This window comes from Schistocerca americana, chromosome 1 (genome assembly GCF_021461395.2).
Source record: "Schistocerca americana isolate TAMUIC-IGC-003095 chromosome 1, iqSchAmer2.1, whole genome shotgun sequence".
Lineage (NCBI taxonomy): Eukaryota > Metazoa > Arthropoda > Insecta > Orthoptera > Acrididae > Schistocerca > Schistocerca americana.
The window spans coordinates 437,204,721-437,276,809 of NC_060119.1; the positions used below are offsets into that span (position 1 = coordinate 437,204,721).

At 42.3% G+C, this 72,089-nt stretch overlaps 1 protein-coding gene across 1 annotated transcript; it reads right to left on the minus strand.

Moving 5' to 3' along the window:
- Positions 1 to 14,983: 14,983 nt before the first annotated feature.
- On the minus strand, positions 14,984 to 34,759 carry LOC124602728 (glycine-rich cell wall structural protein 1.8-like). Its single transcript, XM_047136341.1, has 2 exons — positions 34,589 to 34,759; positions 14,984 to 18,998 (listed from the first exon to the last, which is right to left on the minus strand). Exons 1-2 carry the CDS (start codon positions 34,704 to 34,706, stop codon positions 16,726 to 16,728), a joined length of 2,391 nt encoding a protein of 796 aa, XP_046992297.1. The 5' UTR covers positions 34,707 to 34,759; the 3' UTR covers positions 14,984 to 16,725.
- Positions 34,760 to 72,089: the final 37,330 nt, after the last annotated feature.

Sequence of the window (72,089 nt, forward strand, 5' to 3'; positions counted from 1 at the left end):
TACGATTGCGGCAAAATATGTCCTTCATGCACGCTGGAGCTCCTCCTCATTTCGGTGTTAATGTTCGTGGGCTTCTAAATAACAGTTTACGTTGCAGATCATTACTTAGATGTGGACTAATTCCTCAGCCTGCACTCTCTGCGTACCTAAAACCATTAAACCTTATGTACAGAGTCTTCGTGAACGTAGTTTGGAAGGCTGTTAAACAGTACGCAACATTCCAGGGGTACATCATCGCATCAGGGATTCATCGCGACGACGGTTTGATGCATGTATCCTTGGTAAAGGAGGGTATTTTGAACATTTCATTCAGAAAAGTCTCTCACACTGCTCTGATATGTTGTTTACTGTATATTTCCCATTGTTAAAATGTTGAGGGGTTGTAGAAACTGAGCTCTGACATGGAAATGAAGCGTCTCCGGAAACACGTCCATATAACACATTTCCTTCCGCAACGTGTGAGGAATGTTTCCTGAAAGTTTGACCATATCTTTTTGTTACATTCTGTACAAAAAAAAAAAAAAAATTATCCAGAGAAAACGAGTGTAACAGTCACGGTCATAAATTAGTCACTTTCTTACATGGGTACACTGTCGCTTTGGAGCCTTATACATTAATAGAATTGGAATGACGTAGTCATGCAACTTCCACGACTGACGTTAGTCAGTGTAACAGATGGCTTGTATCTGCCAGACGATATGGATTCAACGCAGTAAGCTGGAGACAAGACAGCGTGGCAGGGAGGAACCATCCTGTTTGGTCTGCCCATGAGCACATCACGAAAGAAGCTGACTGTCCATCATGTCTATAAAGAACTGTCTACCACCCGCAGCCATGTAACACAGAGTACGAATATTAGTCGCAAACAACTGATAGCCGACATGGACTGTGTACGCGTGGTCACGCTTTGTCTACGTAATTTTGTTTCAAACCATAGAACGTTACGAAGTGAGCTACGTGCAATGGACGTATGGATCAAGGTACCACTTAAAAGGCCGTTGTTCACGGTGGCGCAGAAGTCTATACGTCATCAGTGGGTCGTAATCCAGTATATCTACAGTGGTACAAGATTTAATCATCAGTGAGTGGTTTCAGCTGCATACGGAATGCCTGAATAAACTTGTCGGATCTCTTCCTCCCCAACATGAAGGCTAAAAATTGTGTTGCAGGGCATTAACATGATACGTCCTACTAGTGATCTATTCTTTGACAAGTGTGCTTAGCCGCACTCGTAACTTGCAAAGAAGAAGAGCTACTAGCAAATGCCCGCTGTATTTCGGCTATAAATATGACACTGCACATTATTTTTTTGAACAACCGCGGACTATCCGCCGATCTATGATCTCCTCGCATTGCCATAAATAATCGTACAATTCAGAGCTTGCAGTACATCTCTTTCCTCCATACTCCAAACGAATGATAACAATTTAAAAGAAAATACTGAATTGTCGTCGTGTCTAGTTCGGCGTTGCAGGCCTAGCACATTGCACATATGGTATTATCTGCGTGTGGGAGATACACCAGCGTTTATGACAAAACACTCTCAGACTCTCAGCGTTCCGTGAATGGTGAATTCACGATCACGCTACATCTGTTATTATTACCATTACCATTATTATTATTATTATTATTATTATTATTGTTGTTGTTATTATGTGCTGCTCATGTACTACGCATTATGCAGCAAGAGCTGTACGTCTGTGACAACCACTGTGTGTCGTGTGGGAATTAAGTTGACCACAGGAGTCTACGAGATCAGTCAAATAGTGTGCTGAGACTGATTAGACCCAATTATAAATCAGGGTCGACTCATAATGGTGTACCTTGTGAGACACAGCATTACTGTCCCTTACTCACCTATATTCCGTTTACTTGTTAATCTTTTCTCCCGAATGGCTCTTCAAAGCACCTGTGGCGCTCAAAACAACTCGAGATAACCAGAAAGCAAGTGACGACCATATTTAGAGTACAGAATGTTCTCTTCACCAAAGAAGATTTATGAAGGTGACTATGACGTGACCGTATACACTGACTGCTTAAGAAAGTGAGTAATCGTGACTGCTCTGTAGTTTACAGCGGCTTCCACTCAATGTGTTCTCATCACACGATAACGAATAAATATACTGTCGACAGTACAGGAGCGGATTTTGTCTAGATGACACTGGGGTAAATGAATCGTATTTGAGTATCGAAATTCCTCATAAGATCGGACTCTCTCAGAGAGCACTGCAAATTCATTATCCAGTTCAGTTCTTCTTAGACAACTGTAGTACATCCAACATCTATGCTGGGGGACTGGGTATGCGGGAAACAGGGTAACAAAGTGGCAGATGTAGCAGCCACAGAGTCCTGGACACAACCTGCTGTTGGAGAATGAACAAGTCTTTCTGCCTGCAGTGACCTCGCTGTTGAGGCACAGGGCCATGAATCACTGAGACGAGCATTGCTAGAACTGAGCGACAACATGCTGCGGTCGGTGAAGTGTCGTAACTCATTCCATCCACAAGACACGGAGCCAGTCCTCATTTTTCCCGAATTTGCCTCCATCCACTGACGGATGGGTTGTAAGGTGTCAGGCAAATCCAACACCTTCCATGAAAACCCTGACATGATAAGCAAATCCAGTAGTATGTCACATAGCTCCGAATAAATCGTGACATTAAATTAACCAAAGTAATACGAGTAACGAGTGAGCAAATGGAATACCACAGACTAACACAAGAATGCCTAAATGCATGTCATACCTTCCCACCGTGAGACAGACGCAGTTACGAGGGGAGAAACGAGAACAGAAGCCGAGAGCAGAACCGTGTGAAGCTGGAAGGCCCTACGACAAGGGATGGACACCCACATCGCCAGCTAACCGCTAGGACCACCCCCCGGCCCATGTTAAAAGCTAGAGCCCTCCAGAAGAACAGTATAGATCTTACGATAACATTAAAAGGACCACACCAGCTGCAAGTTTTAGCGTGAGACTTTTTCGCGTCTCTGTTACGTTGCAAACTTTAAAAACATTGCCCCACCACTTAAAGTCTAACGTTTCTCATTGGATAGACAGAATTTTTGTAGGCAGAACTTAAGGTTAACATTGAGACCCTGACTGGTCAGATGAAAACACAGCCAGATAGTTTTTTTAAACCAACTTCGGTAAATTGTAGTAAGGAGAAGTTAGGAGAGAGCTGCTTCCGAGACGGAGAGGTGAGCGGAGCTGTGCTGCTCGCCGCCCCCTGACGAACACCGACAAGGTAATGAACGCACGCGATGCCACATAACAGCGCATAAGGCTTGACTCAGAACTGCAGAAGTCTCATCTGTTACATCCCCTTTTTGCGTAATACTAGTGTCCATCGTCAATTAAAGCTCATGGTGTTCACATTTTCCACTTGAAGTAAAAATCTGAAACGCGATGATTTTTCTATTATATAGTCATTGAGAAGCCACATCAGCCACTGTAATTTACGACAAGTTAGATAAGTAATTAAAGATAATTGAGGGTCACTGTAGACCATTTTGATAGTTTCTCTTTTGTGAAACTTAATTTAAACCTAGATTATAGATGTGATATGGCATAGGACATCCTTCGATCCATTGTAGAACTTGGAAACCCATTCAGGGAATATTCGTTCACATTTTTGTTGAACGCAGTTGGTTTTTACCATCCTGTATTAAAACATTTCCTTTTATCAATAGTGCAATTTATAAACAATGTTTTGTGAGTAGAATAAAATTTCCAATGGTAAACTTAACTGCTTTTTCGACGTTATTTTACCACCTAACTAAAAATAGGAAAGCCTTGAACCCCTGCCACTAAATTTAGTTAGTATTAAGATTCTTTTACAGGGAGTGCAGTGGAGCTGACGCTGAAATCACTAAGTATTTGGTTATATTATCGCTAGTCTCACTGAACTCTTCTGAACTCTACATGTCATGTGTGGTCTGACGACTCCTTACCAGCAACAGGTCCCAGGTTCAAACTAGTCAATTCCCTAAAAAACACGCTCAGAGCGTCGTTGCGCGAAAGTGGTAGGGAGACACGATATCGAACAACAGACACCATGCAGAATGTTAGAGGGTTCCCATTTAGGCATGATGACCCACCAGTGTGTATGAAATACGCCTATCTATAGGCCATACAGGGTGGGCCATAAGTGAGTTGTCACTTTGTTTCGTCTGGCGAAGTGGTAACCAGTTGGGAATTTGACTAGTGCGTAGTACCCATAAGTCAGTTGATATTATCAGTGAAGTTAGACTGTTGGTTGCTACGTGGAAAACAATGAGCATTACGTTAACTGTAGCACAGGGTGTATTTTATTCGCAAATATCGTGTAAACATGACCATAATTACAGCGATATTTGTGATTTGTTTGAGGAAGAGTATCCAAACATTCATCCTTCATCTCGACAAGATATTCCAAATTAAGTTCCCGATTTGAAGGGACTGATTGTTAGCAGAGCTGACTCATTCAAGTACACTGAAGTCTCTTACTACAAAAGAGACTCTTAACTTTGGCGCGCAATGTTTTGTGAAATCACCGACCAAATCTCAAAGAAAAGAGTCAAAGGACTATGGCATGGAAAGAAAAAGCCTACAAATGATTCAATGAAAGCTGAAATTGAGTCAATGTAGATCTGTTTCACCTCAATGCCTAAATGAAGATGATCCCGACAGAAGTATGAAATTCCTAGAATTTTACGCAATCCGACAAGAAGCAGATCCCAAGTTTTACAAAAACATTCTTTGAAGCGACGAAGAGACTTTTAAGGTGAATGGCAGACTGAAAAAACGTAGCCAATGTCTACTGGGATTCTACGGATCCCCATGTGCAGATGGAGGCTGGGTTAAACTCTCCTGGCGTGAGAGTATAAGTAGGGATTTTCAAAGGTGAACTAATCGGGCCTTTTTTTTAACGGTACTGCCAGTTACCTAAATTACCTAGATATGTTTCAAGAAGTGTTGTTAGAATTTGAAACAGTCCAGGTTTTGAACATCTACAGCCGGTCAAGAAAAAAGCAATATGGCAACAATATAGAACACCCCGATTTATGGAGTTATTGAGCCAGACTCGCCAAAGGAAAACTTTGTTGAATGCTTTGGCAAAAGGGGTACAACTGAGTGGCCTTCACGATACCCAGATATCACACTCTTGAATTTTCGTTGTGGGGTATTCTACGAAATAATGATTTGTGATATTGATCATTTAAAGGAACGATTCCAATCAGGATTTGAAAACTCACAGTCCCAGAAAATTTGTGACATAATTATTCATTCGGTGCCGAAAAGATGCAATGTTTGTTCATAACAGCATGGAACCAACTTTGAGCGTTTTCGGAAGTTTACTGAACTCTACATATTTCTGTGTTGACAATAAATGTGCATTTTGTTTTGTTGCATCAAACGTATTTTTGACAACTGATTTACTATCCACACTTTATTTTAATAGAGTGCGCGTAGATTGTACGTGAGAGGGCAGTACCTAAATTAGTATTTTGGTTATGAGAGCGTAAGTTTTACTATCCTGCCGAATCGTAACAACCGACATAAAGTGTATTACTTCTCTAAATGTTTACAATTTTATGTCGAACATTTCCAGTTATTACACTTTCGATAGTATAATTTTGTTTGACTCGGTTTTAGTTCTGTGTTTGTTAACTGTATAAGGCTGTTCGATTTCTTTATACTTCAGGACCTCTAATCTTAATAATAACAGCTGCCAGAAAAAATAAAGTTGTATGGTACTGTCAATGGGGTTTATCAGAAACTCGAAAAGGAATAAATTATTGTCCAAGAAATAGATTCATTTCCACAGTGTACAAATTAATATAGTACAACAGAAATCTAAAATGACTGATGTGGGCAATTACTTCTGTGCTGTCTTCAGCCTTGGTCTCGTCTTTGAGAGTGGAGCTAAGTATGTATTTAACTGTGTAATGAAGTGCGATGTGAACATACAGAAAAATTGCGTTCAAAATGTACGGATATTTTGTACAACAAGCGCGTGTTTGTGTTTTAAAATGTAGGACAGACATGAGACACACATACTGAATATTTATTTATTCATCTTTTAGTGGCTTCTCCTGTAAATCGATTGCTTATTCTTATCTAGTATATAAATGACAGTTTTCAGGAACTTCATGATGACTAAAAGTCGATATCGGCTCCACAGAATTTTTTAAAATTTTACCATGTTTGACAAGTATCCGGTTCTCAGTCCCCATCCTTAATGACACATGTGATTTATATGCACTATAGACTGCTAAAGTACATGAAGATACTTTGAGTTGCTGCTGAAGATGGGTACGATCACCGATACGTTTCCTACGTAACAAATTTAGGAATACACTCTCCAGCCACATTAATGTGACTACCTGTCACAAGCTTGATTAACCAACTTTTTCAGCACGACACGAGCAGGAAGAGAGTCAGCGAATTTCTGCAAGGTACCAACGGGGACACGGAGCCACGCAGACTCCAGTGTTCTGGCCAGCAGCGCTAGGTTTCTCGTTTGAGGATACAGGACGCGAACTACCCGATTGAAGTGATCCAACAGATTCTCGATTGGGTTTAAATCCATGGACTTTGGTGGCCAGGGGAGTTCGGTTAACTCATCATGACGTTCTTCGAACCACGCACCCACACTGCTACCTGTGTGAGACGTTGTATTGTCTTGCTGATGGATGTCGTCGTGCCGAAGAAAAACAAACTGCATGTAGGTGTCGACATGGTCCTCAAGGACAGATGATCCATTGTACCCTCCAGAATGACGGGATACTCCAGGAAATGACATGACAATATTCCGCAGGATATAACGCTCTCCCTGGTTGCTAAGTGTTTTCTTTCAGTCGTTTCACGCCGCACACGCCAATGCTCATCTGTTCGATGAAGCACAAAACGTGATTCATCTGAAAAGATCACCCGTCACCATTCAGTGGATATCTAGTTGTAGGACTGGGTTGAACATTCCAGCCTTCATTTCCGATGAACAATAGTCAGCATGGTTGCACGAACTAGGCGTGTGTTGCGGAGGTTCATATGCAGCAATGTTCGCTGAACGGTCGTTGAGGAGACACTGTTGATACCCTTGGTTCGTTCATCTGGGCGGTCAGTTGCTCAACAGTTGCTGTGCACTGCTTCTCACATTCCCAGACAAGCTTTATGCATCCTCCTGCAAGTGCTGCCACCTGCCATCTGTAAGTGGTTATTGCTCGTTGACGTCGAACAAATGCGGTGTTCACATTAATGTGACTGGACCGTGTAAATCCTATGGAGCTGATGTCGACTTTTAGCCACCACGAAGTAACTGCGGTTCGTGCAAGCTGCAGAGGACCCTTTGCATAAAATAAATAAATGACGATGAAATGCATGTTCCTTGATTTCTCACTTGGTAAAAATTCTTGACACTTCGTTAATTTCACTTCTGCGGAATAGTTGGCGTTAAGTGTCTGCCTGATAGGTTCTTAGCACTTCCGTGACACTGTCCACCGCGTAAAAAACCTGTGTTCATCGGTGCTGTCTTTCTTTCTGTAATTTCAGTATCCCCTGTTAGTATATTGGTATGTGTCCCAAGAACTTGAGCAGCATTCTAGGATGCGCCGCAGAAGTCTTTTGAAAGAAGTCTCTTTTGTAGAGTGATTACTGTTTATCAATATCGTCTCAGTGAATAAATCACTGAAATTTACCACTTGTTTTACCGACAACTGAGTCCACGTGATCATTACATTTCCTATCCCGACATATTGTTACACCAGATATTTTTATTTCATGGTCAGCAGTTTGAGTCATACAAGGCTACAGCGAACAAATGAGAAAGATTAGTACGCTAGATGACAACTGTCGATGATAAAAAATCGTTATAGTAGAAGAATTAGTTGTAATCATAGATTAGTAAGTACAACTTTTCCTGCTTCTAACCACATAAACTGTTCTGTATTTCGGCGCTATGAAAGGTATTTTCGTCTTGGATGTGGAATGAATGAAACGAAGAATACACGTCATGGCGAAAAAGATATTAAGAAAATTTAATGGATTTGTGGTACATGTGCTTTGCAAAGAAAGGGTACCTATAATACATATCGAACTGTTCGTCGTTTAACAATTTGAAGAGATTGGCATCATCCGAAACAATTTTAAAATGAGGCGTAGTCGAATGTAGAAGTCTCAGCTACGGTTTCAGTCGTTAAAGAAGTATTTGTATGTTAAATATTTTCTGTTTTCTTCTGCGAAAGCTAGCATTGCATCTCATACGTGCTCGCTTTGATTACGTATACAGGCGTAAAAAGCAAACACTTGACTTTCCAGTAAGCCGGCCGGGGTGGCCGAGCGGTTCTAGGCGCCACAATCTGGAACCGCGTGACCGCTACGGTCGCAGGTTCGAATCCTGCCTCGGGCATGGATGTGTGTGATGTCCTTAGGTTAGTTAGGTTTAAGTAGTTCTAAGTTCTAGGGGATTGATGACCTTAGAAGTTAAGTCCCATAGTGCTCAGAGCCATTTGAACCATTTTGAACTTTCCAGCAAAGAAACACAGTTCCAATGACCAATGTACAAGAGAGCTTTATTTACGAAACAAAATCCCATAGCAAAATCTAATGACTAACTGGAGGACAAACAAGGTCAGTAAAAGGTAGATGATCTGCGCTGAAGAGCCATTACGAGTGGAATCTGCGATGAGACGGCGTCAGAACGCGCTTGCTACGCCCGGTGGTCGCAGCAACTGCGGCTGGGTTTTGCCAAGGCTGCCAAACAGGTTCTCTCTCCCACCAGCCATTCTCGGTCTGTTAGCGCGTAATTGCAGCTCCGTGCGAAGCCGGGGCACGTGTGCTTCCGGCACTCACCGGAGCTAGACTTAGGCAAAAACCCGTGCTTGTGTTCTTACAGCGCACATTTCTTATTTACATCGGCAATCTTGTGTGAACACTCTGAGAAAATGAGTTTCTCCTCTAACAATTTCACGAAACTGTAGAAGTATTTCAAGGGCGCCAGTCGGAATTGTTGTAAGAGTAGAGCGCAACATGTTGAGCTTAATAATTCAAACATAGTTGGTTGAGAGAAAATTTGAGTGATTGGGGAGCAATGGTGAAGGCAGTTCCACATGTTTAAATTGTGAGTCTACTCCTATTGAGATACATGTGAATGACCTTCCACTTAACATTCATCAATCTTATTATGTAATTTTTACGGACGACAATAGTGTTATAATAAATCTAAAAAATGTTAATGATGTTTTTCAAAGAAATATAAAGCGGTTTTCTGCAAATGTATTATCCCTAAAATTTGAGGAAAACACATTATATTCACTTCTGTGCAATAAATAGTCATACCACCTATTGACGTAGTACATGAACAGGAGTTAGTAAACAAGTTAGAATACTCCAGAGCGACTGATGACCTCAGAAGTTTAGTCGCATAATGCTCAGAGCCAATACTCCAGATTTTTGGATGTACACGTTTCTGAAAACTTGAACTGGAAGAAGCGTATTACTGAGCTGCTAAAATAAAATTAGCTATTCCTGCTCTGTGTATAATTATTAGTTTCTGAAACAAACGAATCGGTCTCTTAGCATATTAGGATATTTCTACTCGATCTACTCAATAATTTATTATGGAATAAGTTTCTTGTGTAACTCATCATTTAGTAAGAAAGATAAATTGCAAAAGAAAAAGTGAGCAATACGAATAATATGTGACGTTCACCAGCAGTCATCTTGTGGGCACTGCTTGAAGGACTTAGACTGCTAACTGCACCTTCACAATTTATGTGTACATTCGTTAATGAAAACCATCACAAATAATCCATCAAAATTTGAGAAGAATAGTGATCTTCATACCTACAACATGAAAAGAAAACACTATTAAGGCTGTAAGTGTATGGCCGTGCCGAGTGGCCGCGTGGTTTGTGCGCCATGTCGCGGATTGCGCGGCCCCTTCCGCCGGAGATTCGTGTCCTCCTCGGACATGGGTGTGTGTGTTGTTCTTCACGTTAGTTAGTTTAAGTTAATTTAAGCAGTGTGTAAGTCTAGGGACCGATGACCTCAGCAGTTTGGTCCCTTAGGACTTCACTAATTTTTTGTGTGTAGACTTCCGCGGTCATTGTCACAGTCAATAAGATTTTTCTGGGTGGGTGTCTACACTGTGAGTGTGTAAAATTCTCCGACGTTTCGAGAACTACTGCAAATGGCTTCCTCAGGGTGTTTTTGCTAGCTCTGGCAAAAAACCCTGAGAAATCTTACACAAAGTGCTATGTTCACGAGAGTTGTTCAAAGTGAGACCTTCGTGCTTTCATGTAGGCGTGACATTTTTCCAAAAGATCTGCCGTAGCCAACCGAATAACGTCGGCGTTGTGCGGACAGAGCCACAGAAATGATTTAAATATCCACAACTGAATGTGGCCTAAACTACTTAAATGACTTCACAAAAAAATATTTAATTGGGGGCAGATGTACGAGCTATCCACGAAACTAAACCTATAATGATACTCTCCCATTTTTTAATCTGGCTTGCCTGCCCCACTATGTTAGTAATTATGTACATATTAAGCGTACGTATTAAGCCAGTTTATTGCATCATAAGTTAATGATTCATATGCTCTCGTACTCTACTGGCAGATCTACAACACAGTGCGTTCAGTTTTTTCACCCTTGAGTCAATCGTTTGCTGTTCAATGTTCCTCATATGAAATTATTACAATTGCATTTCACCCTCACCACTGACAGTTTGTATTACCATCAAGGAAATACTCAATGTACTGCTGAAGCATCATGTCGTGTTTCTTACTGCACCAGTTCTTTGTAGAACATCTGCCACAATTCGGTAGGCATATTCATCGAAGAGCCAAAAAAACTAATACACCTGCCTAATATCATGTAGGGCCCCCGCGAGCACGCAGAAGTGCCGCAACACGACGTGGAATGGACACGATTAGTGTCTGAAGTAGTGTTAGAGAGAACTGACACCATGAATCCTTCAGTGCGGTCCATAAATCCGTAAGAGTACGAGGGCAAGGAGCACAGCACGTTGCAAGGCATCCCAGATATGCTCAATAATGTTCATGTCTGGAGAGTTTAGTGGCGAGCGGTAGTGTTTAAAGTCAGAAGAGTGTTCCTGGAGTCACTGTGTAGCAATTCTGGACGTATGGGGTTTCACATTGTACTGCTGGGATTGCCCAAGTCCGTGGGAATGTACAATGGACATGAATGGAGGCAAGTGATCAGACAGGATTCTTACGTACGTGTCATCTGTCAGAGTCGTATCTAGGTGTATCAGGCGTCCCACATCACTCCAACTACACACCGCTCGATACTATTTGAAACGAGACTCGTCCGACCAGGCAACGTGTTTCGAATCATAAACAGTCCAATGTCGGCGTTAACGAGCCCAGGTGAGGCGTAATGTTTTGTGTCATGCAGTCATCAAGGATACACCAATGGATCTTCACTCCGAAAGCCCATATCGATGATGTTCCGTTGAACGGTTCGCACGCTGACACTTGTTAATGGCCCAGCACTGAAATTTGCAGCAATTCTCGGAAGGGTTGCACTTCTGTCACGTTGAACGATTCTCTTCAGTTGTCGTTGGTCCCGTTCTTGCAGGATGATTTTTCCGACCGTTGCAATGTCGGAGATTTGATGTTTTACTGGTTTCCTGATATTCATGGTACACTTGTGATATGGTCGTACGGGAAAATCTCCACTTCATCGCTACCTCGGATATGCTGTGCCCCATCGCTCATGCACCGACTATAACACCACGTTCAAACTCACTTAAATCTTGATAACAATCCATCATAGCATCAGTAACCGACCTAACAACTGCGCCAGACACTAGCTGTCTTACATAGTCGTTGCCGACCGCAGCACTGTATTCTGCCTGTTTACATATATCTGTATTTGAATGTGCGTGCCTATACCAGTTTCTTTGGCGCTTCAGTGTAGTTTCCGATATTGGAAGGGTCTGCGAGATGGCACTTCGCCAGAATATAGGAATATGGAAGGAGAGCTGAATGAAAGCGGCATTGACCGCCTCATAATCTTTCATTTTCATACGCTATACACTGCTTTGTAGGCCAACACCTCAACCCCTCATCACTCAACTCTTCCCGCTTAGTCTCTTACAATTTATGCTATTTTTACTTTGGTCATAAAATGTGTTTGAATGGTGGTGCTCCACTACTGTAATATGTTTACTGACAACTACCTTTATATACACTATCAGCCTGTAACGTGGTAGACCAGGAAACAATACTACGAAATCATTGATGCCAGAACTGATGATCATCTCGATACAATGGGTGCACAAAGAATAAATATTTTTCAGGTACCTGCTAAAATGCTCAGTCTTGTTTCCACTTGGTTACGAGTTTACAAATGCTTAATAGTCAGAAATTTGACTTGCAGTTCATTATTTTCCGTAAATTTACCTTCGTAGAAAATTCCAGAAAAATCGATACGTTATCAGTTCCTGAATCTGCTTTTCTAAACTGTTAAACTCAGAAATGCTAGATGAATAACTTTCAGTGTAAAATATAGATTAAATACAAATGATAGGAAAAATTAATCTTGTAATTAAAATGGAATTAAGAATTACTCTGATGTGATTGTTTGCAGAACATGTGTTATTAATCTTCGAACTGAAAATGTACTCTAACCGGCATTTTGCAGGCGTCGCTCAATGCGTAATGCAACACACTTTTTTCTCGGTCAATTTCGGCTGAAGAAATGCGAAGTTCGCTATGGGACATTGTGGATAAACCCTCTTCAGCCACTATAATTTCATAAAGTTGCAACAAGGGCGGCGCTATACGTGGGCTTCCAAATGGCATCTGTAATGTAGTTGCGCTCGAAGCAAAGAGCTTTCATTGAGTTTCTGTTGTTGGAAAACCAGAGCATCGCAGACATTCGTAGGCGCTTGCAGAATGTCTACAGAGACCTGGCAGTGAACAAAAGCACGTGAGTCGTTAGGCGAGACGTCTATTCTCATCGTAACAACGTTGCACAAACCAGGCCGATATTCTGCATGCTGGCCGGCCACACGTAGCTGTGACTCCTACAGCGTTGGAACGTGCGGACATTCTCACTCGCCACCACAAAAGTGCAAAGAATTTCTCCTTCTCCATGACAGTACGAGGTCTTAGAAAAGTCTGCGCACCCAACAGGAGCTCACAAAACTCCAGTGGACCGTCCTTTCCCAACCATCTTACAGTCCGGATCTCGCACCCTCCGACTTCCATATGCTTCGGTCAGTGAAGGATACACTCAGCGGGAAGCAGTACATGGATGGTAGGGTTGTTAATGATGCAGCGAGATGTTGGCTCTGACGTCGATTAATTGAGTGATACCACGTGGGTACAGAGGCCATCCAAGTAAGTTGGTATGAGAACGTCGTATTGAACAGTGATTAAGTTGAAAAACAGGGTTTAGTAGTCAAAAGAGTGGGGGATAATATCATGTACTGGAATCCTGAATAAAACTAATCTCTTTTCAGAAAAAAAAGTGTTTTGCATTAGTGACCGAACGCCCCTTATAATTACGTAAAATATTTTCCTCTGTTTTGTAATGTGATATATTGTGCCAAACTTGTTATAAAATCTTAACTTTTAATTATAAGTTCAATTATGTTGTCGTTCTTATAATGCATTGCAAGGTTTCAATGACTGTTTCATATATAAGTTTGCGTGGGAACGCCTGCCAGTGGAGTTTTTTGGATTTGTGTGTTTCTTTTGAGATAGTTCCAGATGTCAGATTCATGGAAAGTTATGCTATGATTTTAGATGTCAAAACGGACAGTGTTCTTATGAACTGGTGCTAATCCAATTAATAAAAAGAAGTTATAAAGTATACAATTTTTGCGTTATTAAATATGAAGTTTGTATCTTGGAAATAATTAACACAACTCCCAATGCTAAGTACAACTTTATAATCAAATTCATTCCGTGTTACCATTCGATGCTATTAACTCACGGTGATGTTCATCAGCTTGATCCAGTTCGATCACCTGGAAATAACAAGTTAAATTTTTTACAGATTTCAAATAACAAATAAGAAATTTCGACTAAACGGATGGTCTCGTTACAAGCTACTGTTTGAACTATTGTAATGTGCTGCTAGCTTCAGTCTATGCGGACCATCTTCTGGAACTGGGCAAAAAGTCTTTTTAGCGTCTTGCACTCCGATGTATTAAATATAGTTGCCTTAAAATTGACTTAAACAGCAAACACCAGTATTTATGTCAAATGTCGCTAACACACTTGATAACTGGGCAAGTCAGATCTCACGCTGAAAAAGCGGCTAGTAAACTTCTTGCAAGACATGACTAAGTTAGTCTTATTACGCGCTTGGCGCAGGTATTGTGAAAATTTCATAAATGCATTGGTGGAAACATATTCCACTTGTCTTTGGGCTAGTGCGCTGTAGATTTCCAGGGAGCTCACTGACAACCGTCAACGCGCAAAGGTCTGTGGCCAGTTATCAAAACTGTATTAGTTGCATATAATATATTTATTTTTGTTTGACTATTTAAGTCAGTATGAAGGTAACTATATCTAATACATCATAAACCAAAACGATGAAACAACTTTTTGTCCACTACCGGAAGCTGGTCTACATAGATCGAAGTTAGAAGCATTTTAGTGGTTGCTAAGTGTTTGAGTCAGGTTACAAATGCAAAAGATCGGAATGCAATATCTTGTTTGGGTCGAGGAATTTCTTTTTGCACTTAATAAGAGAGGATTTAGCATTATGTAAGCGTTCAAGAGAGCAAAATTTCATTGTTGGATCCAAACTACGGATCTCCTAGGTTAAGAAAACACGTTCTCTCATTTAAATTGTCACTTAATTTAACTTTGGTTGGTACAGGAACAACCATTTGTTGTGCAAAGCTGAAAACACAGACTTACACTTGATCGTAATCGAATCACCATTCCAGAGTATCATTACTGAGGTGTCGCTTTGTTGATTCATTTTTTAAAAAAATTAAATATTTAAATAAATATGTACATAACATATTATGGTTTATTTTTCTCATAAATAATATACCGTACATTAGAGACTAACATTAATGTTGATGAAGTCTTAAAAAACCACACGATGCTGTCTTTATGTTAAAACGTGAGGAACATTTGAAGGTTTTTTTCTCATCAACTCTTTTAGAAACCTAAAATAATAATACTGTCATACGAATATCGAGTTACGTTGATGTTCTGAAAATCATAGCTTTCTCATGCCAATACACGTGAACACCTTTCCATGTCTTAATCTTTCTTAGTAAAAAATTAATCAATTTCTCTGTTTCAGTGCAGCACGTGTCGTGCGAGGAAAACACTAACTCAACTGGAAAGAGAGAAATGAACAAACAAGAAAGGAAAATAATTCATTTTATACCTTGATGTTAAATAAATATTGTCGGAAATCGAATGTAAAATTTTTCTTACGCGGCGATACTTTTACTTCGGAGACAAAGCTTAAAACACGACGACACAATCAAACAACGAGGACGCCATATGACGCTGCATGTGCAAACTGTTATTCCTCACGACTGACGCGTGACAAGTCGGTTCTAGATTGCTACGTAACTGCCTATCAGCCTTGGTAGACATTTAACGTGGAGGTGTTGTTGGAAGAGCAAAGTGGAACTGGACGTGCATTGCCTTCATTGTCTGGGACTAGACGTTTGGAGTGCGGTTCTGAAGCAGCAGTTCAAAGGAACTGATGCTGCGGGAACGGGCACCTGGCGAAAATAAACAAGTGAGAAGCGGCAGGTGAAGGCACACTGGAATAATTGCCCAGTGCTCTCGCGGCAGCCTTTACGTTAAGGGCTTACGCAACCCGTGCTCTTGACGCAGTTGGTGGTGACCTTCAAGAGTAATTGGCGAAAATCTGTGACGGAACAGTGACGCAAATCAGGAGTAGGAATTAAAACAAGCAGTTCTGCGCGTTTTGTACAAAGAAGAACTTTAATAAAAAAAATATGCCAGTGTGCATTATACTCGAACATCTGGGGCAATACTGCGACACGTACAGTATCCCTGCACATTTCATTTCAGAATTAAATTAAATTTTTTTCATTTATGGCACTAAAAAGTTACATTGTAACGAAATAAGCACCTCACCATACACAACGATACTCAACGATGAACAAATACTGACGTCCGTCTACGTAATAACAATAATCAAATCACTCAGAAGACGGTCGACTTTTTCTCTTCTTTAAAAACAGATGGTCTTCGTAAGATGAATCATGATATGAGTGAAACCACAGAAGGAAGCTCTGACAGTACTATTACTTGTACAACATATCATTAATGATTCACTGCGGAAATCTGATAATGTATTTAATGGAAGAGAGACCTGAAAAATACTGTTTTACTATAATTTTCTATCACAGGAGAAGCAATGATTTCATAAATTTACCGAGTCGGTATGGGGTCTTATAATGGAAGGCAGTAACAGGTATGTGCAAATCACTTTTAATGCAGCCTCATTTTTGAACAGCAATAATTATTTACGACACTGTGCCTTTAGCCCGAGTTGATAGTACGCTTTATGAAGGTTGTTGCATTTTATGATTTGTCAGAAATATTTTCGCACAACAGTCAATCACTAACGAATAGGCATCAGCAAGTAAGGTCGGAAGAATTCCCACCTTCGTCGTTGATTGACTGATTATAGGGATCGAAAATTAGTTGAACACTAACAAGTGTTATTTTTATCAAAATCAGGCACTTAAAAGTTGTTCTTCACTTGGCAAAAACGAAAGAGTCGCTACCAGCCGAAGAGCTGGCTTCGCTCTTAGAGCTGGAATAGGAGCCTCCAGGACCGCCTCCAGCTGAACTAGACGATGAGGACTTGCTGGAGCTTCTGCTACCTCCGTGGCCCCCACCAAGGGAACTGGATCCAGACGACGACTGGCTCTGACTAGAAGAGCCGCTGCCTCCAAAACCGTCACCTCCTGACGTGGAACTAGACGACGACTGACTGTGGGACCCACTGGATGAACCTCCACCTCCACCTCCACCTCCAAAGACTTCCTGCACAGCTAGATCGAGGGGCATAAGTGCGCCTCCACCACCAGCACCACCTCCAGAAGTTGATCCAACACCACCATATCCTCCTCCACCTGCTGGAAGACCACCTCCCCCGCTAAAACCACCGCTGCCACTCTGGCTGGCAGCGTTACTCGATGCCTTACTACCAGAGGTAGAGCCACCTCCAACAGCTCCGTAGCCTCCACCTTGGTTGTAACCATTATAGCCTCCTCCACCTCCGACTAGTCCACCAGATCCAGCAGTGCCTAGGCCTCCACCTCCAAACTCGCCTCCACTGCTGAAGCCACCAGTGCCAGCTTGACTACCAGCGTTGCTTGATGCTTTGCTTCCAGAGGAAGAACCGCTGACACCACCTCCAGGTCCTCCATATCCTCCACCATAATTCAAACCACCTCCTTGGACTCCATACCCTCCACCACTTGAACCACTGCCTCCATGTCCAGCACTTCCACCGTATCCGCCATCACTGAGGCCTCCTCCACCGTTAAATCCACCACCTAACTGAGTACCAACAGAACTGCTTCCAGCTTGGGATGAGCTCTGGCTACCTGAAGTTGCCCCACTGCCAACAGAACTGAGACCTCCACCAATACCACCACTACCACCACCACCACCACTACCAACATATCCTGCACCACTGTTGTAATTTCCTCCTGCTCCACCTTGTCCATATCCTCCTCCATACTGTGCTCCCTGCCCATAGGATCCACTTCCACCTTGAGAAACACCTTGGCTACTCAGTCCTAGTCCACCACTTGGTGCATAGCCACCCACAGTTCCACTTTGCCCTGTTGAACCACTAGCAGCTTGGGCTGAACTCTGGCTCTGACTTGTAGAACTCCCTCCACTTCCACCATATCCACCAACACCATAATTACCTTGAGAGTATGCTGGGACACCTCCTTGAACCCCTACGGGGCCTCCACATCCCCTTTGACATCCACCACCACCACCACCACCACCTCCTCCTTGGCTGTATCCACCAGCAGCATTTGCTTGTGATTGGGAATTGCTGGATGATCCACCACCTCCAAATGCACTACCACCTCCGTCAGTGACTTCCACAGGCACAAGCACTATATGAGTGGTACCTCCACCTGTACCCTCTCTTCGGCCACCTCCACCACCATACACGCCACCTTCAATGAAATTTGCTTCAGGTCTATAGAACCCTCCTTCATGCTTCTTGTGGAAACCATGAGCGTGTCCATATGGTGGCCCATGCGGTCTAGGTGGAGGACCTTCAAATGGTGGAGGGCCTTCAAAAAGTGGAGGTCCTGGAGGGCCCGCAAATGGTGGGGGTGGTGGAGGTCCTCTGGGTCCTGGAGGTGGTAGAGGAGGTCCTTGAAATTCCCCTACTGATGCAATATAAGGAGATCTGCGCAAGCCGTGATTACCGTATGAATTAGCAGAGCTCTGTGCATTACTCGACGCTCCAGAAGACGCCCCGCCAGCATTTGGAGGAGGGGCGGCGTATCCACTACCATATGAGTTAGCAGAGCTCTGAGCATTGCTCGATGCACCAGAAGACGCGCCTCCACCACCACTGCCAGCTGAGCTCTGGGCGTTGCTCGAGGCACCCGACGATGAACCTCCGTAGTTGGGAACGGGTACACCGTAGCCGTTCCCGTAAGAGTTTGCCTGCGCATCACTTGCTGCCCCGGAAGAAGCACCTCCATATCCCCCGCCACCACTTCCTGAGGAAGCACTGGAGCTTGCTGAAGCGGCGGAGCTGCCGCCACCACCACCACCACCACCACCGAATGGGAAGCCAGCACCAGAGTCGGCATTAGATGCCGATCCGGAGAATCCCGCTGATATTCCGAAGGGTAGAGTGACGCCGGTGCTGTAGCTGTTGCTCGAGGCACTGGAGCCACTGCCACCGAGCGGCGCGACGAATGGTTTGAGGATGCCGCCAGTGGCAGCGTTGATGATGCCACCCAGCAGGCCTCGCGCTGGCCGAACTGCAGCACAGAAATAAGTGCTATAGTGACAGCGAGAAAAGTCGTCATAGTTTACACGTCTGAACTTAAATCACTTTCTTAAATAGAATAACTTTGATGCTTTCAAGGGAACCTTCCCATCGCACCCCCCTCAGATTTAGTTATAAGTTGGCACAGTGGATAGGCCTTGAAAAACTGAATACAGATCAATCGAGAAAACAGGAAGAAGTTGTGTGGAACTATGAAAAAAATAAGCAAAATATACAAACTGAGTAGTCCATGTGCGAGATAGGCAAAATCAACGATAGTGTGAGCTCAGGAGCGCCGTGGTCCCGTGGTTAGGGTGAGCAGCTGCGGAAAGAGAGGTCCTAGGTTCAAGGCTTCCCTCGAGTGAAAAGTTTAATTTTTTATACAGTCTACAGGACAGAAGGATCAGGCATTGTACAATTTTAGTGTGGGATTAGACGTGATTACCATTCCTCCAGGTTGTACACCTCTTGTGCAACCGTTAGATGTGTTTGGTTTTCGCCAAGTGAAATACTTTGTGAAAAAATGCTATGATTTTGCGAAGCTGCACAGGTACACAGAGCTGTATTGTTTATGTGATTGCGTGTCAATTATCAAAATTCAGGCACTCACACATAATCAACTTCGCTCTCCAAAATTCCAGGACATGTTCAGATTTGCTTGGACATATGCAGGATTGGACGGTCTGCCGGCCGCAGTGGCCGAGCGGCTCTAGGCGCTTCAGTCTGGAACCGCGCGTCCGCTACGGTCGCAGATTCGAATTCTGCCTCGTACATGGAATTGTGTGATGTCCTTAGGTTAGTTAGGTTTAAGTAGTTCTAAATTCTAGGGGACTGATGACCTCAGAAGTTAAGTCCCATAGTGCTCAGAGCCACAGGGAAAACTGTGCGACTGTGAAACTGCTGCAATCATTTGTTGTAGTTTATATATTTTTTCATCATCTTTTTGGGAGTGATTATCACATCCACAAGAAAACCTATATCGGGCAAGGTAGAAGAATCTTTTTACGCATTCGCCAAGTGTACAAGTTAGGTGGGTCGACAACATATTCCTGTCATGTGACGCACATGCCGTCACCAGTGTTTTCCTGCGGAGGAATCGGTTGACCTATGACCTTGCGATCAAATATTTTCGGTTCCCATTGGAGAGGCACATCCTTTCGTCTACTAATCGCACGGTTTTGCGGTGCAGTCGCAAAACACAGACACTAAACTTGTTACAGTGAACAGAGACGTCAATGAACGAACGGACAGATCATAACTTTGCGAAAATAAACTCTACATTCGAAGGAAGACTTGAACCAAGGACCTCTGGTTCCGCAGTTGCTTTCGCTAAACACGGGACCACAGCGCTCCTGAGCTCACCCTGTCCTTGATGTTGCCTATCTTGCGCATGGACTACTCAGTTTTTATATTTTGCTTATTTTTTTCATAGTTCCACACAACTTCTTCCTGTTTTCTCGATTGATCTGTGTTCAGTGTTTCAAGGCCTATCCACTGTGCCAAATAATAACTAAATCTGAGTGGGGTGCGATGGGGAGGTTCCCTTGTTAGCAGCATGAGATACCTGATGTGGACATGTACATTGAACTTGTTGGGGAACGTGGTACGTTACCGGCAAGTGGTGTACTTCCGGGTATTAAGCCGAGTTTTTGCTTCAGTTTTACGCATACTTCGACGACCGACTCTGCAGTCTTGTTCAGGTTCCGCGAGTTCTGCTGTTATGTGTGCTCTCTGCCTCGACTCCAACCAACTGAAGAAGACGACTAGGTCGGTCGTCGAAATATTGTGCATAATATGAAAAAAAAACAACAAACAAATCGTGTGAAGAGCAGTAAGCACACTAATATTCAAATACACTGAGAAAACCCGAGACATAGTGTTACCAACTAGTCGTAGCTACTGACTGATTAACTTTGTCGAGAGAAATTAGTGTTATCCCTGCTGCATGGGATTTTAGACAAAAATGTGGAGGTCGTGCTCCTCTTGTAGTATCAGTTCGACATATTATCAAAAATTTCACGCCGAAATATGTAAATGAATATATACTCAACTAGATTCCTATGAAAATCGCGTAAATAATTGATATGGGAAAAATAAAAGTTATTGCCACAATAAGGAAAGAAGCTAAAGTTTGGTGAGAAAAGTTGCCGCCATTGCAGAAGAGGTTGAAGATTTCACGGTTTGAATTTTATATGTCATGAAGTGCCTCAGTCATAATTAACTGAATTATTCATTCTTTGATGGATGTATCACTGGAAATAATAACAACCGTAAAATTTCTATTTCTGTTCGTGCGGTGTGACCTAAAGTGGAATGACCATATAAAATTATTGTAAAGGAAGCAGATCCAAGGCATAATCATTGGAAGAATGTTAAGAAATGTAGCTCGTCCACAAAAGAGACGGCTCACGAATCACTCGTTCGATCGATATTTGGACACTTAACAGGCAGGATTAACAAACGAGATAGAGAAAATTAAAAAGCGACCTCGCCTTTCACCACAGGCTGGCTTAGCAAGCGGAAGTGCGTTACACAAGTGCCTTCAAATTCCACTGCCGGAGGGTCCAAGAGAAAGGATTACTGATAAAAATTCCAATACCGTTCTTTCCAGGAGGTAAATTATTGCCTTCCATGTACTTCTTGCGAAATGAATAAGACTGGAAAAAAGGAGATATTATAGCTCATACGGAGGCTTATCTGAAGTAATTTTTCCTGCCTACCATTCGCGAAAGGGTAATGATTGGAGGTGGGAGAGAGGATGAGTGATAGGCACCATCCGTCATGCACCGTAAGGTAACTACAGAGTGAAGCTATAAATGTCCATTATAATTATCCGGCCGTTATGCCGTGGTCGGTTGATGAATTCTGAGGTGATTCCCAACGTTTCGTCTCCGACTGCGGGAGACATCTTCAAGGGGGTCCGTAGCTTGATGGAAGGTCCAACACACGCACTGGCTCGCTACTGACTGCCGCTAAATTCCGTGTCAGTGCAATTGGCCGCTGTCCGTCGCCGTCGATCGCCGTTGCCATCACCCAGTAGTGGACGAGTGGTACACATCTTCTTTAACACCGGCATCCATATACCGTTTAATTTGACGCCCTCCTCCTTTCGGTTGAAATTATTTGGGTGTTTAGCGACTTCGATTGCCTCCCTGTAGAGCCTTTCGTAGTATCCGCTCGTGGCCGCTAGTACTTGCGTCTCCTCGAAACGAATATTGTGGTTCCCTGGCTGGAAAGCATGCTCCGCAACAGCTGATCGTTCCGTTTCTCCTCTTCTACAATTTCCCTTGTGCTCTTCCAAACGTTTAGAAACAGTTCTTTTGGTGGTACCCACATAAACATCACCACCGCTGCATGGGATCCTATACACTCCAGATTTTTCCAATGGTTTGCGAGCGTCCTTGGCAGGCCTAAGGTATTCCTGTATCTTCCTGGTGGGCTTGTAAATTACGGTAATATTCCGCTTCGTCAAGATCCTCCCTATTCTTTCCGTTACATTTTTAACAAACGGCAGGAAAACCTTAGATTTTGCAGTAGCCTGTACGTCAGTACGAAAATGGTAGTTTGGGCCACTCAGAGTACCGCAATCCCACGCACACGGACCGTTATTTGCACCGGGATTCGAACCACCACCCACAACAGAAGAGGGGTGCTATCAAGACGTTAGCGGACAGAGCTAGAAATATTTGTGAACCTGAGTTGCTCGACGCTGAGATGGAACATCTCCACAATGCACTAACGAAGAACGGATATTCGTTAGCCGAAATAAAACGTGCGTTGAGGCAGCCACGCAGAAATCATACTGACGTACAGGCTACTGCAAAATCTAAGGTTTTCCTGCCGTTTGTTAAAAATGTAACGGAAAGAATAGGGAGGATCTTATCGAAGCGGAATATTACCGTAATTTACAAGCCCACCAGGAAGATACAGGAATACCTTAGGCCTGCCAAGGACGCTCGCAAACCATTGGAAAAATCTGGAGTGTATAGGATCCCATGCAGCGGTGGTGATGTTTATGTGGGTACCACCAAAAGAACTGTTTCTAAACGTTTGGGAAAGCACAAGGGAAATTGTAGAAGAGGAGAAACGGAACGATCAGCTGTTGCGGAGCATGCTTTCCAGCCAGGGAACCACAATATTCGTTTCGAGGAGACGCAAGTACTAGCGGCCACGAGCGGATACTACGAAAGGCTCTACAGGGAGGCAATCGAAGTCGCTAAACACCCAAATAATTTCAACCGAAAGGAGGAGGGCGTCAAATTAAACGGTATATGGATGCCGGTGTTAAAGAAGATGTGTACCACTCGTCCACTACTGGGTGATGGCAACGGCGATCGACGGCGACGGACAGCGGCCAATTGCACTGACGTTTTCAAAACACGTGACGTCACGCCGCGGCGCGGGGGCGCGTGGACACGGAATTTAGCGGCAGTGAGTAGCGAGCCAGTGCGTGTGTTGGACCTTCCATCAAGCTACGGACCCCCTTGAAGATGTCTCCCGCTGTCGGAGACGAAACGTTGGGAATCACCTCAGAATTCATCAACCGACCACGGCATAACAGCCCGGATAATTATAATGGACATGATATTTCCGGCCGTGAAAGTTTACATTTTAGTATAAAGCTATAAATGTGACGATAGTGCATTAGCCGGAGACCAGCCATTGCTTTATTCCCATGAAGTCCCAGTCCCGGCCAGGTGGCATCACTTAAGAAAGCACATTGCTGCAGCAATCGTGTATTTTGTAAGAGGACTTAACAACAGTTGCATTTCCAGATGGACGCTTCCATACGTCTTACACTTGGGGATGACGTCAAATGCGTCTTTGGTTGACGAAAAGACTTGAAACTTCACTCTTTGAGATTATAGTAAGTGTTTGCAATGATGATGTAAGTATATTCTATGAAACTATTCCGTGGCTTATAACCACTAAGTAAAACGACATGAAAGGCACACAGAATATCTTGATGTGACGACATCTCACTCTGAAGAATGAATCTCACAGAATTTTGCATAAAGAAAATTAAGTTCGTCGTATTCCCGTAAAGAATGAGTGATACATGCAATGTTCATGTATCGTTTTATAGCTTTAGATCTTAGTTAAATGTTTTGTAACTTAAGGTCTTAGCTGAATGTCTCGAAATCCACAAGTATTGCTGGATGTAGTTGCCCTAGACCGCAAGAGTAACAGAGGTTTATACGCTATAGTTGCAAAAGAAGAAATACAAAAGAAATACTTGCCGTTGTGTCGTTTGACGTTGCGTTATTTAAAAATAGGTAGTATAAAACTTAATACCATAGGATATTATAACACGGAGATTAGTAATCAACACAAGAAAGTGACGATAAAATAATTAGTGACAGGAACTAACAACACTTACATCAAAGAAACGTGCATTGCAGACTGCAGAGGAACAAAAAACTACAATCTGATCAAAAACATCTGGACATCTGTTAGCGGACATGAACTGTGGGATGTGCCCATTCTTCGCGTCTAAGTTGGCTTGAACTCTGCTGGGGCTGCTGTCAGTGAGATGTCTCCGCAGTCTGTAGAGAAACGGCAGCTCATTCTTCTTCGTGAGCTGAAACCAGAAAAGGTCCGGCGCTGGGGCCTGGAGCGATGTTGACGTTCTAACTCGTCTCAAAGAGTTCCATTGTGTTCAGGTTGGGACTCTGGACAGGTAGGTCCATTTCAGGAATGTTGTTGTCCACAAACCATTGCCTCAGAGATGCTGCATTATGACAGGGTGCACTGTCAAGCTCAAGCTGATGTAGTCAGTGTACCTCCATTCCACGCAGTATACCAGTATACAATGCTAAGATTGTGATCAAATACTTTGCAATTAGCTTTTTCTTATGTGTAATAATGGGACCACAACCTGTCCAAGAGAAAAGACACTACACCGCAATGCCACATCCTCCGTATTTCACCATTGGTAAGTTATGTTCTCCAGGCATTCGCTAAGCCCAGATCCTCCCACCGAATTGCCAAAGAGTATAGCGTGGTTCATCTCTCCAAATCACTATTTTCCTGTTATCCACTGCCTGGTAGCGTCACTCTTTGCACTACGTGACTCTACGATTAGCATTGATTACAGAAATGTGTGGCATTTGAGGAGCTGCACGAGCAGACCTTTTAACTGCCACACACACTGTGCTAGTTGGAGTGCTGGTAGTACTTTGTAATTCACTAGTGATTCGTTCCGCCGATTTCATGCAATTTTACACCACACTCCTCAGTGCTCAACGATCCCTGTCCTTCAGCACATGAGGTCTGCGTGGTCTTGTTCCAGCTGTGGTTATCCTTTCGCATTTGTATTTATGATTCGCGTTACCAACAACACACCTGTGCGACTTTAGAATGGATTGAAACGTCCCCGATGGATTTGTTTCTCAGGCGACATCCAACAACTAGTCAACGCTCTCCTGGCCGATCCATTGTGCTGTTGCTGTTTCTCTACCGACAACGCTGTATTCCCTGCATCCTCTTATACTGGCCGATCCGCTTCTCGTGACTTCTAGTGATTAAATTCGCTCTGAATAGGGGTGTCCGTATACTTATTGTCAGATTATATCTTGTAAGCAGAAGAATGTTCATTTGCCTGCGATATTGTCGTGATTTTCGGAAACAGCGACATCGACTTCAAGTGAAGTGACACCGAAACGTGAAACACACATGCCCTTGAACGAAAGTGAAACACATCTACGATCAACATTAGACAAAACTAAGAGAATAAATGAGCTTGCTCAAATGTGAGTTCCAAAGTTGTATTTATCGATAGCGAGTTTGGAAGAGTAGCTTCCGGCTGCTTCGCCATTTGCGAGAGTAAATTCTGTATTTGTATGCTGTCCTGTCCCTCGTTTTACTCCTATTATTAATTAGTTATAAGGAGGATGAATTCCTTTACAAACGTGCATCTGCTCTACGGCAGAGAACATACTTTTCGTTTGCTTCTCAACTGTATTGTATTGGCAATAGCTGTAGATGTGCTAGAATTCATTGACAGAAGGTTTCATAAAGGGCTTCCATTTACGTGGATGCAATGTTCCCAGAGTATTACGATCTTTAGTCTGCTCAGGCAAGTAGTTATTTCGTATTTGTATTGGCAATAGGTGTATATGTGCTACAACTGACTGACAGAAGGGTTTTCATAAAGAGCTTCCAATTTTTCTGCAAGTCGAGTGTTCATCATTCAACGGGCTTATAATAGGTACAGTAATATATTTTCTGAGAATAATGCTCGCAGCCTCGGAATTGGCAGCAGAAACCGTCATTTACCAGCCAGATCAAGAATAGAAGAGAATTGGAGGAATTGTAAACGTACACTTTACCGCGCCACGAATAGGAACAAACAAATTATATCCACTCTACCAAACCGACGTCTTCTTGTGATGGCTTTCTCGTGTTATTGTCCTGGAGGTATCGCACGAAATGCTTGTTCTCTCTGGATCGGCCTTAACATCTTGAAAACTTATTTCATGTCCTCTTTCTTCCGAAATACTCCTAAGGTCTTCCAATATTATTTATTATCTGTAGAGTTGTGCTCTACCAAAACTATACCTCGCTAGTTTTGGTACACTACATAAAAGACGTAATAAATGGTAGGAATACTGGTAGTATTGGTAGCACTGGTAGGGAAATAAACACAAATGAATGTGTAAGAAAGAAACTGGGAGTCGACGCTTTCTCTTTGGATTTTTGGTTGCTTGTTTTGCACATAATTAGAACCACATATCATTCTGTGTTAGTCCATTGTCTATTTTATTTCCGTACAGAATATAAATTTCATTTTAAGAGTAATAAAAATTACTTGATCGCGTTACTTCTAGGCTTTTATGTAACCGGAACAATTACTTTTGATGCAAGTACAGTTTACACACACAAAGGTAAGAAATATACAATTGTTGTTGTTACCTTGCACTCAATGGAACATTCTTCATCATAATCAAAGGCAAGAGATTCCTGTTATTGTTGATAAATGCAAAAGTTGATTACGAAGCATTTTTATATAAATCCGAAGCCGCGCGGGATAGCCGCGCAGACTTAGGCGTCTTGTCACGGTTCACGCGTCGGTGGTTCAAGTCCTCCCTCGGGCAAGGGTGTGTGTGTTGTCCTTAGCGTAAGTTAGTTTAAGTTTGATTAAGTAGTGTGTAAGCTTAGAGACCGAAGACCTCAGCAGTTTGGTCTCATAAGACCTTACCACAAATTTCCAAAAAAATTGAAGATATTTTGAAGCGATGTTGATGCATTTTTGTTTTTGAGTGTTCTTTTATTTTACCTTTTTGTTGAGCAAATTTCGTTTTCTGGCGCTTTATGATGAATCTGTTTTGTTTTCTTTATTCTTTCTACAACGTCCCTCGCTTTCGCGTTACAGCTCAACAATTTTCGAATAAAACAAGGATTCAAAAGTGCTTCAAATGGCTCTAAGCACTATGGGACTTAAGATCTGAAGTCATCAGTCCCCTAGACTTACGACTACTTAAACCTAACTAACCTAAGGACGTCACACACATCCATGCCCGAGGCTGGATTCGAACCTGCGACCGTAGCAGCAGCTTGGTTTCGGACTGAAACGCCTAGAACCGCTCGGTCACAGGGGCCTGCTAAAACCAGAATTAAACTTTGACAAATGCAGCCGCAATTCTGATATGAATACTGTTTTTTTCTTTTTTTTTGGGGGGGGGGGGGGGGGTTACATGGAGCTTTATATATCCTCGCTCAATTTCTAGGCGGTTTACGGCTTCCAGATTTTACGTGAAGGCATGATACATACGTAAAGAAAGCGACTGTTATGAGATAACCACCGATAGGCATGCAACACACTTAACATACAGGTAATGCAGGTAGGACGTTAACTTACTAAAGGTGCTACGAAAACTATCATAGTCTACACTTACTTACAATAGTCTATGGTAGCCCACGGTAGTTTTACGACTCTAATTATCAGCCTTCTAACAGAAAAGTCAGTAAAAGTAATTTAAACTTTCCAGCAGAATAGGTTCATTTTGTTCAAATTATATGGATGACAATGGTTCGCTAATTGCCTTTAGATCTTTGTTCGCTAAGAAGCACTATTCTGAGAAGCATTGGACTTTTGAGGTCTGTAATGCCAGTTGCCTGTTATATATTTCATTCAGTGGCGAATACAACGCTTTCTGTCAAAACATAACCTGATGTAGGTGTCTCAAAAGTCACATATAACTTTACTGATGATAATAAAAGGCGAACATTACACACTTTTCTGCTCCATTGTAGCTTAGTTACAAATTTTCTATAAACTGGCTCTCGCTTTACAGCCTGCAAACCTCCAGAAATTGAACACCGACTTCTTTTACAATACAGGTTAGTCCTTGTCCATCTGTAATTTGCCTGCTGCATCCTATTTAATTTTGATGAAGTAACGTCCGGCTAGCCTTGTAGATGGTTTTCACACGCTGTTGCATACAAATGTTCATTGGAGCGAATGGAAACCTTAATGAACCCTATATTTGTAATAGTATTTTGCAGATCAGTTTTAGTTTTTGAAAATTTTAGGTTTATTGATTAGTACCGTCCACTCATAAGGACCAGAAAATCGTAATACGTGCAAGTTACTGAACGTATATATTTCAGCAGTGTATTTCATAATGAAAGAAACTGTGTCGGTATCTGAGCTCACTTCTCCGCGATTCTGTTCGATTCAGTGGCAGATGTACAGTAAACAGTCGCAGAAGGAATTTCCCTGTTGTAACATTCCCATAGATACGCAGATTTAGCTACTAGACGAGGACGTTGAACTTAGTTACTCTACAGTCACTCTTAGTGCGGACTAGATTTCCCACCATGTGCCACTATTATTTTTTTAAATGCAGTCAGTAACCTCAACAACAAGTGTGCCACCGACAACACTATGTCTCACTCAACAGGTATAGATCATGTGTAGGCAGTGAGAGTAATTTTCAGTCTAACCTTGTAGAGAAGCTCAGGAAAGGATGGTTATAATCTTATTCTTTTCTGAACATCCAATACATACACTTTGTGTGGCTGAAAATGACTTACAAGTTCGTGGCAACCTCCAACAGTAATGCTGGAATTCAATATGGTGTTGGCCCACGCTTTGCCTTGATGATAGCTTCCACTCTCGCAGGCATACGTTCAATCAGATGCTGGAAGGTTTCTTGGTAAATGGCGGCTCATTCTTCACAGAGTGCTGCGCTGAGGAGAGGTATTGATGTCGGTCGGCGAGGCCTGGCACGAAGTCGGCGTTCCAAAATATCGCAAAGGTGTTCTGTAGGATTCAGGTCAGGTTTCTGTAAAGGCTAGTCCATTACAGGGATGTTATTGTCATGTAACCACTCCGCCACAGCCCGTTCATTATGAACAAGTGCTCGATCTTGTTGAAAGATGCAACCGCCATCCCCGAATTGCTCTTCAACAGTGGGAAGCAAGAAGGTGCTTAAAACACCAATGCAGGCATGTGCTGTGATAGTGCCACGGAAAACAAAAATACGACCACATCATAACACCACCGCCTCCGAATTTTACTGTTGGCACTACACACGCTAGCAGATGACGTTCACCGGGAATTCGTCATACCCTCTCCCTGCCACCGGATCGCCACATTGTGTACTGTGATTCGTCACTCCACACAACGTTTTTCCACAGTTCAATCGTCCAATGTTTACGCTCGTTACCCCAAGATAGGCGTCGTTTACCATTTACTGGCGTGATGTGTGGCTTATGAGCATCCGCTCGACCATAAAATCCAAGTTTTCTTACCTCCGCTTAACTGTCAAAGTACTTGCAGTGGATTCTGATGCAGTTTGGAATTCCTGTGTAATGCTCTGGATAGGCGTCTGCCTATTACACATTACGACCCTCTTCAACTGCCGGCAGTCTCTGTCAGCCAACAGGCGAGAGCGGCCTGTACGCTTTTGTGCTGTACGTGTTCCTTCACGTTTCCACTTTACTATCACATCAGAAACAGTGGATCTAGGGATGTTTACAAGGGTAGAAATATGACACAAACGACACCAAATCACCTGACAACGTTCGAAGTCTGTGAGTTCCGCAGGGCGCCCTATTCTACTCCCTCACAATGTCGAATGACTACTGATGTCACTGTTATGGAGTACCTGGCACTAGATGGCAGCACAATGCACCTAATATGGGAAACGTATGTTTTTCGGGGTGTCCGGATACTTTTGATCACATAGTGTATCTAGCCTCAGTGGTTTCTCTATCACGTACCGTTTTGTCCTTTTCATTCCAATTACGTGTGTTTTACACGTAATTGCAATGAAAAGGAATGTAAGTTTACAATTTGATCAAAGGTTTTATTGATATGTAAACACGAAAAGACATCTGTAATTGTAGCCGTGAATGGGCTTATATTTTCGCTCTCTCTTATTCTTAGAGGATCTAATGTAGTGTTTCCTCCGATGATTTGAGTGTTGTAGGTTTCAACAGTATGAAGCAAGAAGGTGCTTAAAACATCAATGCAGGCATGTGCTGTGATAGTGCCACGGAAAACAAAAATACGGCCACGTCATAACACCACCGCCTCCATCAAACAATAACCCCTCACCCTATTGGTATCCTACGGCTCTGATCCCGTATTTCCACCAGTTCGAAGTGCTGATGAATGCGCTCACGTTACATCTCATTCCCATGTAGTAAATTTTTAGAAAAGAAATCAAAATGGCTTTCCGATAATCTTATTGAACTCTTCCAGCGTGTTGTCCACGGCATAAATATAATATAGCTGCAGTTCGCTGCCTAAGAACTAAGTAACAACCTAGTTCAATGATATATAAGCCCCTGGCAGTCCCATCACGCAGTCTTTTTTATTGTAACCTAGAATAGAACTTAATGTTCCGAATTGTACTCCCAAGAATCACACATGCCTTCTAATCGACTTCTGATCCATGAAGAAGTTTATAGCAGATATTCTTGAAACCTTCTCCATTTTTGGGATGACATTCAGAAAATTTTCCAATTTAGCCCAACTTAATGTGTAAAGATATTTGTAGAATTTTTGTCACAGCTACGCGCAAAATGAAGATCCAAGGACTTTGTCATATTAGTTACAACATACATAACGAGTGGCACCAAAATTTCAACTTCACGTTTTTATTGATTGAAATACTATATGGAAAACATAAAACTGAAAGTGATAAAACTGTATTTGCATTGTACTGTTAATTTAACAAGGAAGGTGTGTGGTGTGATTTTTGTTTTATTACGTTATTAGAATTCAGCTCTTCACAAACGAAAAGAGTAAGTAGCTTTCATTAAAAAAGTTTTTCTTCGTTGTTCTGTGTAATATTAAGCATACATTTATTGCATTAACTTAATCTACACTGTAATTTTTGAATTAATTTAAAAAAAACCTTATTGAAACATTCAATTTCAAACTCATTTATATGGTGTTGTTTCAGTATATGCTTAAAGAAGAGCAAAATTTCTTGCGTCTTTCAGATTTTTTTAGATACCATCGAGGAAGATGTACATCTCAACCAGATAACATTAACGGAGTAGACAAAGCAGTTCAAAGTAAGTGTGCATTAGTACTCAATAAATTTACCATTGAAAATCCTAGAGCGTTTGTTGCAAGAACGATGAAGAGACATTTTACTTCTTCTTACTCGCTTCTCAAGAAATGATCACACCATTAAAAATTAAAAAAATTGAAGTAGAGGCTCCAATAGTCATCTTTCAGCGGACCATTAACGAAAGAAATGGGAAAGGGGTAAATGATAGTAGTACACGATTTAACCTTCACCATACACCAGAAGGTGGATTCAGATGTATACCTGTAGACGTGAACGAAACGATAGCAGTTGCAGAAACTTTATCACCAGCACACAGAGGTTGAAAGAATCATAATTTTCTCATATTTGGCTTCTTTTGTATGTACTGTAAATTTTCGTAGCACGATTGTGATGTATCAGGAGATTTAAGTGCTGTCAAAATTATGCACGACTAAGGCTTGACCCCATAATTTGGATGTTATTGTAATAGTAACAATGAAGCAGTGCATCGCTAATGACACACTAATGATTATATTTGCAATGAAACCACTTCTGAAACAGGCGATATTGCTGAATGTATGACATCCTGCAGGTAGTTATGTTGGGAATTGTACACAGAGAAACATCGCGAGGGACGGAAGAAGTCCTCATCGTCTAGAGCGGTGTATTATGTCACTTTATTTTACCGATTTCCAAACACACAGAAATCATATGTCCTAGAATCAAAGCAGTAAACTGAGTTGTTTAAGAACATTCGAATTAGGAAACATTTGAAGGTAAGTAGATATGTAGATAATGCTATATATGTAGTAGCCAGAAGCCCATTTCGCCATCCCTGGATTGTCGCTTTTAGAAATTTCTGAGTTATGAGCTTCATCACGTTATTTTACTATATGACTGTGGACTAATACGGTCTGAACCGATTTCGCAAACTCTGAAATTTCTTCACTTTTCTTGTGGAATTTAACTAATAAATGTTTCTACTGTTAGCGGAACATATAGGCCTATTCAAGACAAATACTGTTGGTGAAACAAATATTCAAGAAATACGAGGAGCAGTTTTTTTTTGAAGAGTTGACCCTTATTCAAAGACGACTACGAACCAACTTCCCTGACGCCCCGATTTGATTGACTGGCATCCGATTATGGAAAGTTTCTGTGGTCACAATAGACATATTTTTCATGACTTTCCACTCACAGATGCTACCGGGACGTGCAATCACCTGCATAATGTTTATTTGAAGCGTGAGCCAACGCCTTTCGAAAGCAGAAAGGGAATGTCAAAGTAAGCTGTCAATACGACAGAGGTGTTAAGGTATGAGGCTTAAAAAGTTCTTTAAACAATACGACATCAATCGTGGCCCCGTTTGACGTAATAGCTGTTTCTGCAGTGCGTAGGGTGAAAAATTTGAATTATATTTACCCACAAAAGGGACACGCTACCAATTTAGTACGTCTGTCATTCAGTGCACGTCTCCAATTCCACCTCAGGATACAAACTGGATTAAGAATATTTTTTCTTGGATAGAAAATCATTATTGCAATGAATTGAAAACAGTCATCCTACAATATAAATAGGTTAGAATACTGGATGAACTTGAATTTCAAGGCCCTGCGGTAAGTGTCTAGCGTCTCTGCAAACTGTGTTTTATATAGGGGCGACAGTAACGTTTAAAAAAGTTCGTATTTAAAAGTAGAGTGGAATATAAAACGTATAAATCAAGTGCCAGTGCTGTTTGTATTCATCAGAGCAGTGTGTACGAATATAGTCAATTCGTTTCTACAGCCGCCTTTGTAATCATCTTTGGCGATAGTACACGCAAAATAATTAAGTGATTCTATTCTCTATTTTGAGAAACATTAGCATCGTGGTACATCAGACAATACCGGATAAGTTGCTGAATAATACAATACCTCATTATAAGAATTTGTTCAGGTATTGTGTTACATGTCACATCTCACAGGAAATCCAATGACATTGATTTTGATGTTTATGCTGTTTATCTATCTCACCACACGTAGCTATCTGTCTTAATTCTCATCCTCGTTATCACCAGCAAAGAATTAGTTTTAAATTTAGTATTTTCTTAAACTGACTTACATTCACTAAATACAACGAATAAGCTAAATGTATGAAGTAGACGCTAGGTTGCTGGATACTACGACACTTTGCCAGTCACTATGCGGCATACAGTGAGATGTTTTGTCGCTTAAGTCCTTAAGGAAGGAGTCTGTACATCTGGGAAATGAATGTACTGCAAAAAATATGACTCCCAATATTTGGCATGAGAACCGATTAACTACGTTTCTTAAGTATCTGTAGTATCACTGCAGTCGCATCATGCTCTGCATCATATTAATCGTTAAATGTCGACCTGTGTTATTCTAATAGCCGACATTCTCTCTAGGAGCTACCAGCTCAAATGAAGAGGACAGTAGACTTCTATTGAGGGGTCAGAGGTGGGAACACTTTTCGCTGCTTTTAAGGATTTTCGACGATTCCCTAAATTACATAAGTCGAATACAAGAATGGATAAGGCCACGACCGATCAAACTGTAACGCTGGTGCTGCAGGAGCAAAACTGTAACGCTCTGTTCGTCCCAAGTACCTGATGTTTCCGATAAACAGGATTCTCGTTTGCGAAAACAGCTCTATGACGTCAAAAATCTCCGTATTGTGACATGCATCTGTTGTATTTCTTCCTCCCCAGTTTCGACAGCCAAGATGAAAGGAAAATCGGTATATGAGCAGACCCATCGTCGTTAATTATTGCCAGTAAGTGGCAGTTTAAGTCAACACTGATTATAATAGAAGAAACAAAACTCAGCGAATGGCTTGCCAGGTGACTTCGACGCTAGTGAAAAAGACGAACATTCTCTGTTTGTGAAAAGTTTTCGTATGAGACTATTACTATATTTCGAACTGAGCAACGAAACTTAATGCTTTTACTGAAATCACTTTGTTATTATATCACTTTTCGACTAAAAAAGAAAATTAGTTTGGAAAACAGCGGGTAGGAGAGATATGTCCACGATGTTACGAACGTGAGATGGTGACGGCGGCACTCACCTGAAGGTTGTTCGTAGGCGTCGCCTCCAAACAGTAAGTGCAGATGCGGCTCAGGATACGCGATCGCCGGGCGGCTGAACGCCGCCAGCAGGAGGAGCGCCGCCAGGGAGCCTACCATGTCTCCGCAGCTCAGCAAAGCACAGCACGGGCGGCAAAGCAGCGTCTGGCTGCGCCGCGTCTCCGCTGGGCTATAAATGTAGCGCCCAGCTCGCCGTAATGACGTCACGGTGCCGGCAGCTCGCACTCTGCCAACAACTGACACATGCGGTCAACAAAATTCCCCCGCAGGGGAGGAGGTCACCTGTTTGTGAATGAACCGCGAGCGCTGCGATTACGTACCGGGATGCAGCGACTGTGGATTACCGACACCCATTTACACCTGCTCTCCGTCACCTGCTCATTTGCGTGGTTCTGCTAAGGACTGTTAAGACACTCTGTCCAAGTTCGTTTTTGTTTCACACATTGCTACTTATTTCTCGTCTTTATAGGGGCTTTCGCGATACTTCTTACTGGGCGTTATGAAGACCTACTGTGCCTGAAGACAGATTCGGTGGAAATTATTTAAATTAAAGTTTTATCCCTTGTCCCGCTGTCGTCGGTTTCTTCTTAGCAGGAAACATCACTTAAAGCTTGTGCTAAGACTTTAGGATCAGAAAATGCATTTAGAACGTAATTCATCGTATTTATAATGAATTGGCCGGATAGTGCTCCTGTCGGAGCAAAAAAAAAGTGCTTATATATTTCTATTTATTTAAAAGCCTCTGACTGGAAAGTGGAGTACCATCCGCCTCATTCTACTTTCCTCAGCAGCTTCAAAAATTGAACCAATAATTTTGGTATGTAAATATGTTCGTGCTTCTTTTAAAAAAATGCAGCTCACCTCAGACTCTCACAAGGTTCCCTAACTTTCTCTCTATACCCCCCCCCCTCTCTACCCCCCGCCACTGTCTCCTTGACTCTTTTCCTAGCACTGTTGTGTTACTGTCAACTAAGTTCTACTGCACTGAGTCCCACTCTTTCTCCCGTGCTGTCACTGTCCCCTTTGCTCTTTCTGTAACACAACGACTATCTCTTTGCATTGCCATTGTCTTCTTCTCTCTTAGTCTTCAAAAGCGTGAATATGTCTGCTTGCCAAAGTTTTTGAGAAAATTTTGTAAAGGTGCTGAGGGAAGTAGAATGAGGCAGCTGGTAACCCACTTCTCAGTCAGTGTTTCAAATAAAATGGAGCATATACGAATTTTCTGTGCTCCGATCGGAGCATTTTTGCTCCGGTATCTTCTTTTCCCTGCTGCAGCATGACATGGAACTCATATGAAAATAAATGTATTGGGCAGTAAAATTTAGACAGTTTACTTGTGTGGAACTAATTTCACACCTCAGACCGGATTTTACGAGCAAAAAAATCTTCCGTGTGCTTCAGTACTAAAGGATGAGGTTCCCATATGATAACAGAGACACTTTACAGCACATTTCTCCGTGCTACGTCACTTTATAAACTACGTTTTCGCTTCACACCAGATTTTACGTGAATATTTAAGTGTACAAATGGGTTAAATTTGAAGTTCTGTAACGTGGAAATGGATGAAGATATTAAGCAAGTTTTCGAGCTTGTTCGAGATCGAGATCTTAGGCCCACATAGGAACACTTTTTGTGGCGTTTCCCGAGGAAGCATCCATGAAGTAATGGCAACTCTGTTAAGTTCCATCAAGCTCACCGCAGACCCATCATATGCAAGAAGAACCCGCCGATTTGTTCCACTTGCCTGTGCAGACGGATGTGTCTAATATTCTTAACTTGACCTTGTTCTATAGGATAGTGAAACTAAGGCAATCCTTCAGTTGGGTATAAAAATGACCCGTAGCCCAAGTAATATCCAAACACTCATCCCTACCTTCTTATCTCCAACACAACCCGAGGTGTGAGCACCGGAAAATCTCGTTTTAAAACGCTGAATTTTGTAACGCATTTGGTACGCATGCTGTCGTATTCATATCGACAAATAAAACTTTTACGCCGCCACCTTATTTATGGCGGTAGAACGAAAAGCCAGTTCAAGTTACAAACATTTTATTTTTCATTCGATGACTAGTTTCTGGCGGAGACCCATTTTCAAATCAACATAACAAAGTAGAAAATTGTGTTTCCGAAGATGTCAAAATTAAATGTCTATAACTGCTTATTCAGAATTTCGATATATCATCTAGCTCTAGCGCCCGTTTACTACAACATCGGGCATTCCATAGAGAGAGATATACTAGTATGTGACAAACTTATTTGGTTCACCTAAAATAAGCTAAGCGAGAAGTCCCTAATGCATCGTGCAAAATATTAATATAACAGCTGAAACCTGCTCTACTTTACTTAGTAACACTGTATAATTGAGAAGATTCGCCACCTGGCGCATTGTATGGCAGACAGCACATTTTCTACGGATAATTCCTTAAAATACCATCGTCAATTTATAACTAAGTGTTGCATTTCTCTCTTCAGCCAGCATGAACCACTATGTGCTAGACTGGTGACACCTTTCAGCAACGTAAATGTTTACATTGAGTAAGTCAGAGGTCCAGAAAAAAAGTTTGAGTTGGTTGAACAGTTTGGCTTCCAGCAACTCACTTCGGCATAATTTGTTCGTCTTTGTTTTCAAGGTCCAGAAACAAAGTTTGAGTTGGTTGAACAGTTTGGCTTCCAGCAACTCACTTCGGCATAATTTGTTCGTCTTTGTTTTCAACTCCAATTTCCTTTTGACCACATTATGCTAAGAACATCAACGCACCACAGAAGATGCATCCAATACGGAACACACACAGACAATGTATACTCCGAAGCGCCGAAGAAACCGGTACAGGCATGTGTATTCAAATACAGATACATGTAAACAGGCAGAATACGGCGCTGCGCTTCGCAACACGCCTGTATGAAACAACAAGTGTCTGGCACAGTTGTTAGATCGGTTACTGCTGCTACAGTGGCAAGTCATCAAGATTTGAGTGCGTCTGAACGTGTTACAATCGGCGCACGAGCTATGGAACACAGCACCTCCGAGGTAGCGAGGAAGTGGGAATTTTCCCTTACTATCATTTCACGATTGTACCGGAGTATCAGGAATCCGGTAAAACATCAAATCTCCGTCATCGCTGATGCCAGAAAAAAATTCTGCAGGAACTGGACCAACGACGACTGAAGAGAATCGTTCAACGTGACAGAAGTGCAACCCTTCCACAAATTGCCGCAGATTTCAATTCTGGACCATCAACAAGTGTTAGCGTGCGAACCAATCAACGAAACATAATCGATATAGGCTTTCGAATCGGAAGGTCCAGTCGTGTACTCTCGATGACTGCACGACACAAAGCTTTACGGTTCGCCTGGGCCCATCAACACCGACATTGGACGGTTGAGAACTGGGAACTTGTTGCCTGGTAGGACGAGTCTCGTTTCAAATTGTATCGAGCGGATGGAGATGTATGGAGGCAACCCCATGAATCCATAGACCCTGCATATCAGCAGACGACTGTTCAAGCTGGTGGGGGCTCTATATGGTGAGAGGTGTGTGCAGTTGGAGCAATATGGGAACCCTGATACGTCTAGATACGATTCTGACAGGTGACACGCACGTGAGCATCCTGTCTGATCACCTGCACTCATTCATGTCCATTGTGCACTCCGACGGACTTGGGCTATGCCACACCCCATATGCCCAGAATTGCTACAGAGTGGCTCCGGGAACACTCCTCTAAGTTTAAACACTTGCACTGGCAACCCAATTCCCGAGACATCAACATTATTTGGCATATCTTGGATGCCTTCTAACGTGTTTTGCTCCACCCCCTCGAACTCCTACGGATTTTGGACAGCCCTACAGGATTACTGGTGTCAGTTCCCTCCAGCACTACTTCAGACGTTAGTCGAGTCCATGCCACGTCATGTTGCGGCACATCTGTGAGCTCGTAGGGGGTCCAACACGATATTAAGCACGTGTAACAATGTCTTTGGCTCTTCAGTGTATATATATATATATATATATATATATATATATATATATATATATATATATATATATATCCTTCTCAATTCTCTCTCTTTCATATGAATGACACTACATGGAAACTGGTGGAATACACACACATTCTGTCCCGGGGGAGTGATGGAGAGGCGACAGTAAGGACATCTGGCCACCCATTAAAATAACCCTGCGGAATCCGTTGATAAAAATGCCGACTTGTCTCGAGGAGGGACAAAGGAACAAGAAAAAGAGGCAGATACACATACTGAAAACACATGTGACCTGCTGCCTTTTCGCCCTAAAGCTTTTGTTGTGAGAACAGTAGACAAGAGGGCTCTAAAATATGAGGCTGACATCGTCTAACAAACTGAAGGAATTACTCTGTAAAAATGAGTCCTTGGTATAAAATGAATCAGCTACAAAGTTCATCAGTTCATGGAAGTATGGCAGATGGAATCAGATCCTAATTTTTAGATGGAGAACAACTTCTATTAAAACTTCGTGACGGCGATATATACGTTGTACCAAACAATAATTCGAACCGATCTCTCTGCAGGAAATGCTATTACAAACTGTTTGCGCAAGGGATGTTCGGAGAACCACGAAGGTAACGTGACCAATTTATACTACTGGCCACTAAAGTTGCTACACCACGAAGATGACGTGCTACAGACGTGAAATTTAACCTGCAGGAAGAAGATGCTGTGATATGCAAATGATTAGCTTTTCAGAGCATGCACACAAGGTTGGCGCCGGTGGCGACACCTACAACGTGCTGACATGACGAAAGTTTCCAACCGATCTCTCATACACAAACAGCAGTTGACCTGCGTTGCCTGGTCAAACGTTATTGTGATGCCTCGTGTAAGGAGGAGAAATGCTTACCGTCACGTTTCCACTTTGATAAAGGTCGGATTGTAGCCTATCGCGATTGCGGTTTATCGTATCGCGACATTGCTGCTCGCGGTGGTCGAGATCCAATGACTGTTAGCAGTATATGGAATCGGTGGGTTTAGGAGGGTAATACGGAACGCCATGCTGGATCCCAACGGCCTCTTATCACTAGCAGTCGAGATGACAGGCATCTTATCCGCATGGCTGTAACGGATCGTGCAGCCACGTCTCGATCCCTGACTCAACAGATGGGGACGTTTGCGAGACAACAACCATCTGCACGAACAGTTCGACGACGTTTGCAGCATCATGGACTATCAGCTCGGAGACCATGGCTGCGGTCACCCTTGACGCTGCATCACAGATAGGATCGCCTGCGATGGTGTACTCAACGACGAACCTTGGTGCACGAATGGGTAAAACGTTATTTTTTCGGATGAATCCAGGTTCTGTTTACATCATCGTGATGGTCGCATCCGTGTTTAGCGACATCGCAGTGAAAGCACATTGGAAGCGTGTATTCTTCGTCGCCATACTGGTGTATCACCCGGCGTGATGGTATGGGGTGCCATTGGTTACACGTCTAGGTCGCCTCTTGCTCGCATTTACGGCACTTTGAACAGTGGACGTTACATTTCAGATGTGTTACGACCGTGGCTCTACCCTTCATTCGATCGCTGCGAAACCCTACATTTCAGCAGGGTAATGGACGACCACAAGTTGCAGGCCCTGTACGGGCCTTTCTGGATAAAGAAAATGTTCGACTGCTGCCCTGGCCAGCTCATTCTCCAGATCTCTCACCAATTGAAAACTTCTGGTCAATGGTGCCGAGCAACTGGCTCGTCACAATACGCTAGTCACTAATCTTAATGAACTGTGGTATCGTGTTGAAGCTGCATGGGCAGCTGTACCTGTACACGCCATCCAAGCTCTGTTTGACTCAATGCCCAGGCGTATCAAGGCCGTTATTACGGCCAGAAGTGGTTGTTCTGGGTACTGATTTCTCAGGATCTATGTACCCAAACTGCGTGAAAATATAATCACATTTCAGTTCTAGTGTAATATATTTGTCCAATGAATACTCGTTTATCATCTGCATTTCTTCTTGGTGTAGCAATTTTAATGGTCACTAGTGTATGTCTGGGCCTACGTTTCAACGTTCGCGTTGTGTATGTGCAGCGTTATTACATTGATTACTTTCCTAGGAATGTGCATCTACAATGTTTAAATACTTCATACTGTATGACGTCACTGGATAGACGCGGTCCTTCTCTCCCCCGTGTTCATCACATGGATGGAACTTCTTCCTTCTGGTAGGCTACCTACAACATAGTCACCTTAAAATGCCGCGAACTGCAGCTCACTATCATTAGTTTCTAACTGTCGTATGAATGAAGATATTGGAAAAAGATTATAAATCAATATTCCGTTGTACTTTTCCCGAAGATTTGCAGACTTAATTCCCATTATTTTTGTCTCTAATTACAGAAATCATCTACATGATGTATTTCTTTGCATAAGATAACTTTTCTTTGTTTTGGAACGGAAGATTAGGATGTAACGTTTCTTCAGCGATGACGTCATCAGCGAAAGAATCTTAGGCGAGCGGGACTTGAGTGGGAGAAAAATTCGGTTGTGGTTGTTTTCAGTTTAAATTACGGTAAACCCTTGAAGTAGTTTACGCAGGTGAAGGGACATTTAAAAAGGATGGAGATTTCTACTCAGTGTCTTCCAGATACCTGGTTAGTGTCTTAACCACTAAACCTCTTCGTTTACGATTTTAATCAGTGATTGTGGCAATTTCTTTTGACGTCTTACAGACAAGTTGTGTAGTCGTCAGCTCCTCTATTATGTCTCTGCCACAATCTCCACACGTTCAAAAGGTATCTTCTATGTACTGTACAGTTGTGGTTTAACTTTGCACTATTAATTGATAGAAATACCAGAAGAACTGATTTTTTAAATATTTTCTTCGTGGTACTGACGATTGACGCAATGTACAACATTTTATCACAATACGAAAGGATACTTCATTCCAGTTCTCATGTCTACAGTTTCTTTCTATTGCCCATATAGCCTCAGTATTATGAATAATGCATGTGACGTATGATTTTCTACGTATATGTAAGAGCAAGACCTTCTAAAACTACATTTATTGCTTTATTTCTGTGTATTCACGCAGTCAACGGGCTTTACAGGTTACACCGTGAGAAAGAAGCTATGTATGTGTGGAAATCGTCAAGGTAAACGTAAACAGGGAGAGCTACGTAATATAAGCTGGTATTTGAGGCTGTGTTACCTTTTAACTGTCGTTAAATATAACAGAATAAACTCTATTTTGTGTATATGTTATATTTAATGTCTTAATTATTCACCATAAAGGCCGCTAATTCAAAATAATCAAAGGATTACAGATAACTACATACTACAAAACTTTTAATTATATTAGTAACCACGTTTCTACATCATGAGATAGTTTATAGAATGAGTTACCAGCAAGATATCTTAATTCACTTTTGAATTTCGGAAATTTACTACTTTAACCTTTATGTGTGCGGTATAGATTGTTATACTTTGCTGCTATGACATATGATGCTATGAATTACGTAAATTCCCTGAGAATTTCAGCTAACTGCCAGATTGATTCCCTGGATGTTGAATTGCCCTCCCTGTTTATTGATTGGATAGCCACTGAATTGCTATTTATTTATTTAATGGGATAATATGTAACTCGCGTAAACTTTACATGTTGTAAGTGTATCCTGTACACAGTCTGAAAGAAAAAAAAAGAACATAACCTGCTCACCCTATTGAGTTCAAATTAGTTAACAATCAACAAAATGAAACGTATATTTTCTAAAGTCACTATATCCTACTGTTGTGTGAAATATGCAGTTCTGTTCACTGTTCGTAGTTCCACACGCATAAGTTCCTGAAAGTTTACTAAATCCCAACAAGTTTGTACACTCCTGGAAATGGAAAAAAGAACACATTGACACCGGTGTGTCAGACCCACCATACTTGCTCCGGACACTGCGAGAGGGCTGTACAAGCAATGATCACACGCACAGCACAGCGGACACACCAGGAACCGCGGTGTTGGCCGTCGAATGGCGCTAGCTGCGCAGCATTTGTGCACCGCCGCCGTCAGTGTCAGCCAGTTTGCCGTGGCATACGGAGCCCCATCGCAGTCTTTAACACTGGTAGCATGCCGCGACAGCGTGGACGTGAACCGTATGTGCAGTTGACGGACTGAGCGAGGGCGTATAGTGGGCATGCGGGAGGCCGGGTGGACGTACCGCCGAATTGCTCAACACGTGGGGCGTGAGGTCTCCACAGTACATCGATGTTGTCGCCAGTGGTCGGCGGAAGGTGCACGTGCCCGTCGACCTGGGACCGGACCGCAGCGACGCACGGATGCACGCCAAGACCGTAGGATCCTACGCAGTGCCGTAGGGGACCGCACCGCCACTTCCCAGCAAATTAGGGACACTGTTGCTCCTGGGGTATCGGCGAGGACTATTCGCAACCGTCTCCATGAAGCTGGGCTACGGTCCCGCACACCGTTAGGCCGTCTTCCGCTCACGCCCCAACATCGTGCAGCCCGCCTCCAGTGGTGTCGCGACAGGCGTGAATGAAGGGACGAATGGAGACGTGTCGTCTTCAGCGATGAGAGTCGTTTCTGCCTTGGTGCCAATGATGGTCGTATGCGTGTTTGGCGCCGTGCAGGTGAGCGCCACAATCAGGACTGCATACGACCGAGGCACACAGGGCCAACACCCGGCATCATGGTGTGGGGAGCGATCTCCTACACTGGCCGTACAACACTGGTGATCGTCGAGGGGACACTGAATAGTGCACGGTACATCCAAACCGTCATCGAACCCATCGTTCTACCATTCCTAGACGGGCAAGGGAACTTGCTGTTCCAACAGGACAATGCACGTCCGCATGTATCCCGTGCCACCCAACGTGCTCTTGAAGGTGTAAGTCAACTACCCTGGCCAGCAAGATCTCCGAATCTGTCCCCCATTGAGCATGTTTGGGACTGGATGAAGCGTCGTCTCACGCGGTCTGCACGTCCAGCACGAACGCTGGTCCAACTGAGGCGCCAGGTGGAAATGGCATGGCAAGCCGTTCCACAGGACTACATCCAGCATCTCTACGATCGTCTCCATGGGAGAATAGCAGCCTGCATTGCTGCGAAAGGTGGATATACACTGTACTAGTGCCGACATTGTGCATGCTCTGTTGTCTGTGTCTATGTGCCTGTGGTTCTGTCAGTGTGATCATGTGATGTATCTGACCCCAGGGATGTGTCAATAAAGTTTCCCCTTCCTGGGACAATGAATTCACGGTGTTCTTATTTCAATTTCCAGGAGTGTATTATGTTTGATTAAGTGTATTAGGGTGGAATCATCTTGAAGCAATTCTTCTTCTCCTTGCTGCAGCTCGGCGTCCTCTTCTCTGTCGAACTGGAGCTGAAATTTTCTTACAACTAATTGGTAGTCTGAGAGTCTCTTCCTCCAAGCAGTACTGATGCTTCCGATGTTGTATGTTCCTATTCTCCCACACGCCACATCGCAGTGTGTCCATGAAATACATATACACTAGTCCATTAATTAATAATTGTCACTTAGCCTACTCGCACAGTACTTGAGTCTTTGATGTTTAACTTCACGTCATTACGACACACGTAAAAGGTCATCTACTGTACTTAAGATACATATCTTTTCAAGTCTTTGTGATTGTATAGTCCTTTCTGTCTATTTGAGTTGGGATAGACCAAGAAATAACTATTTTTATGTGGTCCTGAATATAACGGAAACCATTTCTTTATTTTTCTCTTTAATAATGACGACTTCGGATTATTCCTTACTAACACCATATGTCCCTCGTTAAATTGTTGAGTATTCTGTAGTCTCCGGTTGTGAGATTCTTGCCGTTTCTGTGCGTTCTCGTATAGTGTGACCAATGCTTGTCTAACTTTGTCCTCCCAGTCTTCCGGTTCGGGTATTTAGTTTTGGAAGGTGGTTGACCCAACTATTGTTCTCTTTTGTTTTTAATGTGAGTTCTGCTGGAGTAAAACCTGTCGGTAATTGTGGTATGTAGTTTACAACACTTTCAAACGGCTCTATGTATTCTACCCACTCAGTTTGTTTAGCTGAGCAGTACGTTCTCACAAAGCGATTAAACTCGCGGAACACACGTTCCGTGGGATTACCTTGGGGGTGGAACTTCGAAATGAAAATTGGTTTTATATTATGTTGCTCTAAGAATTTCTTCCAGGTAACACTCGTAAAATTTGAGACATTGTGAGAGAGTAATGTTCCTGGCGTTCCGAAATGAGGTATGTAATCATTTTCCAATCGGTTTATTATCGTTCTCGTGGCTGTTGTTTTTGCAGCAAATAGCTTTAAAAACTTAGTAAAGTTATCTAGCACTGCTACGAGGTATTTGACCCCTCCTCTGGCAGTTGGCAGAGGTCCAGCGATGTCAATACTTAAAAGTTGGCGCGAAGCAGTTGGAACAATTGACTGCATTAATGTCTGCGACGATAAAGCACACGGCTTTACGCGCTGGCAAATGTCACATGCTCGCGTCATCCGTAGGATCTTTCTATACATGTTATTAGAATGACAATACATTTTTAGTTTCGCCAGGCACTTCCTTGAACCGAAACAACCCCAAACATTGTGTGTATATATTATTAACTTTTGCTCACATTGCTGCGGAATGCATACTAGCCAGTTTCGTGAATCCTCATGTCTTCTAGAGAATAATACATCCTGATGTAACATGTAATATTTATGCAATTTCGAAGTAGGATCCGTCCTCAGTTGATCCTTGATCTCGTGCCGTTCAGAAAGTAGCCTCCGGTTGATTTAAAAAAATACACCAAGTTAAATAAAAATATTTTAATATATACATCTTACAACTACATCTTTGCACTATTTTTCTACATAGTCTCCATAGCGATTGAGGCACTTATCGTATCTCTTCACAAGCCTTGAAATTCCTTCTGCATAAAAATCACCCGCTTGTGCCTGGAGCCAGCCTGTGACCGCATCATCGTCGTCATCAAACCGCTGTGACCCGAGCCATTTCTTCAAATGCATGAAGAGGTGATAATCACTTGGCGCCAGGTCTGGGCTGTAAGGTGGATGGTTGATAACGTCCCACTTGAAGGACTCAAGAAGGGCCGTTGTTCTGCGAGCAGAGTGAGGACGGGCGTTATCGTGCAAAAAAACGATACCGGAAGTCAGCATACCACGGCGTTTGTTCTGTATAGCCCGTCGTAACTTTTTTATTGTTTCACAGTACACGTCTTGATTAATGGCCGTACCACGTTCCATGAATTCAACCAACAACACCCCTTTGGCATCTCAAAACACCGTTGCCATCAGTTTTCTGGCAGAAAAATCTTGCGAGGCTTTTCTTGGTTTGGTAGGCGAATTTGAATGTGCCCACATCTTTGATTGTTCTTTTGTCTCAGGGTTCACGTACTTAATCCAGATTTCGTCACCGGTCACGATTCTGTTTAACAATGGTTCTCCTTCGTCCTCATAACGTGACAGAAAGTCTAATGCAGAGGCCATTCTTTGAGTTTTGTGGTGGTCGGTAAGAATTTTGGGCACCCATTGTGCACAGAACTTACGGACAACTCCTTCACTCATAACTCTTGGTCCGTACACGGCACAAAGCTCACGATGAATAGCTGCTGCAGAATATCCTTTGGCTGTAAAAAACCTTATGACAGCACGCACTTCACATTTGGCGGGGTTTTCTATTGCAGCACAAATTTCAAACTGCCACAAAAACTGAACTAGCGCAGGTACGACGTTCACTCGACCACGGCTTGATGCCGACTGACCTGTTGAGTGCGTGAACGCACAGATGGCGTCGCTACTCCCCCCACAACCCGCACTGTGACCAATCGGAGGTTACTTTCTGAACCGCCCTCGTATATCCTGTTTTTGTGCCATATTTTTACACATGTCTAGAAAATATTTACGATTAACATTGTCCGCCATTAGTAACACTTTAAATTCCGATGCTTGCACTGTGTGTTCACTAAATTGAGGTAAACCTTGGGGTAGCCTAGACAAAGCATCTGCCACAATATTATTACTTCCTTTGATGTAAATAATCTGGAAATCATACTCCAGCAACGCTTATGTCCATCTTGCCAAACGTGCATGGAGAAGTTTACAGGTCAGCAGGAAACTCAAAGCCTTATGATCACAGTATACCCGAACGTGTCTACCATAAACATAATAATGAAATTTGCGAAACGCCCATACCACTGCCAATGCTTCAAGCTCTGTAGTGGAATATGTGCGTTCGCATTCCGATAATACACGACTTGCGAAAGACATTATTTTTATTTGCCCGTGTCCGTCTACTGTTTCTGTTTGAAATAAACCCGCACCTAACCCAGTACATGAAGCATCTGAGGTTATGCAAAAATCCTTACTGAGATCTGGATGGTGCAAGATTTCAGCACTTTACAAGCAATGCTTGATCGTGTCGAAATCATGTGCACACTGGTCGGTCCACACGCACGGCGCATTCTTTTTCAGAAGCCCCAATAGATGTTCGCTGTTAAGCCATTGATTAGGCACGAACTTTCGGAAAAAGGATACAAGACCCATATATGCCTTTAATTGTCTTTTGTTGGCCGGATATGGACAATTTCTGATAGCCTCGAGTTTCGTACTATCCGGGAAGATTCCTTCTGATGATACTATATGTCCTAGATACTTTATCTCCGTCTTTCCAAACTTGGACTTCTTAAGGTTAACCGTAACACCTGCAAGTTCAAATTTGTGTAACACCAAGTTAATTAGTTTTATATGCTCGTCCCACGTTGGTGAAGCAATCAATAAATCGTCCACATAGTCAGTAACTTGCTCTAACAAATCCGGGCCTAGGACAGTGTCAGGCGCATTAATAAAGACTCCGGCACTGACATTCAATCCGAATGGTAATACTCTGAATTAATAGCTTCTTCCTCTATGAATAAATGCTGTATATTTCCTAGATCTTGGCGTTGAGACCACCTGCCAGTATGACGCGCGGAGGTCGAGGCTTGATAGATACTTTATCCCATGGAACTTCTGTAATAGTTCTTCTAGATTCTCAGGCCGCGTCCTGACAGGCATAATAATTTGATTAATCCGGCGAGCGTCGAGAACCAACCTTACGCTTCCATCGAATTTCATTACCGGTAAAAGTGGGTTACTATATGGTGATAACGAGGTCTCAATAATTTCCCATTCCAGCATTCGTCTAATTTCTTTTGTTACTGCTACCCTTTTCGCGCTGGGTATTGAGTACGTTTGATGGCAGTAAATTTCATGGGGAAACACTTGCATGTCGTACACTTAACCTTTAATTAGTCCAGGTTTTTTTCAAAAATACTTTACGATAATTAGTAAGTGTGTCTAATAATTGCTTTTGTTGCAGACTGTCAAGACCGGAGTATTGTTGTACTTTTTCTACTATTTCAGAGAGGTGGATATTCTCCCCGTCCTCCACATCTTCCATGACCGGGAATGTACTGCAATTGAAACTATCTTGAAGCCGCCATAAATGTGCGCGAATCGGTTCTATCTTTAAAATTTCACAATATTTGCCATGCAATTCTTTGGTCTTTACCAAGTCTAACCTGACTCTCGTGTCACCGAATCACATGCTGCATTCACCCTTTGCGAGATCGATTATAGTTTCCGTCTCTCCCAAAATATCTAATCCGAGGAGACAGTTCACGGCTAAATTCTTTACAATAAGGAAGGTGCACTCTTTGGCTCCCATTCCAAAATTAATACAAATCCGTGTCTGTTCCCGAACTAGTTGGGCTTTCTGACTAGTGGCTCCTGTAACTCGCCAGTTAGTGACTGGAAAAACCGGAATCTTTCTAATCTTCTTTAAGTGAAGAAAGAACGATTCATTCAGCACAGAAACAGACGCTCCAGTGTCTAAAATCACCGTAGTTTGAATACCATAAATATCACAAACTATAGCTGCTTGTACAACTTCCCGTTCAAACAAATTACACTTCTTCCGAAAATCTTGACATAATTCCTCTCGTATATCGACTCCGTCATTATATCTTAACATCTGCATAGTTGAACTACGTTGCTGAGCAACATCAACAGAATTATTCCTGCACACTGCATCTTTTGCGTCGTTCGACCCGATCGCTGCTGATTCTATGCGACACACATTCTCATTGTTACTACAGCTGGTTGTCTGCACGCTTGGTTGCTCGTTATTACTAACATCATTCGTGCAAGTGCCCTCTAGACACCTTGCGACTGACACACGGGAGCAGAATGTCGTCGCATCTAGTTTGACAGACTGATACTGGTTGACGGTTGCGGTTCACTTACCTCAATTATCTTGATATTTTGATCCGATGGTTGCCATGACTGCGCATTCATATGCTGCTGCATGTTATTTGACATATTTGTATTGTACGGGGGTTGTACATGATTGTTGTTGTGATATTGCGGTGGCCTAGGCTGCTGCCATTGCTGTTGTGCATAATTCTGTGTTGACCAGTTATGTGGTGGTTGCATGTTTTGCTGATTATTTGAAAAATTACCGTTATTGTAATTGACGTTAGCTCTAAAATCTCGTTTCCGTTTCATTGAAAAGTTTCCGTTATTGTTTTGTCCACTATTGTTCTGTGGATGATAATTGTGATTCGATGCATTACCGTACTGTCCATTTGTGTTCATATTGTGGTTCTGCCATCCTGAATAATTCGGACTATTCCAATGATTTTGATTCCCATAGTAGGTGTTTCTATTACTATTGTTCTTGTGGTTTCGCGCGTTGCCATTACCATTACCATTATTCGACGAGTTATTCCCATAATGGTGTCTGTCCTCTTCAATAACCAAATCTAAAGAGTCCAGTACAGATAGAAAATGTTCCACGTTGTCTTCAGGAATGTGAAACAATTTCTCCTTTAGATCACGCGGTAAATTCTCTTTTAATATCTTTAAAACATCACACTCAGGAATTGGTGTGGATAAATATTTCACTTTGTCCAGATACTTTTCGAAATATTTCCGCAAAGTACCGCCTTTTCTGTTAAATGGCTCAGGACTATAAACTTCTTTTCTTAATCGTTCTTGTACCCCACGCGACCAATACTTGTTTAGAAAAGCTTCTTCAAATTCATCGAAGGAGCTGCATTGTTCAGCTTTCTGTGTCACGAACAACGCTGGCTCACCTTGAATATGGGTAATGGTGAAGACAATTTTCTCCCTTTCGTTCCAACTTCTTGGCATTATTCCGCGGATCCCTTTGATAAACACAATTGGATGGGGTCCGTTCTTATCATTGGTAAACTTCTGAAACTGTGAATTCTTCACTAAAGCATCCTGAGTCACCAATGATTGTGTCTGGTCTTGATAAACGGATGTTACTCCACGTGTTGGATTGAAATTATTGCCCGTCTGCCCCCTACTTTCAGTTAAAGGCGTTTCATAATGATCAGGGTGTGTTTCTGTGATACTAACACACTCCGGTGAACTGTTATGAGATGTTTGCATACGTGTTTCATTAAGCACTTTCTGCACGTTTTGTAATTCAGTCTGGAGTTCATGAATCTTTGCGTCGGTTTCATGTATCAGTTGTGCTCCTGCTCGTTGTAACATCACAGGTAGTTCCTTATGTATAACAGCACTAATTTGTTTGTCTTTGTCATTTAGCCATGTGTTGAATGTGGTCACAACGCGTTCTTCTTATTCTTTGCATTTTTGTTCTATTACGTTTTGATTATCAACCGTAAGGTTTTCTATACGTGTACTTATGTTGCGTATTTCTGCTTCCAAAGAAGTGTGTGTTTCTTGTAATTTGTCCACATCCTGGGTTACTTGCTTTACATTCTGTGGTAAGTCATGGTATGTTTGTTGCATACTTGCAATGTTGTTCTGTATAGCAGACAACTGGGCATCAATTTGCTGTCGCAGCTGGCGATCGTGTTCTTTTAACCAGTTTTGAAGCTTTTGATCTATCTCTTTTGAGAACTGTGAAAAGCTTAACTGCGTACGCTCGTCTAATTGACTGATGCGTTCACCCAAGGTCCTAATCCGTTCATCTACTCTGCTAATACGTTTATCTAAATTATTATTAATCTCAGTTGCAAGCTGTTTAGCAGTTTCTTGTTCACGCTGTATCTGTGATTGTTCCTGTATTTTAAACATTTGTCCAATTTTCATCACTAAGAGAGAAAATGGATCCATTACTGTTTGCGTTGGCTCTACCGGTGGTAAATCGACTGTAACTGGTGTTTCTTGTGGTTCTGCTTCAGTATGCACTTGAACTACCGTCTGTATTCTGCCTGAGTGTTCTACAGCAGATGGATCACTGACTTTAATATTAGTGCCCTGTTCTATATCCTCTGTCTGATCTGGAAAAATATTATCAATTTCTACATCACTAGTTATTCCTTCCTCCTCTGAATGTTCTAGAGTTACTTCCTGCTGTGTAGCTTTTCCTACACCTCGCACTTTTTTCACCATGTTTGCAAATGTTTGGGTGCAAGTCTAATCGGGAAAACGTCACACGCAACACATCAATTATTCCGTCACACAAAACATAAAATAATTACTACACTGCAACATATTGGAATCAGTACTATAAATGTTCACTTTCGGTTGATTAAAATTCAGTTCCAATCTCGTTGAGTTAACCTCTACTGAAAACACTTGATGCTGTATTTTACTGATCCTTCTCGCAGTTATTTAAATATAATTGACTCTTATAGCTTCCTAAGAGGACACACACTCACACAAGATGCAATTTTTGTTGATGATGTGCTCACATTCTGAAGCGCTTTGTTCTGCTGCCGCTGGGATGGAATGGTGTACACACACATAATGTAATTTTTGTTGATGATGTGCTCGCCTTCCGCAGTGCTTTGCTCTGCTGCCGCTGGGATGTAATGGTGTATCGAAAGCATCGTGATTAGGGCCGTCGTCGATTTCCGCTCATTACATCATGAAACAAAATGAAACGACACACATAAGCACATACATACAAGCTAGTCCTATTAATAGGTTGCCGCTGAATTGCCCTCTCTGTTTGTTGATTGGATAGCCACTGAATTGCTATTTATTATTATTATTATTATGTGCGATTGGACCCATACGGATCACCCAAAGCTTTTCCGATTCAATTTTTTAATTCTCCAAACTTCTCTCATTCTTTCCCCATGAATTCTCTTTCTTTCCTCTGTCCATTTTGTCCCCTGTCTCTTGCAAACTTCATTCTCGGGTTGTACTTTCCAACTACAGATTTTTTGCCTGTATACATTTCTGTTTATAACTTCTGAAGAATTTATTTGTGCATTTGCTAGATCTGTTTTGGTTTCTTGTATCCAGGGTATGGTTTTCAATTTTTCAATGTATATTAAAATTTTGTGGGAGAGTCTGGGTGTTGGGAGTCTGTGGATATGACCGTAAAATTTTAGTCTTCTTTTCCGGATGTCTGCGGCGAGGTTAGATAATTTTTCTGTAGTTTTCCGAGACTGTAACCTGTATCCATCTTCCGTTCTTTTTGGGCCAAGAATCTTTCTGATAATTTTGCGTTCCTCTTTCAGGATGCCTTCCAGGTCGCCTTTTCTATGGAGTGTGAGTGTTTCGCTGGCATATATTGCTTCGGGCTTGATTACTGTATTGTAGTGTCGTATTTTTGAGTGAATGGAGAGACACTTTTTATTGTAGATGTTGTGGGTTTTCCAGTATGCTCTTTTCAGTTTTTGCAGTCGAACTTTTTGTGCAGTTTTCTCTCCCCCTGTTTGTTCTAGGACTTCGCCTAAGTATTTAAAAACTGGAACTCTCTCAATTTGTCCATATTTTGTAGTCAGTTTTTGAGTTTCAAATTTTGAGCAGATGAATTTGGTTTTTTGGAAGGAAATTTGTAGCCCAACTTTTTCGGCGCGTTCTTTGAGAATGTCTATCTGTTTAATTGCTTTGGTCTCGTTTTCTGCTAGAATGGCCACGTCATCTGCAAATGCCAAGCATGAAATTTTAATACCATCTTTAGATCTTCCTAGTTGTATAGGCTTCCAGTAATTTTGATTCTTCAGTTCTTTTTCCCATTCTCGGATGACTTTGTCTAAGACAAGGTTGAAGAGGAGTGGAGACAAGCCGTCACCTTGTTTGACGCCGGTTTTGATCAGGAAGGACTCTGATATTTCACCCAGGAATTTTATCTTAGAAGTTGTGTTTGTGAGCGTTTCTTTGATAAGGTTTAGGGTTTTCGGATCGAGTCCTAGCTCCTCAAGGATAATAAAGAGAGATTGCCTATCGATTGAATCATAAGCCTTTGCGAAATCAACAAAGGAACAAATGATCGGACTGTTTCTGACTGCTTTGTATTTTAGTGTTGTCTTCAAATTGAAAATTTGTTCTGCACAGGATCGGTGAGGGCGAAAGCCAGCTTGGTATTCACCAATACTGTGTTCGAGTTGTTCTTGTGTTCGTTGAAGAAGACAAGCTGAGAGGATTTTATAAGTGACTTGGAGAAGGGAGATTCCTCGATAGTTGTTTATATCTGCCATGTCACCCTTTTTATGCAGTGGATGAATTAGGGCGCATTTCCAATCTTCTGGTAGTTTTTCTGTCTGCCAAATGTCTGTGATGATTTGAGTGAGTTCTTTGAGGGAATTTGGTCCAAGATTTTTAAGTAGTTCTGCAGTGATATTTTCTCCGGATGCCTTGTTGTTTTTCAGTCTATGAATATGTCTTTGGATCTCCTCTAGTGTAGGTGGTGGGGATTCTAGATTTGTGTAGATAGCAGTTTCTTGAGGGAATCTTGAAGAAGGTTCAGGGCAATTGAGGAGTCCGGAAAAGTATCTTGCCAGCTCCTCACGATTTTCCCGATTTGTGAGCGCTAGTTTTCCATCTGGTTTTCTGAAACATAGATTTCGTGAGCCGTATCCATTGATTCTCCCAGCAAAGGTCTTATAGAAGTCTCGTACATTATAGTTACGGAAATTTTCTTCAATAGACTCACACTGTTCCTTGAGGTACTTCCTCTTGACTTGTCTGATTGTTTTTGCCACTTGTCTTCTGGTGTTGTGGAAGTGATCTAGATTTTCTGGGGATTTTTTACTGTTATACTTCAGAAAGGCTTTCTTTTTTTCTTCCAGTGCTTTTTCACATCCAGAGTCCCACCAGGGGTGTTTTGTGTTCTTTTTCAATGGGATCAGTTCTTTTGCCTTCTTTGTAATTTTTGTTCGAAATTTTTCCCAAGAGTCAGCTGGTTCCTTTTCCCACTCCTCCTTCAGATTGGTTTCTTTGATTGTTCGTGTGTCAAATTTCATCATGTGTGTTTTCTTCGGATAGAATTTTTTTGGGGGGTGAATTTCACTTTAATGCGTGTTAAGTAGTGGTCTGAGTCAATGTTCGCCCCTCTGCGGACTTGGACATCATGGATCTCTTTCTGTACGAAATAGGAGATGGCAATGTGGCCAATCTGATATTCGCCGATCTCTTGTATGGGGGACCTCCAGGTCTTTTGTTTTCTAGGTTTTTTTCTCAAAGATGTAGACATTATTTTTAGATTATTTTGTTGGCATAATTCAATAAATCTCAGTCCGTTTCTGTTGGTGAACCTGTGTGCTGGATATTTTCCTACAGTTTTTTGGTGTTCTTTCTCTCTGCCAATTTGTGCATTGAAATCTCCCATTAAGATTTTGATATCATCCCGGGGAATTTTGGCCATGACATCTTCAAGTTTAGTCCAGAATTTTTCAGTTTGTAGTTGGCGTTTTTTGTTGTCTATGTTTGTGGGTGCATGAACATTTATCAATGTGTATTTCTTGTTGGCGCACTGGATATGCATGGTCATGAGGCGATTATTTATGGAAGAGACCTCTCTAATTGAGCCTAATATATTTCTGTGCACCGCAAATGCCATGCCCAGGAGTGGCGTACCATTGGCTATTCGTTTGTCAGTCTTGCTCTTGAAGATGCGATAGTTTCCATAGTCTATTTTCATCCGTGAATCTAGTTTCTTGTAACGCTAAGATCTTAATTTTTTGTTGGTCTAGCTCTGTTACTAAGTTGTGTAATTTTCCAGGTTGAATTAGGGTCTGAATGTTAAAGGTACCAATGTACATGGGAACCTTGGGACGAAGTTTGCTTGAGAACTCTGATCGTGATGGCCCGGGTTCCCCAGAATCCGAAAACCCAGTTGTCGTCTGTCGACGAGTGGATTGGTTACCACCTGGGGTAATTCTGTCATTACTCTCACGAATCATGATAGCTTGTAAGATTTGGCCCAGTGTTTCCACTGGGTGTTTAGAACCAGGGATTGTCAGTTCCTGGAGCGTATAATACAGCCGCACCTACTAGATGGACAGACGCTGACCTCGCTGCCGCTCGACTCGAGTACAGACGCATTGAGGATTTGGAATGTGAGATTTTTTTTCAAGGTTTTCTCCTATAGATCCGCCGTGTTCTGCGTTAACAGGGTCACCTCGTGTAAGATGTGGCTCTTCACCACGCACGAACGGTCTTGGACGTAGCTTCCTCAGAGGCAAAGGTCTTGCATACCTCCTCAGCTCATCCCTGGGGTGGTGAGGACCAGTACTGAGTCAGCCCCAAGCAAAGGTGCTACCTCTACCAACCACCTTGACCCCTGAATTGCTATTTATTTATTTAATGGGATAATAATAATTATTAAAAGGTGGCAATTTTATTTAAGCACTGTTCTTACTCTTTCGATTGTTGCGAGTCAGCGATAGTGCAATGCTGCTCGTTTTGGAGAATACACATTTTATAACAATTATTTGGTCCAGGAAGCACTTTTGCGATCACGGTTGCCATTTAGACGGTATTCGTGTAATTGTACTGATTAAAAGTTATCGTTTCCGAAAGACGCAGGTTCGATTAAAGCTATGTGCACTTTTGCGCGTATAATGAAAATATTCACAACACGTCGCGTAACAAAAAGAAACATGCGAATCACAACCGTGATCAAACGAAGAAAATACGTGATAACATAAATGTTCTTCGCTGTTATTCAGGACAGGCTCAGATTAGACGTTGCAATTTTTAGTTATAGGAAATGACAAGACGTTACACTTTAGAGATATTTGTTTTGAATAACTTGTATTTACCTTCTCTCTCTCTCCTTTTTACAGCCTTTATACCTTCACATCGATTAAGGAACTTTTCCTTCTCTACCGACCAGTACGAGAACAAAATTCAGACTCAACAAAATGTCTTACATCGAATTATTACATGCTTAACCCTTAACATTCATATATAGTTTCGTAGTACAAACAATGCTAATTTATTCCGTGCACTAGAAAGTCTTCGATACACTGAGCACAAAAATGAAAATAATAAAATTATAATTACATTTTTAATATCATGAATACTTCTTTAAATCATGAAAATAAGGTTTGACATCGTCGTAATATTAATTTTCATCGTTGCAGCACTACAATGTGGTCACCTATGTTTATTTTCTGCGTCTACCTACGAATGAACTAATACTAACAACGACGTCAGCGAGACATTAAACGAACCTTCCTTCGTTCCTAAGGATTGCTGCGCCCGGAAACAGGACTCCCCTCTTTACCAACAGATAGAGAGATAAATTTAAATAGACAATGTTTTTGTGTCTGCATTGCAGCTGCCATGCACCAACCACCTCTTTGGTTCAAATGGCTCTGAGCACTATGGGACTCAACTGCTGAGGTCATTAGTCCCCTAGAACTTAGAACTAGTTAAACCTAACTAACCTAAGGACATCACAAACATCCATGCCCGAGGCAGGATTCGAACCTGCGACCGTAGCGGTCTTGCGGTTCCAGACTGCAGCGCCTTTAACCGCACGGCCACTTCGGCCGGCCCACCTCTTTGGGGTCAGTATCTTAAGCATCACAATCGCACCAGTATGCAATAGTTCTCGTCCTGAAAATGGCACGTATGGATGGAAGCATTCAGATTTGTGTATAGGAACAGGAGTATTACAAAAGGCATTCCTGCTTATTGTGAGTTTTCTGGAAAAAGCAACTGACTCTGGGCTCCTATGCTGACACCTAGCGTGGATGGTGTCAGTAACGCTGGAGTTGTCTATGGCAAACCTTTGTGGAGTTTGTGTAGCCTGCTGTGGCTGTCGTCAGTAGAGCCGTTGGTAGAGGTCGGTAGTGTTGACGGTGTTGTCAACAGGGTCACCCCACTCCACTCCTCTCTCCCCACATGGTTGGTAGCAACCTATGATGAGGTGATTTCCATACGTGCAACTCATTTATATGGTAGCAGAGAGGTCACATCCGATGGGCACACGCAACATGTGGCAGTGAAAGGCTTGGAATGCTGCACTGAGAGTATCAAACGAATTAGTGCAGGACGAAGCTCTGAGGTGTTGATGACAGCCTATTGTGTATGGTGAGGTGATGGGACGAACAGGAGACTTGTGTTAAGCTGCAGTCTAGCATCGCGATCGTTGAATTCTAAAACAGTGTGATGACATGTTGTGGTGTACGCCTTCGGATTGTTTTAAAAATGTTTATCTTGAACATACGAAGATGAATGCTTGTCTATGCCTTTGTATATGTAGAAGTTGATGACCTGACCTGATGTAAACATATTCCATGGTTAGTCGTGGTAGTGTGTGGATGACTGTCGATCGCGAAGATTTTTTTTTTCACTGCAGCGGTCGCCGTTCTGCTGAAATGGAAACCCCTGGATGACGACAGGGAAGTATAACAATGTAATCACTAGTGCCAACCGTGTTTCAGAGATAATAGGCCGTGTTTCAGCAGTTACAATACAGGTTTTTCTGGTTTAAGTTTTCATCTAAATGTAAGCCAAATAGCTCTGAACGATTCATCATAGTCTCCCGCACATTAAAAATGGTGCGAGATGGTTCTTAACATGATGTATTACCACCGTGGAAAGCAATGCATTCTCTACTACGAGTTCCCATACTGACCACAAAATTGCTAACGTGTTATTGTGGATCCCTCCGCCAGCGTGGCCGACAGCTGCTGGACGGTCGCTGGTGCAGCTGGACGTGCTGCAGTACGACTCCACTACGCCCCCACACGTGCTCGATGGGATTTGGGGAAACGGGCAGGCCAGTCAAATCAGCAAATATCCTCTCGCTTCAAGACATACTCCACCTGCGCAGTTCGAGGCATTGGCCCATTGTCGTCCTTAAAACTGAAGTCAGGTCGAACGTACCCGGGACACACGCACGGTAGGACGACGACCGCTGCAGTGACAAACAAGTCTTGGCGATCGAGGGTCTTCCAGTCACTGTCGCAACTTAGTGTAGGAGATTTTTACGTATCGTCATATCACCGGCCTCTACATTGACAACGGCATGGCGAAGAAGTACAGAGTCACAACGTTGATCACTGAGCATACTGTTGGCGGTCGGTACACCTGTGCAACATTATGCCTCCCCACAGCATAGCACGTGGACAGCCAAAAAGATTCTGTTGGACAATGTTACTGAGTGCACCTCTTGCCATATGAGTGTGTCCAGCATTGTCGAACAAAACCATGTAGTGGTCCAAGAGTTATGGCGTGGGAAGAGGTAATATTTCATTGGCGTATTGACCTCCAGACCTTTGAACACGGCACTCTGACGGGTCATTCTCATTGTGACACTGCACTCCTTTCCCATTTTACGTCTTTTCAGGGGTGCATTCGAACCTCACTTCATTTTTATGGATGAAAATGCTCGACCTTAGCAAACAGCGCAGTTGTAGGAGCTCTTTGAACGGGAGGATATTCGACGAATGGGCTGGCCTTTTCGTTCCCCCGACTTAAATCCCACCGCGCAAGCGTGATATGCTTGGAGAGACATACTGTAGCACGTCCACATGCACCAAAGACCGTGCAGCGGTTCTTAGCCGCACCGGTGGAGAAATGGAACGCCCTACCACAACAGCTCCTTGCCAACATTGTGACTAGGCTTGCGGGCCCGTTGAAGAGCATGCATTGCCGTCCTCGTTATTACAGGCGCCTGGGAGATGTCTCCGCAGTATCCTTTCTTTCAGGAGTGCTAGTTCTGCAAGGTTCGCAGGAGAGCTTCTGTAAAGTTTGGAAGGTAGGAGACGAGATATGGCAGAAGTAAAGCTCTGAGACCGGGCGTGAGTCGTGCTTCGGTAGCTCAGATCGTAGAGCACTTGCCCACGAAAGGCAAAGGTCCCGAGTTTTAATCTGCCAGGTAGTTCCATTATTAACACTATACATTTTTATTCTTCACGCCTACATATTTGTTTCTCAACATTGTCTCCTTGTCGATGAACGCTTGTCTCCCAACGAGAGAGCAGTTCGTTGATACGTTCACTGCAGAATGTTTGACTTCATCGACAAAGCCACAACTTCAAATCTTTTTGCACCGCTTTGTCACCATCAAAGTGAAGTCCTCGAAGGTTTCCTGGAAACGGATGAAAATCGGTTGGGCCAAGTCGGGACTGCCTGGAGAATGATAGATGACAGTGACATTGTTGCAGAGCTCGTGTGTGGTCTGCCATTGTCATGCTGAAGGAGAGAGTGCTCCAAGTTTGGACGAACCCCTTGAAATCGTAATTCGATGACAGCGGGCTGTTCGTCACACACCGACATAGTTACTTTACACACCGTCATGTTGCAGATTACCATTCGGAGCCCTCTAGCGGCAGAGAGCTGATAATATTTAGACATGAAGAAGAAATATGTAGAACGATAATAACGTTTTTTTTAAAACAAGCTTCAATAGTTTTCACATAAAAAGTTCGAAGGCATTACTTTTCAGCACACGTTCGGTTATACACAGACTGTGATGACAGAAGTCATGGGATAGTGATACGCACATGTACATTATTGCATACACAAGGTATAAATGGCAGCGCATTGGCGTACTGTCGTTTGTACTTAGGTGATCCAGGAGAGCAGTGGCGTTTGCATAGTCAGTGCTAACAGACAATGGAAGCTCCGTGAAATAACCGCAGAAAGCATTCTGGGACGCATGCGAACGTATCTGTTTGAACAGTGCGGCGAAATTTCGCCTTTATGGGCTATGGCGGCAGAATGACATCACCTGCAGTGCCTCTCCTGGGTACGTGATCATATCGGTTGTACCCTGGACGACTGGAAAACATTGCCTGGTCAGATGAGCCCCATTTTCAGCGGGTAAGAGCTGATGGTAGGGTTCAGATGCGGCGCAGACCCCACAAAGCCATGGACGCAAGTTGTCAACAGGGCACTGGGCAAGCTAGTGGTGGCTCCATAATGGTGTTGGCTGTGTTTACATGGAATGCTCTGGATTATCGGGTAAAACTGAAGTGATTATTGACTGAAAATGTTTATGTTCGGCTACTTACAGACCATTTGTAGGAATTCATGGACATCATGTTCCCAAACACGATGTAATTCTTATGGATGGCAAAGCGCCACCGTTCTTCGTGATAGGTTTGAAGAACGTTCTGGACAATTTGAGCGGATTTGGCCACCCAGATTGCCCGACATGAGTCCCGATGAAGGTTTATGGGACGCAATAGAAAGATCAATTCGTGTACAAAATCCTGCAGTGGCAACACTTTCGCAATTCGCTATGGAGGTAGCATGGCTGAGAATTTCTGCAGGGGACATTCAACGGCTTGTTGAGTCCATGCCACGTCGAGTTGCTGCATTACGCCGGGAAAAAGGAGGCCCGACACGATATTAGGGTGTATCCCACGATTTTTGTCACCTCAATATACAATCATGGAGTCAAAACATTATTATTACCACTGCGCACCACGAGACTGAATGGCAACCAGTTGAGCTGGAATAGGGAATCACCATAGCCACGAAATATTCCGCAAATGGGGAATTGGGGAAGTAAGCGCCTGTGATTAATAGCTAATTACTATGGGCTAGAGCTTGTAACCGAGCATCTCGGGGTACTGTCGACTGCCAGCGTGCTACTGTCGTGAGCATTTATGGAAAGTGGTTGAAGGGTGATGAAAGGCAGCACGTAACGACACAGTGCAATGCTGGTACAGGCACGCGTATTTTGGAGCACACCCTTCAGCACACATGGACTAACATGGGCCTCCTCGTCAAACTACCCCTAAGTGTTAAGACGTCGTCAGTGACGACTGCAGTGGGCTCAGGATCATTGACATTGTACCGTGTATCAACGGAAACGTGTTACCTAGATTACATTTCTTGTTACAACAGTACGTCATCCATGAGAACCACTGTTCATAACATGCGCCGTGTGACATCCGTGGGTATGGGTGGAGGGGGATGAGAGGGGCGTTGGAGTTGCTCTGTGGGGGGAATTCACCTTAACTTCGAGGGGAACTATATTTGTAAGCGAAAACAACGTAACAGCTGTGGACAACGTGAATATTGCTGTGAACCACCGGCATCCATTCGTGCTTGTATCTTCCAACAGGATAACTCTCCACGTCGCAAGGGCATAATGCTACTATAGTGGTTTGAACAGCACAATAGTGAACTCATGTCGTGGCCATGAAATTAGCCTGATCTGAACCCGATGGATGTCTCGGGCTCCAACTCCGCGCTCACTAAGCATTGGCCCATAATTTTCAGGAGTTACGTGACTTGTGTGCAGACATCCGGTGCCACGTGTCTCCGGGAATCTACCAATCATTTGTCTTATACGACGGAGAATCGGTGCTGTATTGCCCTCCAAAGATGGACCAACGATGTATTAAGCAGATGGTCGCAGTTTTTGGCTTAGCAATGTATACAGAACACAAGCAGGCAATTCATTGTCCATTGTTTTGAAATTTTCCCGAGTCATTACAATTTTCTCTGACTTTTCTCTAAGTTATGCAATTACGACGGGAAAAAGCGTTCGCGATGCAGTTATTTGAGTATGTCGACAGTATTCCGCATTTACGGGATGAATGGCAAATGGTAATTTAATGAGACTGTAGTAATTATTATATTATTTCATTTGGTGGCTGTACCCAGTGTTAATGTAGGTACAAAACATACTTAACTTTAAGCCCCGTGAAGTGAACGTAATGCAGAGCACACTGCTGAAATTGCAACATCAATCAAAACGTATCTGGCTATTATGAACTTCATACTATAAATCAGATACTTCACAAAACATGAACATTTAACTGAAAAAAATCTATTTTTTATTGTTTGCACCAAAGCTGGTAATTATTTATTGCCTGACGGATATCGGGTTTTGAATATTTTTACAAGCCACCTTGTAACATGTACGTTTTAAATAATATTGAAATTACTTAGCTAACAGTAGTCTGAAACACAATTGTTTGGATGGGTGTCGCATGTGAGCATGTATTTTATTTCGTCGCTTATGCACTTTGCCTTGTACCGAACTTTTTGGACTGCAAGAATGTCAATTTAATTTTGCGGGACAGTTGTTTACTTGTCTGCAACAGTATAAATATATGCAAGCTTACTGATGTCGACATCAATACACTACAAATGAGAGAACTATAGTGACACAATTCATTGTGCTCACTACTGTAGTAGGCAGCACTTAAAATATAACTGGCTGAGTGGACATTGGGTATTGTGGTGTCACCGCCAGACACCACCCTTGCTAGGTGGTAGCCTCTAAATCGGCCGCGGTCCGTTAGTATACGTCGGACCCGCGTGTCGCCACTATCAGTGATTGCAGACCGAGCGCCGCCACACGGCAGGTCTAGTCTAGAGAGACTCCCTAGCACTCGTCCCAGTTGTACAGCCGACTTTTCTAGCGATGGTTCACCGTCTACATACGCTCTCATTTGCAGAGACGACAGTTTAGCACAGCCTTGAGCTACGTCATTTGTTACGACCTAGCAAGGCGTCATATTAAGTTACTATAATTACTATCTTCAAGAATGTGTTCTGAAAAGATAATATTGTGAATAATGTACCGTCAAGAGCGACGTTCATCATTAATGGATTAAAGTTAAGTATCAAACTAATTACGTCCGCTCTCTGAATTCTCATTCCTTGTCATGTTCCAGACCTCACGTCAGTATAGTTCTTCCCTCCTCACGCCAGCCTGCGTGAGGTAAAAAGCGTACATTTCGGCCTCCACTCGTAACATGGTGTTGGTTCTTCTGCTATCACAAAATTTGGCAACGAGGAGTAAAAACGGTGTTCTTAACTATACCGACATATATCTGCCCTGATTTCATTGTGTAATGGCTTCGCCACAATCTCCAGATGTACTATCCGAATTTTATCGCTTACAGAATCAACAGATACAGGCGTTACTGGATGCCCTTGGACAGCTCGTCCAGGGTCAACGTGCAATGCAAAACGATGCGGCAGCCGCCGCTCCACCGCTAATGCAGCCACAACACGCAGTTGCACCGACCTTCAGACCTTTTGATGCTGCACTGGAAAGCTGGACGGAGTGGTCACGCCAATTTGGATTCCATCTCCCGCCTACAGAATTCAAGGTAACGAGCAGCAGTCTTTTCTTTTGTCGTTCGTCGGTGTGCAAACCTACCGCGTGATAGTCAAATTATTTCCCCGACGCGACGTAGCAACTCTGCCCTACGAAGAAATTTTGTCTGCATTAGATGCATATTTCAAACAATCAGTCAATATAGTTGCGAAACTGTATACCTTCTTTCGTACAAAACGTCATATTAAGTTACTATAATTACTATCTTCAAGAATGTGTTCTGAACGGATAATATTTTGAATCATGTACCGTTAAGGGCGACGTTCATCATTAATGGATTAAAGTTAAGTATCAAACTAATTACGTCCGCTTTCTGAATTCTTATTCCTTGTCATGTTCCAGACCTCACGTCAGTATAGTTCTTCCCTCCTCAGGCCAGCCTGCGTGAGCTAAAACGCGTGCATTTCGGCCTCCACTCGTAACACTGTGTTGGCTCTTCTGCTAACACAAAAGGTACCATATCAACTGCTGACAACAATGGGTCTGTTCATTGCCAGCTCTCACTGCTTTGACGTGTCTAGTGATGTTCAAACAAATATTCAAAATAACACGACTTAAAAATATTGTCCTCTGATGAAGAAATATGAACCAATGTCTATGGATCCTCGATTTGCTGAGCATCCAAACTGTAACTTTATCTCAGCCACGACTTTATCCTTGCCTATCTCACTCTTTACTTTATATTTTGTACTCATGATATAGCTACACTATGCTTTGTGCAACTGTGCCTATGATTACTTATAACTATGTAAATGAGCGTTATAAATGGACACCTGATCTCCCATACTAGTGTACATAAACACAACATTTCTTAATAAGTTTGTAAACACTTAGAAATGTTTTTCTATAACTCTGTATTGTATAACTCAGGTTGTTTAAATTTCATGTACTTTGTAAAGAGCGAGTTTCTCCTAGTATTGTGTGTTTCTTAGATATTAGGCTATATTTCAAAGTTTCATAGTGTACATGAGAACTATCGTATCTGAATATTTGTGCACTTACGATTCCTAATCACAGATGTTACATGGTTAAAGAAAATGCTTCGCAGATTAACCATGAGAGTTTTATGTTATTCAAAGAGCCAGACGCTCACAAAGATTTGAATTTCTTTATTAATTATGCCTTTTTTCCCACATTTCCGAACTATTATCAGCCTATACTTACGTAGTGCTAAGAATTTGTTGTGTTATTGTGACCAATTGCCATAAAAACCCTGTCAAATGCTTGAGAAGGAGGCAGTAGGCTTATGAAAGGTATATACACAGCGTAAATTCAAGTTTTGTAAAAAAAATATTATATTGAACCAGAGATGGTCAAAAGTAGTATTGATTGTGTAGTAGCATCGCTGCTCAAAAGCGATCGCTGATAAAAGATGTTATGGAAGATGTGTTAAAGTAACTTTAGTTTAAGAGATGTGTGGAGGACTATCAAGTGTAAAGACATGTTGTATCTGATGTGTGTTGGGTATATACATACTTGCTACGGGTAGTATCGATTTTTTTATTTGAAAGATACTATGAAGTTTGCTAACTGCAAAAGGAATATTGACAGAAGTTGGAAACAGTTAAGATAAAGGAAGTTTTATTGTTACTAACACAATGCGTGTATCCATAAGTGATGACTGAGTCAATGTATAGTACTCACATCCAATAATTTTGAAAAGATAATTTTTAATATATAATCAGTTTATTGAGTGGGTCAATTATGAGGATTATTAATTTTCAAAGACTCAAGCACAAGTTTTAAAGTTAGCATCTTTTTGTTACTTAGCCAAAGTCAGTATCAGTTCTAAGACCCATGTCATTTTTGATTAACTTTTTTTCTCAAGAAGTTATTGTCTCCGTCATATTCGATTTAATTGAAATGTATCCTAAGCAACAGCCCTGCACGATAGCTGTTTGCTAACTATAGGGTTTAAAGTACTAACAGAGAGCAGTTGGAAGAGCGTTACGATTGCGCAGATTAACGTAAGAACTTTTATCATTTCAGGGATAGCATTCATTAAGGACAGGGATCATTATTTCAAAAATTGACCAATTTTTGCTGTATTGACAGGGCCAATTTCAAATCAATAGTGTTGCATCAGATTCAGTTTTTGGGTTACGTAAAGTCACGCAGTTTTGATTTGGTTTAAAGTTATTGACAGTTTACATTCTCGCAGCCTAAAATTAAATTTGCATTCTCGCAGTCAGAAAAGTTACAGGGAAAAGCGCATAACCATTCTAACAGTTGTGTTTCAGACTACTATCAGTTACAAATTTCAGTCTTATTTCAAGCTTACAGAGAACGAAGTATCAGTTACGTAATTTCAGTCTTATTTCAAACTTACAGAGAACAAAGTCTTTTTTGAGTGGATACATATATAAACTTTTAGGATTAGGGGAGAGTCATGCATATCAGCCGGTTTACAGCACCGGGCTCTAGGCACTACTGTGGTTTCCCTTTCCGCCTCCAAATGGCTGAAGCTACGGTAAACAGAAGCAAGCTTGTGTATCCATGTGCACCGGAGGTTGATATCTGCTTACTCTGTTCAGTGCTTTGTCTGTTCTGAGTGCTTACTGGTGCTACTGTACCTCTTAGTCCACGGAAGATATTCTGTGGTCTGTGATGCACATTTTAAAGGTAAGTGATAAGTTTCCTCGCAATATTTCGGTTATTTATGTTATCTAAGGAATGAAATGTAAGAAACGTTTTATGATAATTTCTATAAAAGAACGTACCGTAGACTACTGCGTGTCTGTCACGCAGTACCGGCGACCCGATTGTCTTCCAGTATCGGTCAGATGTAATTCCAATTTTTAAATTATATTTTCTTCTTCTTATTTCTTCTCAGACTGAAGTGGCGGAAAATGAGAAAAAAAGTAAGAGAAAAATGGAATGAAGAGTGCATGACAACGACTGTCAGAAAGGATGTACCTGATAAAAAGATCGCGAGGAAAGCAGCTGAAGCGTTTTCAACAATCAGAAAAGAAAAAGATAGTCACCGAAGAGAAGAGAATAACGCCAAGAAAAGTAAAAGCTGGAAGAAGAGTTGGACATAACTGAACTTATGTCGGGGGTCCAAAATATAACAAACACGCAAAGCTTTGCCATGAAGAGTTAAATTACAAATCGGTGAAGTAAACTAGAATTTACTGGCAGTAACGCGTCAGAATAAGAGGCTGACAAGAGCATTACGTGTTTAGATTCATTTGAGAATGACTGGTTGATGTGTAAGAAGTGTAGAGGTTGGGCACATGCTGGATTTGTGGATCAGGTGAACATTTTATATTTTATATTTTACAACTAAGTATCAGTACAGTGTAACATTAACACCCGATTTTATCACAGACAAGGCAATGACCGATAATACAAGACACTTGATGAAAGGCCTGTAATTGTAGCTTGTTTTGCTTTCAATGTAATTAATTCAAAATGGTTCAAATGGCTATCAGCACTATGGGACTGAACATCTGAGGTCATCAGTACCCTAGACTTAGTACTACTTAAACCTAACTAACCTATGGACATCACACAGATCCATGCCCGAGGCAGGATTCGAATCTGCGACCGTAGTATCAGCGCGGTTCCGGTCTGAAGCGCCTAGAGCCGCTCGGCCACAGCGACCGGCTGTAATTAATTACTGTAAATAACAAATAAGAATAACTAACAAATAAAATTAATTACACTGTGATATTCATAGAATATGTCTTGAGGTAACAGAATAGTATGATAATATTTTACTTAATCACCTCAATTACATAGTAAAGTCAAAAAACTTAAGCAGGCAGATACTGCACGGCTCTGCCATACGTAAAGGTATATGATCTTTGTTCCTGAACAATGGAAACCATCCCGAAAATTGTACCGCCAGTCCCGCACCCAGAGGACGGTGTCGAACCGAGTATACAGACAGGTACACACCTTTAACAGTCCTTCAGCGTCGAAACAACTCAGTGAAATTTTATGTCTCTTACGGCTACGCGAATAAGATGGCTCAGTTCCTCTGCTGTGAGTACAGTTCAGTGCACGGTTATTTCTGCATATCTTCCTCTTCCGTCCACTGTTTTAACCCAAGAATCTTTCTAGCAGTGGTATCACGTCAGTTAAGTTAGTGGCTGACAACACGACAAACCCTTTTCACGAACGCCGATGATATGCCTGTGATGTACACTGGATATTGCTTTTATATTTGCAATTCCTCTGGAGTCTCTTAATCTCCTAAGCTGGCAGTAACGCTTACTTTTTCAGTCACAAAAGTGAGTGTGCTTCTGGAGCACATTCCTCCGTGCTCTTAAACACTTATTGCTAATTCAGTGTGACCGACGATATCTGGATTTGTTCCGCCTGCTTGGGTGATGCATTTTATTTATACCTAAGTACGTTAGCGCCACTTACCAAAAAAATGGATCACCTTCAGCATTAAATGAAGCAGCACACTAATGATTATGATACAGCTAAATGACTGAAGCTTCAGACAATTAAGACGAAATCATAACATCACAGAATTAGGGTTTTGTGAAGTGGTCATATTCTTACATTAGAGCTTTTACTATTCAAAACATGGAGTCAAACAAATATATGATGCATTCCACACTACCTGCCAGTCTCCTTCAGCACAAGATGGTATATCATTAGCTCTTACTGTCAAAGAATATGGGCAATTAGCTGCAGGTGCTGTAATACAAGCAAATTTTTTCATATGAAACTGCAGTGTCATATCTCCTTTCCAAATCAGGCAACGTCATGTTCGTTTTCGGCTATAATGTGACACAGTGTAAGAGTTTGTTCATTGATCTAACCTTTAGTCTAACTTGCCACCAGTTATGAACGTACAAGATAATTATACTCGGAAACGAGACCATCATTTTCTCCACAAGCCAGCATCAAATTAATTGTAGGCAAGGTTCCGGCTTCGACTTGCAGTTCTGCACGAAGTTTTAATTTGGCAGGAAGTATCATAAATCGATTATTGATATTACCATTATTTATGTGTTATAATTTTCTGATGATTTTTTCTTGGATTCCTAACTTCCTCTTACTTATTCATTTGTTATTCGTCAGCGCTATACGTAGGTGGTTTTAATTCCACGCAGAAATTTAAGAACCATTCTGATGTATTTGATTTAACCTTAATATTATTCACTACTTCTCTGGTTATTTCGTTACTCATAATATTCACTTAAGGTTTTCAGGCATTATCACATCTTTTGCGTATTATACACTGGTGTGTATAACTTAAGGACGAGAGTAACTGCAACAAATACGAAATGAGAGGAACAGAAATGACACTTATTATTCAAAGACAGCAATTACATTGAAATCATCGTGATTTCCTGGTCTCCTGAATATTACAAAAGACAAAGGTTTAATAAGGTGTGTAATCATCACGCACGGCATTGTACGTTCTGCAGCGCGTTCCCGTGCTGACCACAATGTTGGTAAGGAGTTCTTGTGGTCAGGTGTTTCATGCCTCCTCAAGCGGTTGACTATTACTGGTGGTCGTTGGTGCTTGCGGAATGTAGGAGCTCGTTTCCCCAACGCATCTAACACGTGTGGGATGGGATGTAAGTCGGGAGACGAAAAGGCCAGTCCATGCGCCGAATATCCTCACGTTCCAGCAACAACTGTGTCTGCGCAGTACCATTTGGTGCTCACTGTTATCGATAGAAATGATGTCAGGGCCTAATGCACCCCTGTAAAGGCGCGCATGGAGAAGGAGTACAGTCTCAAAATAATGCTAATCTGTCAGTGTACCCTGGTCAAAGAGATGAATATCAGTACGCCCACCTAACATTATACCTCCCCACGCCATGACACCCAGATCTTCAAAACGATCTTGTTCGACAGTATTCCCACCTGTCGCTATGTTTGGGTACGTAATGTAACCAGGAACTCCCACGCCATGACACCTAGACCGCCAAAATGATCTTGTTCGACAGTGACCTTGGGTGCCTTACGTATTACTACCTCTCGTTGCCTCTGGAACTTGGTCGAACATGATAGTACTGGTAGTACAGATATTATGGTGTGGAGAGGCGTAAGACTGCATGGGCGTACTGACCTTCAAATCCTTGAACACGGTAGGGTCACCGGCCAATGTTACTGTGACACTGTACTCATTCCCCAAGTTAGTCTTTCAGCGGTGCGGTCCTGACTTCATTTTTATGGATAACGAAGCAGGGCGAAATCGAACTCTTGGAGCGAGAAGATATTCGGCGAATGGACTGGCCGCCAATTCAAATGGTTCAAATGGCTCTGCGCACTATGGGACTTAACATCCGAGGTCATCAGTCCCCTAGAACTTAGAATTATTTAAATCTAACTAACCTAAGGACATCGCACACATCCATGCCCGAGACAGGATTCGAAACTGCGACCGTAGCAGTCGCGCGATTCCGAACTGAACGCCTAGAACCGCCGCCCATTCCCCCGACTTAAATCCCGTTGAGCGCATGTCGGGTACGTTGGGAGACGTACTGCAGTACGCCCATATGCACCAACAACCATCTAGCAGCTGGAATGAGATTTTCACTCAGCAGCGGAGAGTGCGCTGATATGAAACTTCCTGGCAGATTAAAACTGTGTGCCGGACCGAGACTCGGACTCGGGTCCTTCGCCTTTCGCGGGCAAGTGCTCTACCATCTGAGCTACCCAAGCACGAATCACGACCCCCCGTCACAGCTTCAGTTCTGCCAGTACCTTGTCTCCTAGAGCACTTGCCCGCGAATGGCAAAGGTCCCGAGCTCGAGTCTCGGTCCGGCGCACAGTTTTGATCCGCCAGTAAGTTTCATCTAGCAGCTGTCAACCGTGCTGGTGGAGGAATGGAACGTCTTACCACAAGACGTTCTTATCAAGCTTCCGGACAGCATAGGAGCATGCTGTAGAGCATGCACAGCCGTTCGTGGTGATCTCCTACCCTGTTCAGAACCAAGTTTCGCCTTTTGTAATGTCCAGAAGTGGCTTCAGTATCTTTGAATAAATATGTCACTTCTATTCGTATTACTGCGTATTTCTTTCACTTGTTTCTAAGTATGGTTCGAGTTTCATCGAGTATATTACTTGGCAGTAATCATGCGATGGTTACTTTCGTTCTTAAATTTCGCCTGCCATTGTATGTTTTAGTCCTTTCTGTCGTTTACCTGTTATGCTCCTACTCGCATTCCGCTAAATGTTAGTTATTCACTATAGTATTTTGAGATGGCATTTTGTTACGGCTGCGATTCGATATGAAAGACTGACAGAGAAATATTGTAAGAGACGTATAGATCCGGACAAGTTTTTCACGTTTCTTTGTACTAGCGTTGTCACACAACACGGACTGAATCTAACCGAACAAACTGGATTCTGTTTAACATTTAAACAGCTTGTTTAAGAATTACACAGAAAAAGGCACCTGCACATGACCATAATCAATACAACTGAACAAAACATTAAAAATAAGTAAGTTTTTGGTGTGACGACACTTAAGCAAATAAATTTGAGTGTCAAATATGCAATTTTACCTTCTTTTTCCCATGAGGGCTTGCAGTTATTGATAACACTGTTCGACATGGGTTCTATTTCTGATATTAAAGTATGTGCTTCTAGACCATTTTACCGTGGGAAATTCAAGTATATAAACAAAATATCGTTGTCAGGGATACTTTTTATGTAATATGTATATATATATATATATATGTATGTTCACAATTCATGGCAAACACAGAGACGGTATAGAGAAATACGGGTATGTTGCCGCATCCAGTAGTGATAGAACGTGATAATTTCTTGTGCAACAGCAGGTGGGAAGAATCAGACATCATTAGGTTATCCCCCGCCACACCTATGTCATTAAGACCACCTGAAACATCTCATTAACTCGAACGGCGACAGCCGGTCGCTGCCTCGGCAGTGAAGCTTCACGCCTCCTAGGGGCAGGTGCATCGAGTTTACAACAGTGGTGTTAGCCGCAATTTGTGTCAGTCTGAAAGAGTGGGTGTTTTGGCTGACAAATTACTGTCTGTCATATTTCCGAGCACGGTTGAATTTTTTAGTTCCTGTGTGTAAACTGATTGAGCCTGGTGCTGAAGGTAAAACGACTGCTTGTTTTTACACATCAACGTTCCTCTAGTTCCCTACTATTAATTTAATACAGGTGTATTACCAAAGTGGTATTTTTAAATTTGCAGAAATGCCGCGTCATCCTGGATGTCGATATAAGCCGGACAACTTCTACTACATCTGTGGGAAGTTCACTTTTGCCAGAAATAGGAAGAAAATTTCTTTAGTCATAAAGAAAGCATACAAACATTTTTTTTTGGAGTAGAGGTAGGAGACCAATATAAAGAATGGGCACCACATTTCTGTTGTGCTACGTGTCACTGCAAACTAATTCAGTGGTGGAAAGGTAAAGAGAATGTGGCGTTGTTTGCTGTTCCCATGGTGTGGAGGGAGCCTAAGGACCATGTTACTGATTGTTATTTCTGTCTAACAAAAATTCAGGGTTTTACAAACAAAAAGTCGAAGAGGCACATTGTTTACCCAGATCTGCCTTCATCGAGAATGGAAAGTATGTGCAGATTTCAAGGTAATTGCTATGGTACTGGGAATGCAACAAGACTACACAAATTATGCCTGTTTTCTTTGCGAGTGGGATAGTCGAGACCGAAATTCTCACTACGTGAAAAAGAAATGGCCTAGGCGAAGATGGAAAGTTGGCGAAAAGAATGTACAACGTGAAAGTCTGGTAGCTCCTGAATATACACTACTTCCACCGCTTCACATCAAACTTGGCCTTATGAAACAATTCGTGAAGGCCATGGATCCAACAGGCTGTGGGTTTGCAAATTTAGCTACCAGATTCCCCCGTCTTTCAGCTGCAAAAATAAAGGAAGGTGTATTTGTGGGCCCACAAATCAGGGAGCTGCAGAAAGACGCAAATTTTGAAGCATGTTTAACTGATAAAGAAGAAACCGCATGGGACTGTTTCAAGATGGTGTCGGAAAACTTCCTCAGAAGAAGAAGAGCTACTAACTACAAAGCAGTGGTGAAGGATATGATCAAAGCATATCAGGATTTGGGGTGCAATATGTCTTTGAAGGTACATATGATCGGCTCTCATCTGGACTACTTCACAGAGAGTTGTAGTGACGTATCGGATGAACATGGGGAAAGATTCCATAAAGACATTTCTACCATAGAAAGGCGCT

Excerpts from the sequence above, each read along its gene's own strand:
- LOC124602728 (XM_047136341.1), bottom strand. The coding sequence starts at position 34,706 with ATGGTAGGCTCCCTGGCGGCGCTCCTCCTGCTGGCGGCGTTCAGCCGC. Across the intron at positions 18,999-34,588 it reads CGCCTACGAACAACCTTCAG|TTCGGCCAGCGCGAGGCCTG; the intron begins GTGAGTGCCGCC and ends TCTGTGCTGCAG.